This window comes from Balaenoptera ricei, chromosome 2 (assembly GCF_028023285.1).
Source record: "Balaenoptera ricei isolate mBalRic1 chromosome 2, mBalRic1.hap2, whole genome shotgun sequence".
NCBI lineage: Eukaryota > Metazoa > Chordata > Mammalia > Artiodactyla > Balaenopteridae > Balaenoptera > Balaenoptera ricei.
This window is the reverse complement of record NC_082640.1, coordinates 65,768,773-65,840,861: the sequence shown is the minus strand read 5'-3', so window position 1 is coordinate 65,840,861 and position 72,089 is coordinate 65,768,773. Positions and strand designations below refer to the sequence as shown.

Genomic DNA, 72,089 nt, shown 5'->3' with positions numbered 1-72,089 from the left:
CACACGCAGTGGTGGAAGCCATAGGTGTGGTGTGGAATGTCAAGGACAGGGCTGAGGTCAGGACCTGGCAGAGGCCCCAAGAGTGAGCGGGCATTTGGAGAGAGAGGAGCCTGGTGGGGAGTACAGGAAAGAATGATTAAAGAGTTAGGATATGAACCAGGAACAGGGGGCGTCATAGAGCGTGAGGGAGTGAAGAGTTTCAGAAAAGAAGCAATGCTTCCCTGAGTCCCAAGCCAGCAGGGAGCATATGAAGAGGCCTGAGAGCAGCCAGTAGATTGGACATTCAGGAGGCGTGACAACCAGCAACCTTGACAAGCACAGTTTCAGTGGCATGAACTCCAGCTCCCAAAGCACCCGGGTCAGTGGTTCTCAAACGCTGGTGCAAAAAAACCTCCCGGTAGTTTATTAAAATGCAGATTCCTGGGAACTACCCCCAGAGAGTTGGATTCAAAAAGCTTGAATTTGGGCCCCAGAGTCCGAATATTTAACAAGTCCCATCTCCCGACCTCTATTCCCAGGTGATTCTGATATGGTTGATTCACAAGCTCTATGTTGATAAGCACTGCCCTGAAGACACAAGCATTTCCTTTCCCACCTGCCCCAGGTTCTGGCTTCCCGTTAAATGGGCCACAACCTCCTGTGAGAGATCAACGTTGTGAGTGACCAACCTTTTCAGTTCACACCTTCCCACAGGGGCCTTGCCCCACAGGCCCTTTGGCATAAATCATATTTCAACGCTATAATTAGCAAAACGTTCGTACATACTACAGACACACACACCTTCATGTGCACACACAGAATAGGAGAAAGAGAAACGTTTATCTCAGAGACTTATAAGCAAATAAATACACAGGACTAATTCAATGAAGGAGAGGAGGAAACTAGAACAATAAAAAAAGGCAATGCTCAAATGAATCAAATACCACCAAAGACAGCATATAAATGAGGTTATGGAAATTTATATTTACTCTTATAATACATTTATATTTACTCTTAGGAAAAAAGAGCCAAAGGAACACAGAGGAAGGGGTAACAAATTCAGCTTGGAGGACGTGGTTAGGCAGCCTTGAGAATGTGACATTTGAGTTAGGCTTTGAAGGGTGAATAAGAGTTCCCAAGGAAGAAAGGGAACAGAATTCCAGGCAGAGGAACAGCAAGTGCGAAAGTAGGGAGGTAGGAAGGCGCACTGTGTTTCCAGGAAAGATAAGAAGATTAGCGTGGCTGGAAGAGAGGAAATAGGGTGGAGGGAGGGAGAAGCAGATGGAGTAACAGTGAACTAGGGTGGAAAGCTACGCTGGGCCACCCACCCTTTGGAGGCTCTCTGATGCATGCTAAGGAATTTGTACTTGATCTTGGAAGAAATGGAGAGTCTGTGTGGTTTTGTCTCTTTTGTTTCCTGGAGCTGCGAATATCACAGTGGGGAAGCTGGCAGATCTCATCCCTTCTGCCTACTACAGCGTCCAATAGAGGGGAGATCTCTGGTAGAGACAGAATCCTGAATTCACATGGTACTTGCAGACACAGCTTTTGAATTTGCTTCTCCTGAGCTGTGGAACCTGAAGACTATCATTTGGGAAATAAACCATGGGGAATGAGGAGGGAGAAACAGAGTGGGGAGAAAGTACCCTCGACTCCAATTCCCCAAATGCAAAAAAAAGAGAAGTATAACATCTCCTTGGCTAAACATGGATTTAAAATAATCACAGAAAATAAAGTTTCATTCTTGCAGGATGGGCTAGGGGAGGAGAACTAAAAATGATCAAAGAACAACAAAGTAGAAAAAACAAACAGAGGAGGAAAGAATATAAAAACAGGAAGTCAGCAGGCAGTAGTTCTCCATGAGGTCATTAGCACAGGCCCCAGGGGCTGATTCTCTGGAGGTCATGGGGTGGGGTGGGGGGAGAGAAAGCTGGGGTACAACCCTTTTCTCATAGCTGTGGGCACTAGAACAGGCCAGACATGGGATCAATGCCAGACACACCGGGGAAATTCCACAAAAGAATTATTTCTAAGTGGGCTGGGGGAGGAGTAATCTCAAAGCTGCCCACTGGGCCTTGGGGTGAAGTAGGAGGCAGCAGCTGAATTCAGGTCGGAAACTGAGTCCTGTGTCTGGATCTCTATGACTCTGGGCAAGGGCCTCTGCCTCGGCAGGCCTGTTTCCTCATCTGGGATTTAATGTGATTGGCCAAGCCTCCATGCACGGTGGCCAAAGGGCACATTAAAATCCAGCTGTACACTTTGGCGTGAGCTGTGACCAGGAAAAGAGTGTTTTACTTTTCTAATTTACACTCAAACGTCGTTCTGCCAGCCAAAGCCAGAGCCATAGGGCTGTGACCACCCAGAGAGGTACCTTTTTCTCATTCATATGTAGGTGCTTCATGGGCTGATGGTGGCCCTGAATGGGGGTGTGAATGGAGGTGCAGTGGACTAGCTTGGAAAAATCGGCTAAGGCCTCCCCGTGGAGGGTCTTGGATGCCATGCTAAGGAACCTGGACTTAGTATTAAAGGAAATGGAAAGCAAATGTGCTCGAGCCCACTGGCCTCCCACCAAGCTCTTTTCCTGGCCCTGCTCAATGCAGAGGCTCTACTGAGGCTGTCACCCACCTCCTAACACAGCAGGCTGCCTCAGCCGCCGCGGAGTGAGCCCTGGGTTTGGGCATGACCTTTATTATGTCCCCTGTGATGGGAGGAGCTGAAACAGCCCCCAGACCCATGTCCACCCTGACCTGGACCCACTGAATTTGGCCCCATAGCTGCCCAGAGGGCCCAGCTACACAACCCGTAAGTACAAGAGAGTTAATGCCCCACAGGTTGAATTTTGACCAGAGAGAGACCCACAACAGGGAGGAAGCAACCGAGAGATTCCTAACTCTTCTCCCCAGCAGACCGTTCCACAGTGCCGTGGTTTCATGTGGTCTCCTGGAAACATCCAGCATGGCTGAACCATCCTTTTAATTCCTGTGGTGCCACGGCCAGCTCAGTAATGGACCACTTTGCATTTATTCCGCTCTTTGTCTGCCCCACTTCCTCTTTCTCTCAGTCTCAGCCATGGGATTAACTCCCCTCCCCATAAAGCTTTACAATATAAGCTTTGCCTCTTGTTTTTTAGAGAAAATGGGCTAAGACCAGGGCTGGTATCCGCCCTCTTGCTGACCCTGGCCAATGAGAGCTTGCCAATTAGCATACGACTCTTCTTGCCCCTGAGTTGTTGGAACAAACTCATACTTGCTACAGCCATTTGGGCCGTAGAATCAAGAGGGCGTGGAGTCAAACAGACTGGGGCTCAAATTCTGGCTTCATCGCTCACTAGTTCTGTACATAAACTTGGGTGATGACCTCTTTAAGTCTTAGTTTCCTCTTGTGTGAGATGGAGATAATAAAACTTCATGGAGTTGGGGATGATTACATGAACTGAGATAAGGTACGCAGAATATTCAGCATATTGCTGGGCACATAGGATGAGCTCAGACAGTGCTGTTTTTGTTGTAATGATTAGGACGGTTGAGGAGTCGGCATCCAGGAGGCCTTTGAGTCAGCGCTCAGCAACAGCGTCTGCGAGAGCGACATACTCAGCCCGAGGGAGGGGCGTGACTGTGACACCGAGGCCCGTCTGGAAGACTTCCCAGACTGGATTCTGAGCATGGGGGTTCTCTGCTCTTTGAACATGGAGGGTGACATGAACATTAGTCCAAGCCCCCCCCTCGCAACGTTTCCTCCACGGGCTGCACGCACCCATTGGCTGCCCACTCTGACCTCGGCCCGGAGCATGTCCACCCCTCAGTGCTATTTCTGCTGCAGCTCCTGCCCCTATTTGATCCTCAGACAGGACAGGCTTCTTGCCTGGCTTGTGTCCACTCTGGCCTTGGTCTTGGAGACAGAGGGCACGATTTGGCGGGAGGTGAGGCCCAGGGCAACCTAGGACAGGGGCTCACTGCGCACAGTCTCGGCGGCCTACAGAAGCCTCGCATGTCAGCAGCTCAACCTCAAGGTCACTGTCACTTTTGCACAGCAGTGCTGCTGCTGGGGTCCTGCATCTACTTTCACTGCTCCACTGCTGAGTGGTAACAGACCACTGGTGGGGTGGGGAGAAGAGGGGAAGGGGCTTCCCCTCCTCCCTCACCCCGCTGTGTCTCTACACCTGCCCCACGTCTGAAGCTGAGCACTTAGGTGTGAGGGAACGGAGACAGGCTGGAGGATGGGCTACTACAGGTTTTGTTTTGTTCTGTTTCATTTTTTGATGATGGGGGAGCTTGCACATGGAAAGAGCCAGAAAGACAGAGAGACATGAAAGTTGGTGGAGCAAAGACCCAGAGAACCCTGGGAGGGGTCGAAGGTTCTGGAATCAGGACACAGGTGAAGAGATTCTGGTCTCCATACGAGCAGGACACCTCTGCTCTCCGACGGCGGTGGGGGGATGTAGGGGTGCGGACATAGACACATCTGTAGGAGGGAAGCTGGAAGTTGAGGAATTTCATGCTGCACGATCTCAATTTTCTCTGGGAACCAGGAGGCAAAGCCATCTACTGACAGGGGAGTTGAAGGAAGGGTGGAATTAGAGAGTAGTGGTGAAGATCTGGAATAGCCATCGCAGGGAAGGGACAGGATACTTTCTAGAGACATGTCAAAGGGTGGCCCCGATGCCCTGAAGACTGTGAATTTACGATTTCCTCTTGAGCAGTATCCAGCAGTAGAGGCCATCCAGCAGTACAAAGATTTTAGTCTCCAGCAGGCCATCCCCGTGTGCTGTCTGCCTCCTCTCCCCTCCAGGGTCAAGTGACTGGCTTTATGGACAGCGTGGGTACGGCAGGAGTAGATGGCCAGGTAGGGAAACCTGCCTCTCTGGCAGTGATTGATCGCCTGGAGCCCAGTGTCCCAGGAGGCAGCACACAGCCAAGGCCGGGTGGAGCCGCCCATCCCCTGGAGTATACATGCTCTTTAAACACTAGGACCTAGATCTCAGCCTGTCAATCAAACACTGCTCACAAGATGCCACTCCACTGCCTCTCCGAGGACCAGCATGTAGACAAGACGTCCCACCACCCTTCCCTGGTGCCAAGGCCAGCTTGATTAAAAGGCGCTTGTCCAGAGGTTGTATTAATTGATGTATAACTGATTGTATCTGTTTCCGCAGATTAGTTGTTTCCCTGAAACTCCCCAGGTGGTTGGGTGAGGAGAGCTAGGGACCAGGGTGACTTGGAAACATGTTTCCTGGAAGAGGATTTATTGGCAGAGCAACCGAACTGGGGCCACTTACTGACCTTATACGTAAAGTAGCTTAGTGCTCAGCCCTGGCCTACCTTCCCGAGATGCCACGAGCACACAGCTGTCAACCAAGGAGCTCAGCCTCTTAGGAGAGAGATGAGTCCTGTGAATGCATTGCGTTCTCACTTTTTTTAAACCACCTTGAATTTTGTTGATCCGCTTATCTAAAAGGATAAAGAACCAAAAACAAAAGCCACGGCCCGCCTCCCTCCCACACACCCATATGCCCACACCTATGCTCCGTTTTTTATCTCCAGGTTCCGCTATTCATCTCTTTCTGTTTTGGCAGAGTTGAAACATTGTTCTACAGTGACCTTTCATAGGTCGCCATCTCGTGGTAGAAGAGGGTAACTGCCCATTTACGCTCTGTTGAAATAACGAGTCATTTCAGCAAGTACTGTATTTGTTGAGAGTCCACTCTCTATGAGGCGCTGTATGGTAACTGCAGTCAGCTCTTTACATTAAAAATAAGAGTCTGCATATGTGGTGGGAAACTTCCACTGGAGTGGACGATAACAGTCATCCCAGACCCTCCATAACAGCTGCGTCGTAGGAACCCCATATCTCACTCTCCAATCTATTTGAAATTTCACTGAGAATCTTGGATGCCGAAAGGAGCCTGATGGAACAAGGCTGCTGCCTGGGGCTACAGAATTCATTTCAGGCACGACAAAACGTGACCTTTTCCAGCTGTGAGAATTTCCCATCCCTACACATCAGTGGTTCTCAGCCCTGCTGCACATCAGAATCACCTACAGGCTTTGACAAACAGCGATGTCCAGATCTCATTCCCAGAGATTCTGATTTAATAGTTCAGGGGTGAGGCATTGGTATTTTTAAAGCTCTCCAGGTGATTCTAATGTGCAGTCAGGATTGAGAGATGCTATAAAAATTGGTAAGCACGGGTCAGGCATCACCCTTTTTATTGCTATTATAACTGGGAGAATTTCTCCCTTACATACACATGCCTTCCTCACTCGCCCCCAACTCAGAGAGGAATTGGGAGCATCAGGGCTCCATCATCTAAGGGTTTCATCTGTCTCTCATATTACAAGGAATATTTCCCAAGTTTCTAGGGGGGATCTTTGAGAAGCTCCACAAGCTACTATTAAAAGGTATATGACCGATAGGCCCCTTTTCTTATTCTTGGCCAGACTAAGAGAGTACAGTTTGAAAGAAGAATGGGTGGGGGAAGAGTTGAGCATAGAAGCATATTCTGGTCCCCAAAAGAATGTAAAGTAAAATTTCAAGGGGGCAGCCTTGCAAAGTACAGGAAGTTAGGGGAAAACAAGTTTTTCTTTTCTCCTTATGGGTCTAAAGGTACTCTATGCTATCCTGTGAATTAATGTTTGTCATTGGGAGGGGTGTGTGTGTGCACCAACTCTTAGTCCACGGGTATTTGAAAAATAAAGAGGTCCATTTTCTTTTTTTTTTTTCTTTTAAATTTTAAAAAATTTATTAAAAAAAAAAACATAATGGTACAAAAAGGTTGAAAGTAAAAGAATTTGGAAAGATATACTGTGCAAATATAAACCCAAAGGAAATTATATAATAACGGATACAGTAGACTTGAAAGCAAAAGCGTTACTAGAAATAAACAAGGGCACTTCATATCAACAAGTCCAATTTACCAGGAAGTTTTAAATTTGTATGCACTTAACTTCAACTTACGTACAGCAACGGAGCTACAAGGAAAAAAATAGACAAATTCACTCTCATAATAGGAGATTTAACATACTGCCGTCGTTCACTGATGGAGGGTAAGGAGGTCCATTTTCAGGCCACGATTTGGTGGAAGACCTTAAATAGGACCAGGTATGGGGTTCCCACATACCCCACAGCTTACCTGGCTCTGGAGGACTTGCAGAGCCCACATACAGCTTGGACGATTTGGCTGAGCCACTCTGGATGGAATAACTAAGCCTTGGCTTAAATGAACTCCTGGGGAGTTGGGTTGGGGTGGAGATCCTTGTGTGACAGACCAGTCCCTATAGGTGGGAGGTGGTATTTATTAAACATGGGAAGGGATGCACACCCCAGCATGGGGAGGTTTGCAGAAGGAGGCTGTCTCTTCGAAAGGAAGGCAGATGTAAGATCAAGGGAGCAAACTTGGGTTCTGGAGAGCCCGCCCGGAAAGAGTTTCCTCCTATGAGACATTTAATTTCTTGGATTCTTTTCCAAGAAAAGTGGTATTGATGGCTGCTTAAAATTCTCTCTCTTATTTGTTGTAACTTTAATATTTCCAACCTTTAGGAAAGCCTGAAACATTTATTTATTCCTCCTTGTGTGCTAACATTGTGAAGAGAAAAGAGACACATTCGTCTGCCTTCCCCTGCACGTAGGCCGTTATTCAGGAAGCAGCAGGATGCTGGGGGTGCCTGCCCAGTGTTGACCTGAGTTGTGACCCACACAGAGCTCAGAGTCACCAGGAAGAGAGCCGGACTCAGAGGGACAGAGGCCAGGGAAACTCAGACATGGGAGAAGGGAGACAATCCTTACTTCTCTCCCAAATATAGAAGGAGGAAGGGAACGCTTAAGAAGGAAAACTATCATTTAGGTTGTACCATAAATTCCTTCATCACTGAGATAAAGGGGGAGAGAAGGATGGTTGACTGAGAGGGCTGATCCAGAGATGTGATTTTAACTTAATTGGTTTGGGGTAATAGCAGGACATTCAAGTAGAGACTTCCCACAGACATGAGGACATATATGGTAAATAGAAGTTGAAAAATTTAAGACCAAAAATAAAAATTGGACAGTTTAAGCAGTATGGAAATGTTCCAGATATAAGAGGTTTTGGAGATATAGACCAAGTCGTAGCCCTTTATTTTCCACCTGAGGAAACTGAGACCCCAGGAGGGGCAAGGCTCACTGACATCTCCAAAGCTACAGTTATTTGACCTGAGATCCATGGCATGGACCCACCTCTCCTGACTCCCAGTTCACATCTTGTTTTTGTTTGTTATTTTCCCAGGTGTCATCTTGGTCCTGGTCATTTTAACATCGACGCTGATGAACACATGAAAGGCAATGCGTTGGATGTTCTGGGGAACTCACTGACCAATTCTCCTTTATTGGGTTTTCTGGTGTTAATTAAACGAAATTTTTATTTTCAGTTTTTTTTAAGTCTATTTTTGCCTTGTTTTGTTTTTAGTAATTACCAATGTTTGTGTAGGCAGAGAATTAAATCCCTTAGTCAGAGTCTCCTCTTTGTTTTCAGTATACACAAAGACTAGGATTGCGTGCGCAAAGTGTATCCAATGGTCCCATTTAAAAGGGAATTTGAAATTGAGCCACAGAGCTTGGCTGCGGTCCTCATGCTAAGTGATTCCAAGTGGAGACATTCGCCCATGACCAGGGTGACCAGGGCTTTGAAGAGGAGAATGAAGGCAGGAAAGAGGTGCAGAAACCACCCAGGAACCAGATGAAATGCTTCCTTTGAATGGGAATTGGCTACCTTGGGGTGGCAGAAAGGGAGTCAGTGATTCTCAGAGCTCAGGCTTAAACCTCTCTCTCTCTCTCACACACAGGATTAATGTCTGTAGAGCCGTTTTGTTGGCATTTGGGTTGGCATTTCTGCTGCCAGCCAGAGGCCAGCAAATAGACACCTCTGTTGGTGCTCAAGTATCATCTCTTTTCTGCATTAAAAGAGAAGGCATTTCAAGTAGTGACTCATGGGCCTCTCAGTAGCCTCATTTTCCAGTGTTTTCTGAGGCCAGAGGTGCTAGCCCTTCCCATGATGCACTGTGCTCCATGGTTGAGCCTCACTTGCCCATGAAGAGTTAGTCGGGATGGCATAAAAAAGAGTTCCAGGAGGTGTTCAAACTTGCCCCAAGTGGTGTGTTTATAGCAACAGGACCCAAGCGGTAAGCTGGCCATAAAGCTTCTGTGGTCTGGATCGGGTCACCCTGTACCTGGGACCCTCAAGAAAGCTTGGAGACACCACGTTTGTTTATTCTGAGGCAGGAAGCCAAGAAAACACATTGGAAGGAGCCCTGACCCTTCATCATCCGAGTTAGCCAGACACGGAAATTCTCTCTAACCACAAGAAAAAAAACACATTTTTAAATGCAAACTGTTTCCTTGTCCCACCCAGTCCTCTCAGTCTCAGTTCAATGTTCCAATTATTTGGAACTCTCTTCTCAAAGAATGATTACTTTCCTCTTTAATTAATCTTCTTTTTTTTTAAATGAAAAATCGTTTTTTCCATTATTCACTGTTACAGATCCTTTTTCCACCTAGCAGCCAGAACAGATTCCTTTCCAACTTTTTCTATGGCTCTACATGGGCTGGCCCTGCCCTTCTCTCTGACTTCACTGTATCTCCTCCCAGCCCTTAGCTCCAGCCACACTGGCCTTTGTTTATTTACTAAGCACTTCAGGTTTGGGGGACTGATAAGGATGGATTAGTTGGCATATACACTTGAAACGATGCATCAATCATTTTCATTACTTTTTAAAAATTTACATACAGTAAACTCCATTTTTGCTGTTGTTCAGTCCTATGAGGTTTTACACATACATCGATTTTTGTAATCACCACCACAAACAGGATACCAAACAATGCCTACACCCAAAAGAATTCCCTCATGCTGCCCCCTTGTAGTCAGTTTCTGTCCCCACCCCATGGCAACCACTCATCTGTTCTTATACTTTTGCCTTTTCCAGACTGTGATGTGAAGCGCATCATGCAGTATATTATCTTTTGAGGCTGGCCCCTTTCACCTAGCATGATGCATTTGAGAGTCATGCACGTTGTTGTGTTGTAGCAATAGCCCATTCCTTTTTTTTTTTTTTGTGAGTAGCATTCCATTCATGGATGTATCACAGTTTTTTTTTAAATCCATTTACTCATTGGAGAATATCTGAGTAGTTTCCAGTTTGGGGCAATTATGAATAATGTTGCTGTTAATGCTGTTATTAAAAATTAATGTACAGGTTTTTGTGTGCATATAAGTTTTCACTTCTCTATAATAAATAAATACCTACAGAGGAGATTGCTCAATCAAAAGGTAAATATATGTTTAATTTTTTAAGTATATTTTTAACTTTTTAAGAACATATCAAACTGTTATCTAGAGTGTCTGTCCTGTATCATATAGAATTCCCATCAGCCATGTATGAGAGTTCCATTTGCTCCATATCCTTGTCAGCATTTTGTATTATCAGAATTTTTATATTAGCCATTCTAATAGGTATGTAATGGTATTTCACTGTGGTTTTTAATTTACATTTCCCTGATGACTACTGATGTGAATAGTTGTTCATATATTTATTTGCCATCTGTATATCTTCTCTGGTGAGGTACATGTTCATTCTTTTGTCTGTTTTAAAAACTTGGGTTGTTTGCTTTCTTACTGTTGAGTTTTGAGAGTTCTTTGTATACTCTGGATACCAGTTCCTCTTAATGTGATGCATAACGGATGAACAATCAGCTATGAAGTATTCTTGACAAAAAATTGAACCTGAGACTGACCAAGCCTCTAGCCAGAGCTGATACTAGGGGATGCCAAAAAAGTCAATGATCAAGATAAACAACATTTTAATGCAATGTTTTTAAAAATAGAAATTAATGCAAAACATTTATGAACAAAATATCAAAAATTTAAAAAAGACAGAATCAGAATTACTGGTTTTTCCTTTGCCCCAGGTTCCATTACGGCTCAGCTGTATTACTGATCTTGACCCTGGTCTAGAGTCTGGATCTAATGACTGTCTTACAGAAAACACAGGAATAGAAGAAAGGTTGAATGAATCTGGTATGTGGGAAACAATAGGATGATGATAAGTTTATTCAATAAATAAACTGCAAAACAAACAAACAAAAAAAACCCCCTGGAGTGCCAGAGTGGTAGTTACACAGATGTGTTCACTTGAGGACACTTTAGCAAACTATAACCTTATGATATGTGTACTTTTCAACAGTCTGCTATATTGCAATAAAAATCTTTTTTAAAAGATGGAAGAAAAAGCACCTAAATTCAAACAGTTACTAAGTTTGGGTGATTAGATTATGGCCATATACATATTTTTTTTTTTTAATTTTTATTCAAGTATAGTTAATTTACAATGTTGTGTTAGTTTCAGGTGTACAGCAAAGTGAATCAGTTATACATATACATATATCCACTCTTTTTTAGATTCTTTTCCCATATAGATTATTACAGAGTATTGAGTAGAGTTCCCTGTGCTATACAGTAGGTCCTTATTAGTTATCTATATAATTTTATTTTTAATGTTGTTTTATAATGTTTAGTAATTGTTTTATAATAGTATGTTATATAATTTATATAACTATAATTACTATTAAAATGTCAGGTTATGTTGTAGTCTCATATATTTATAATTTTATAATTTACACAATTTTTATGAATTATAACTTTATTTCAACAAAAGTTTAATAAAAACCTTACCTAGCTCTTAATTACTAGAGATGCATACTGAAGTATGTAGGGGTGAAGTGAATGAAATCTGGAATTTGTTTTAAAATATTTCAGAAAAAAAAGAGAAGGAAAAGGGCCAAATGAAATAAATGTGGGAAAATTGATAATTGTTGAATCTGGGGAATGTATTAGAATCATTATACTCTACTTTTGTATTTGCTTGAAATGTTTTCATTACAAAAAAAAAAAAAAAAACAAACCTTGCCTTTCACCCTTACCTGTTGTCATTTTCTACTCCATTACATTGTTTTATTTTTTCTAAACTATTATCTGAAGTATCTTGTTTATTGGTGTATTGTCTCCCTCTTCCGAGAAGAATACAAGCGCCATGAAAACAGGATGTACCTGAGCCACGTTCACTCCTTTACTCCCAGCAACTAAAACAGTTAAAAACAATGAACTTTACCAGCACATTACTTCTAATATCATTTCTCAAATAGGTGATGTGTTGTAGTTGACGGGTATTTTATTTTTGATATTATTTAAAGAATAAGATCTCAGGTTAGCCTCACTCTTTGTCTCAAAGGGATCCCAGCTCTTCACATACATGTCCTAGCTCTTTTCTCCTTGGATGGAGGGCAAGATTTTGATGATGCAGAGACTACATCCCCTCCAGGAGTTCTTCACCATCATTTCATGGCCCCCAAATCTGGTTATTTGCCAATATGTAAAGGCTACAAACCCCAGCACTTTAATTTCACCTACTGTTACATTCCCTTGTGAAGTTGTTAATATAAAAAATGTTGGGGTTTTATAGGCTCCATCTTCCTTACATTATTTTAAGGCTATAAACGAAGAACAGATGGTACACTCTATGAATCTTGCAATTACCAGCTTCTAATCAGTTCTCAAGGTCAAAGTCAGCTTCCTCATCTTGTGAAGGGGCTATGCAACTCAGAAAAAGTATGTTTCTCTTCCAAAATTTAGGTCCTTAAAAGTGAAAACACGGTTGACATTTCTCGCATACTTTTTGTGCTTAAAACTAATCTATTGTTGGTCTCATTTGTTCTCTCTTCTGGGTCGTGTGTTTGTGGACTTGTGGTATTAGAAGAATCGCTTTTGGATAAAGAAAATATTCGTGTTCTTAACAGTTACTGTCCTCTCTGAAGTCTGCCCAAGATGACATTTAAAGACGCAAGTACATTTGTATAATTGAATTCATCTAGGTGCTTGTTAATTGGGTTGGCCCTTCAGAGTGTGCTTCAGGGTAGGACCATCACTCTCATTTTATGTTCAAGAGAGGCAGCTTGGGTAGTCTTTTGGTCCTGACTTCCAAAAAATCTCTACTCCATCATTCCTAAATTCTTCCGCATTCGTCCTACGTACTCATGCTGCTTTTCAGATTCCTCGGCGGTTCAGAGCTCAGCAGTCCCCATTCTAGACTTAATCTTGCAAAATATGCTTTTCCATACTTTACGATGGGACGTACGGACACTCCAAGGTGGATTCCAGGGCCAGAGAATTTCAGGACAAGGTGAAGTTGTCAAACAGTGCTGAATTATAGAGCTCTTAGAATCTATATGGCCTACTTGGATGTTTGGAAACACTAAATTTATATTACAATCTACAATATTTTTAAGACTGAAAATAAGTTTTTATTCAGTATCCATTCAACAATTATTTCCTGAGTTCCAGCCATGGGCCAGATGCTATAAGAAGTGTTGAGATAGTGGTTCTTACCTCCTGGTTCATAATCCAGCAAAGAAATGGTGCATAAACAATCACTATAATGCAAACTGATTAGTACTATAAATAAGCCTTTCCCGTCCTTCTTTGAATGAGTTTATGGCCGAGAGTTATAATGACGATGTATTTTGGGGAGCTATTTCCTTATGCTGGAGTACATTCCACGTATTACAGTATCCCCTTTAATCCTCACAATAACACTGATGTTGTAGGTATTATCATTCTCATTTTACAGGTGAGGAAACTGAAGCTTAGAGAGATGAGACAGGCCTCACAGTCTGACAAGTGGCAAGTCTGGTATTTAGGGTCGTTCTTATTTCCCAACCATGGGAACGTAAGCTGGACTCTGCAGGTACCAGGTTATGTTCCCTTTAGACAGGGCTGTGTCCCAATGTGGACACTAGAGGGCACTAAGAGAGTAAAGTAATGAGAAGAATTTGCCTCTGGCCGACCTCTCTGAACAGCCACAACAAATTGACCTCCCCAAATTCATCTTTGAAGGTGGATTAACTATAATTGCAATGGTGAGAAGGCAGATCTGAACCTACTGCACATTCCAGTTACAGAAAAGGGCAAAGATCACTTAGGAGTCATCTTTCATCCAAAGCCCTTCAGCCCGCTGCTTCTTTTACCCATATTAGGGAATGTTTGTGGAATTTATTGATGTCTGTGTACAGTCACAACACATAACTCACTTGCTTCTGCTTATCCTATAGCTGATTCCAAACCAGGGCTGCTGTGCAAACAGCTGCTCAACTAGAAACTGGTCCAAGTGAAAGTAGCGCAGTTTACCGGTGGGCTGCATACACACTCCTGACATGCCCCCCACGACCCCGTTCATTCCAACTCCCAGAGCAATGAGTGGCTCTTATGGCCCCTGCTCCATTGGCTCCATTGGCAGCATCGCAAAGGACTGATCCATCCGCATGACTATCATCCTGAAAGATGCTTCATGAGGAGGAAGTTCTCAGGCTGTCACTTACAGGATTACCTCTTCACTAAGGGAAGGAGCACTCAGCAGCGCCAGATGGCTTTGGAAACAAGAAGTCAACACTCCCTGCTGTTTCAATCCTTTCCTCCTTAGAGTTTTGCCATTAGTTTCTAGGTAGCTTTTCCAGCATGTTTTACAACTCATAGGGAATAGAATATGTAGCTGAAAACTACTGGAAAAAACTAATTCACATTTTAGGGGAAGTATTTAAAAATAATCACTGACCAGTGTGTCTTCAAAAAGTACTTTCTCATGTGGTTCAGTCCCACATGAGACCAACCATGTTTGGTTAAAACCAAACAGAGCCTTTTCAACCCGGCCACACCCTGGGGTGATGCAATAGTAAACAAGATACAGGCACAGACATGCTTCTGGACATGAATCTGGCCTGCAGCTCAGGTCACCCTACGGTCCAACAGACTGTGGATCAACTGAGCTAATGTTCAGAGAGACTTCCCTCCAAGATGCACTGCACGGCAGGAATTTGAGGCAGCTTGGCTCTTATTCTGTGTTTAGGAAAGGGGCAGCCAGCAATTTTTTTTTAAAGTTAGGGAAGTTGTGCAAACAGAACTCTGATTTAGTAAGATGGGTTTGGTGGCATGATGGGGGATAGATTAAAGACGAGGATTGAAGACAGGGAGGAGGGTGTATGGACGTTAAGTAAGCACGTGGTGAGGAAAAGAACATGTAAGGAACATTTCAGGGCTGGAACTAACAGCTCTGAGTTGTTGACTGAATGTGGGAAAAAAGGAAGAAGGTATAAATATGACAGCCTCACATTCTTTGAGCCTTTACTATGGGCAGGTTAGCAAGCAGTTTACAAAAATTAACTCATTTAATTCTGACAAACTGAGGGTAGGAATTATCATCATCCACCTTTCCTGGGACAGGAAACTGACGCACAGAGAGGCTAAGTCACTTGTCAGAGGTCACTAGGATTTGAACCCAGGGAGTCAAAGTCCAGAACCTCCATTCGTCACATATGCTACAAGGTCTCTTCTCCAGTCCGGGGAATGCGGAGGACGGTGATGTCACTGGCTGAGATGGGAAGTCAGGAGCAGCAGGTGTGTGTTTGGGGGGGTCAGTGGGGGTGGGGGAGGGCAGACAAGGTGGCGTTTTGGATGCGTGTGGAATGTGGATGTTCTACCAGCACCACAAGTGGAGATGTACAGCAGGCTTCGGGTCCCCACATGGAGAGGGAGCTGGTTTTCATTAAAAATAATGAAACATCTGTAAAAAGGCTGTTGGCTAACTTTCCCAGTCAAACTATTCCAGAAAGTCCTGCTATGCTCACAAACAGGAATCCCATGCCCCAGCTAAAGGTTTGGCCAGAGATTTAGGAAGATCAGGTTCATCAGCAAGGTGCTCAGGGTCTCCGGGCCGCACCGAGGTCTACAAAGGAGACCACACCCCAGCCTTGAATAAGGAGGAGGGATCGGTGTCTCTGAGACTCCCTCAATTTATCCCAAGTCCCCTCCTCATTCCAAGGAATCAGTGCTTCTCAACACTGCCCGATCATCAGAATCACCCAAGGAGCTTTAAAAACCGCCAATGCCCAGGCCGCACCCCAGAACCAATTAAATCAGACTATGTCAGGGTGAGCACAGGCAGTTTTGAAATGCTCTCTAGGTGACTCCCACGTGAGGCTAAGCACCAGAGCACGGAAGGAGGATTTGTCTCTGGAGATGATCAGAGAGCAGGGTAATGACTAACATCTATAAAGTACTTTTCACTTCATAAGGCACTTTCACATACATGGCCTTATGGCCTTATTTAAGGAGCATCTTACCATTATTCACTGGTTGAAAGGGGAAACCATGACTCACAAAGAGAAATGACATCTATAAAGTACTTTTCATTTCATAAGGCACTTTCACATACATGGCCTTATGGCCTTATTTAAGGAGCATCTTACCATTATTCACTGGTTGGAAGGGGAAACCATGACTCACAAAGAGAAATGACTTGCTCAAGGCCAAACAGTTACTTACCGGAAAAGCCACGACTAGAATCCAGATCTGCTGACCTCAAGTTCAGGGTTCTTTCATAAGGTCACGTGGGGCAGTGCCACGGACGGAAGGCCAAGCTCATCTGTATTCACATAGAAAGGTGAGAGTGTAGGTACTTTTTAAAGTAATTATGATCCACAGGAGAGGATCTTAAAATAGAGCTGCAGCTGTGTGTCAGGGTGTAAAGGGGTGGAACACCTGGAACGTAGCCAGGCCAGTAAGAGCTGGTGAAGCCCAGGTGTCCCACTGGCAGGTGGCTGTGGGAGGGACCAGGCAGGGGGTGAGTGGGACTAAGGGTAAGAGAGGGAGGCCCAGGGCAGGACCTGGAGTGGCACTGCCCAGGGTCAGAAGGCCTGGGCTCCAGATATAAGCCTTCGGGCCACCTACAGTTGTAGTGGTGGAAATAGCAAATCTGAGTAATTCCTGGAGGCTTTTACCAGTTAATAGGAATTCTTCTGGGACTTTAGGGACACACTATCTTACTAACCAGATAACAATCACCTGCTAATTTGTACAGAGCTGTATAATTAAAAATACACTCTCGGGCTTCCCTGGTGGCGCAGTGGTTGAGAATCTGCCTGCTAATGCAGGGGACACGGGTTCGAGGCCTGGTCTGGGAAGATCCCACATGCCACGGAGCAACTGGGCCCGTGAGCCACAACTACTGAGCCTGCGCGTCTGGAGTCTGTGCTCCGCAACAAGAGAGGCCGCGATAATGAGAGGCCCACGCACCGCGATGAAGAGTGGCCCCCGCTCGCCGCAACTAGAGAAAGCCCTCGCACAGAAACGAAGACCCAACACAGCCAAAAATAAATAAATTAATTAATTAATTAAAACAAAACAAAACAAAACTCTCTTTTCCCGTTTTCTCAACGGCCTGAGGTATTATCCTACCTCAGCAGCTTCATGAGTAAAACTGGTACAATAATACCTCACAGGGACACTAAGAGGATAAATGAGAGGATGTGTCTAGCCAAATGCCTAGCACATAGAAGGTGCTGAATAAATAGTAGCGCCATTTGGGGTTTCTTCTTTTTGGAACGTGGATGGTGAGGTTCCACATTCTGAGACCCATCTGGTGTTCAGAGTGTGGGATCCAGAGCCAGACTGCTAGGTTCAAGCTCCACCAGTCATCTAGCTCGTAAACCTTGGACAACTTAGTTACCCACACAAAGCTTCTGTTTCTTCCAGTGTGAAACAGAAATAACGTGGGAACCTTTCTTGTGTGGTGGTTGGGAGGACTAAACGAGATAATGCATGGAAAACTCTTAGCTTAGTCCCTGGCAGCCAATCACTGTTCAATAGTTATTAACGAATCCCATTAAACGTGACTTGCCTAAAATCCCCCAAGGTTCAAGTGGATAAGCCAACCCTGGAATCTAGGCCAGTACCCCTTCTGCTCCACCCAGGCAGCTTCCACTGAAAAGGAGCTAACACTGATGCAGGGCCAGCTGCATCTCAGACACTGACATCAAGGCAAAGCACTTCACAGGGATACGACGAGGCCGAGGGGGGCGGGTAACTCTCTTAAGGTCACAGAACTAGTAAGCTGGGGATATGGGAGTCAAACTGTCTGACCTCAAGTCCCACAACCATTGTCCATACCAGTGGCTCTCAGATTCTAGAGTGCATCAGAATCACCTGGAGGGCCTGCTTAAAATCCAGATTCCAGGCCCTTCTCCCAGAGTTTTTGACTCAGTCAGCTGATGTAGGGCCTGAGAATTTGCATTCCTAACAAGTTTCCAGATGGTGTCAATGCTGCTGGCCCGGGGACCACGTCTACAGAACTTGGTCTATACTAAGCTGCCTTTGTTTGGTACGATTCATTGTGATGAAAGACTGTGGTGCTCTAACATCTGCACAAACTCTGCTGACCTCTCAGGCTGCCGGGAGCCCCAAGGAGAGCCCTGGGGCACACTCAAGAAATGTGTCCCTGTTAAGCTCCTCAGTGCCTCATGACACCACCCACAGCCTTGTCAGATGCACACAGATTTTGTCAGGCACAGTCTATGGGTTCAGAGCCAGCACTCCCAGTTAGGTGTTTTATTATTTATTCACTTGACAGGAAACATACATTTGGTCGTATAAAAGACCATGCTACTGGCTTAACTAGTTGCTGTTGTAGAACAGAACTCCTCTGGGCTTTCAAGAAGCCCTTGCATGGCCAACTGAGGATGGCTCAGTCACTGGAGAGAAGAACCCTGCCACGAAGAAGAGACCCACTGCCAGGCCCTCTCTGGGCAGCCTCTGTCCCACAGCCCTGCAGAGCCATTCACACACGTTGGGCATCATCAAAATAATGGTCATGCTGGGAGGAATGGGTCCTCTGAACTAGAAGAGGGTCTTAAAACCAGAGCATACCAGGCAATTCATATATATTACAAACATATAAATTAAGAGGTCTACACGTATACAAAATCTTTCAAAGGGACTTAATTTCACTCTATGTCATGCCAGGTTATTTGTCAGAACCTTGAAAACACAGGAGGTTTTCAATGGAGCTGGTATTAAAAATAGAAGGTATTTATACACAGGCCCTGCTCCTCTCGTGTCCACTGTGGAATCCTCTGGTGTTGTCAGGGCCTCTGGGCAACCTCAGCACCCCCACAGGCAGCCCATCTGCAGTCTGCATCTTCCGAGAGAGCAGGGGACTCGCTCTGGGGCTCTTCTCCTGCGTCCCCATCTCAGCCTGGCGGCGCCTCCGAACCCAGGGGCTGCCAGAGGGAGTGACGCTGCTGTCCGAGGAATAATCCGTGCACTTGCGAAAGCTCTCAGGACTGGCGCTGGAGTTCGGCCTACCTTCTTCGGCCAGTGGGGATTTTCTGGAAACGCCTTTTCGTTGAGCCAAGGGGCTGCTCCAAGGACTTGAGCACGGGGAGGCATTCGGGCTCAGAAAGAGATTCTGGTGGCCAGAAGGGCTGAGCTTGTTGGTGACTGCAGGTCGCCGGCCAGCCATAGGGGACGTGGGATTGCTCTCGGGGTCGGAGGAGCTGTTGGTGGAAGACTCATCCCCCACGTACTGAAGCTCCTCAACTCTCCTGTTTAGGGACTTGTTCAGGTGGATGCTCGAAGTGGGTTCTTCGTCCTGGTTCTTCTCTTTGGATGGTTTCTTTTTGGGTGGCTTCATACCAATCAGGACAGCTTTCATGCTCTCCCGGCCCTGAGATTCTGTGATCATGAACTCATGGGCTTTGATGGCCGCTTCCACCTCCTCGAACTCCACAATGGCGCACTCTTGGGTCCCCACCTGGCTGTACCGGCTGCTGATCCTCCGGATATCGGGGGGCAGCTCTCTCCCGGGTTTGAGGATTCGCACTGACGAGATGACTCCAAAGGTCCCGAAGAGCTTGAGCAGGTGTTCCATCACCTTCTCCTGCACCCTTCCATTCTTCTGGGGGGTGGCCAGGGCCCACAGCTTGGGGGACAGGTAGAGGTCATAGACCAGGAGCATCTTGCTGGGGAGGTTCTCGTTGGGGAAGAGTGGGACAGGGGTGGTCCTCCTCACCTTCCGGTGGTCCTCATTCAACTCGAGGGTCACTGAGTACTTCAAGGCATGTGCTGTGGTTCTCCAGTCCCGTGTAAGGTGTTTCACCTGAAGAACACAGAGCAAATCAGAAACAGTACCTACTGTCCGTGTCCTCCTGGTGTCCTCTATAATCTCCCTCCCTCCTTTCCTTACCCCTGGAACATCAGTATCTAGAATTATACCTGGTGTGTGCAGGCACTCAAAAACCTAGTGAGTGAACGAATACACTTTCTACAGTTACAAACAAGGCAGCACGGTTTAGAACAGGGCTGTCCAACAGATCTTTCCGAGGTATGGAAATATTCTATTCTGTGCAGGTTTAAAGGTTAAACCCGCAGGTTCTGGAACAAGGCTGTTGGAAACACAAATCCAGGGGCCACCTCTAACTGACATTAAGACCTGAAGAGTTATTCAGTCCCTCAGTACCTCAACTTCCTCATCTGTATAATGAAGACATTAATAGTGTCTACCTCATAGAACTATCATGAGGATTAAATGAATAAAGAAATATATACATATCTACCCCCAGACACACATTTTACATATATAAAACTTAGGACAGTGTCCAGCTCACAGTGAGTACTCAACAAATATTATGTGCTATCATTATTTCACATATGACATGCTACCATTTTGACAGGATCTGGAGATTTTAACATTCAAATCCTTCTCTGAAGTGGTGCTTCCACATTTCTGCATTCACGACACAGAAGGTGCCAAAAGATCTTTCAAGATCTCCTGAAGATGATGTGGGCTGTTTCAACTTGGAATTAAATGCAACTTGGGTGTCAAGGAGAATAAGGAAACGGTCCCTCACTCCTCCTCCTTTGGTGGAAATTGTGCGTATCAATGTTGCAGCGCATGGAAGCTATATTTATACTGTAAAACAGTAATTTTCGAGAGGCCCACTTCTGGTGAAGGGAATGCCATGGAGAATGAGTCATCCCGAAGAAATGGTGCAGGTGGGTGGGTAACCTGAGCCAGGAATGGCAAGATCACCCGGAGCGGAGCCAGCGCAGCTGCTCTGCAGACACACCCTGACACAAACAGGAACTTCCCGGAACTCAGAAGGGAGGGCTCCCAAACAGGGCCGGGTGGGGGGAGCCCTGGCAGAGCTCTGAGTAGTACCAGCAGGCTCCTGGAGAGAGGGCACTCTCCACTCTAGCCTGTGGCCTCTGGGTGAAACAGCCCAGACCGGGGCTTAGGGTATGGGAATCACAAGTCACCTACACACAGAATCAATGGGCTGATTACCGTGGCATGAGCCAAGGGCAGAGAGAAGCAGGTCCAGGCAAAGAGTTGGACTGCAGGTGGACAGGGTTAATGAGGGATCCAGAAAGGGTGAAGAAGATGACCACAGGACAATGGCTCTGTGGGGGTGAAACATGGGGGGAGAGGGTCTTCTCCATTGCCAGTCAGGGAGGGAGCACTCAGGAGAGGAGGGGAAGACTGGGCAAGGAGTGCCGGGGGAAGGCCAGGGTGGCCTTGCTCAGAGGGCCGGAGAAGCTGCTGGAAGGCCATGGTCAATCCAGAGAGAAGCGGGACCCAGTACCCCCTGCCCAGAGCCAGGAGTCAGGGCCACTGGGAATCTCCATTAGGTCTGAGCATCCCAGGCCTGGGTCTGTGAGCCTGGGGAAGGAGTGTCCAGGCACCCCCCTAGGAAGAGGAACCAGAGAGCTGCCATCTTTGTGCAATTACTAGAACTTGGTAAGATTTTCCAAAACTTTGTGGTGGCCCTGGTCATATGTGTTTCCTATTATGATTAGCAGGAAACGCTTTAGAATGAAAAGGGTCTTTGCTGTCATTTTGGAGGTGTTGGGGAGTCTGTGTCTACTCTGCAGCCAGTTTTCAACAGAGAACTCTCCTAAATAGATCCAGTAAGTGGCAACTTAAAAAGGAAAGAAAATTAGGCTCACTCTTAGGGTCCCTGGGGAGGAATAAAGGAATGTACAGGATGATTCCACTGGCTGCTCCATTTTGGGTTCCCCACCAGCACTTTCATGTGAGGGCTTGCTCACTGTTCTCTGGACATGTGTGATACTGTGATTGATACGAAGAAATATATATATTTGGGCTTCATCCCTGTTACTGGCACTGAGTTCCTGAAACCTCGGTAAGTTCCTGAGCAATAAGAGCACAAGGAGCATCTTTTGCTCTAATGAGGCGACTCTGGCTGGGCTCCTGGATGGGACCAGCCATGATCTGAAGCTTGGAACCTTTAGCCCTGACATTCTCCAGAAAGGGGAGAGGGGCAGGAAATGGATATAATAATATCCATATTATTATTATAATATAATAATTATTATTATAATAATTGATCATTCTATATGACAAAGACACCATAAAAATCCCTAAAGTACAGGGTTCGAAGAGCTTCTAGGTTGGTGAACACATCCTAAGGAAGGTGTCACACCCCAACCTCATGGGGACAGAAGCTCCCGCACTTGGGACCCTCCCAGACCTTGCCCTATGCATCTCTGCATCGGGTGGTTCCTCTGTATCCTTTATCATATCCTTTAATCAACTGGTAAATCTAATTAAGTCTTTTCCTGAGTTCTGTGAACAGCTGTAGCAAATAATCGAATCCAAGGGGGCGGAGGTCATGGGAACCTCTGATTTGTAGCCAAGTCAGACAGAAGTTGTGGATCCCTGGGGACATACTACTTGTGATTGGCATCTGAAGTGTGGTGCAGAACCCTTAACCTGTAGGGACCTGATGCTATCCCCACGTAGACTGTGTCAGAATTGGTTTAAACTGTAGGACACCCAGCTGGGTGTCGCAGAATTGCTTGGTATGGGCAAAAACCTCCCCCACATCTGGTGGCAGAAGTATTGTGAGGAAGAAGAGTAGGTTTTTCCTCTACAACACGAAATGCCCTTTCCCTTCTCCTGTACCTTGAAAACTCCTACTCATCCTTCAAGATCCTATTTCAATGTCACTGCTTCTGGGAAGACTTCTCAATTCTCCAGGCAGGGTTAGTTGTTCTGATCAATTAGCTCCAAGCAGTACTTTGTTCTTTCTGTTGCAGTACTTTTGATGGTCATATTGTGATCCTTCACTGCTCTGTGTCCCTTATTGGACTGTGCCAGGGCAGGGGGGAATGCCATGTTCATTTTGTATATCCTGTGCCTAACACAGCACTCAGCATACAGAGCATATATGTTTGATGAACGAATAAAGGAAAGAAATCAAGAGAAGAGGGCAGAGTATTCCAGCGGGCGAGGCAGAGAAGAGCTCCGGGAGGAAAGCTCTCCTCCAGCGCTCTCTGACAAAGCACACAGGCAACTTGGCTGGGACCCACTCGTTACACATCCCGTTATGCAACAGGCCACGTGGGCTTTTCCATTCTAGTAAATACACTTTCCCCAAGGGAGATACAGAGTTCTTACTCCAACCGGCCTGTTAACTCTTCAAGAAGCAGGGAATTCACAACCCAGTTGCTGGATCTATACAGCAGAGACATGCAGTAGATATCCTACATCTCCATCCCATAGATGAGGATGTTGGCATTACACAGCAAAGGCGGCTGGTGTCTTGGAGGAGGCTCATCTCCCAGAGCTCCTTCCTCCTCTTATTCAACTCAGCAAATGAAAAGCTTAGATTTCAGATAATTCTAGGCCTGGTCAGTGTCTCTCCAGGTCACTGAGCCCCCTGTCCCGGCACAGCATCCTCCTGGCCACCCACTTGCCCGGCAAGAGTGCCTGAACTTTGCTAAGAACAAGTAATGTCATTTCATAACTGCCACCAGCTGAGACTTGTCCCAACACCCAGGACCCTTTTAATAGAGTGGGAGGATATTCTTAAAAATGATCCTAAATCCCTTCTCTTGATCATTTCCCCCTTTTTCAGGGCTTGGAGGAAATAAAAAGTTGTTAGTCATCAGCTTTCAAGGGGGTAAAAAATATTGAGAACCACAACCCAAAGCGCCTCTGAAATCCTCAAAGCGGCTTCTGAGAACGAAGTCTCACCTTTTTGAAGGATGTGAGTAGCTTGACACTCACATACCCCAGCTTGTTCCTCCTCACGTGCTTCAGCAGGAAGGCGTCCTTCTCCAGGTTTTCATCAGAAAAGTAGAATTCGATCTGATCCACCAGTTTCTTGATTAACTCCTCGTCCGGGGGCTGCCACTCCTGCTCCAAGTCCTCATGCTCATTCTCGCCCCCACTTGTCGTGGTGCCACTGAGACCAGAAGGGGACACGAGGTGTTAGGGGTTGAACCGTAGCCCCCAAGTTTCGTATTTTTAAGTCCCGCCCCCCCATATGTCAGAGTGTGATGGTATTTGGAAAAAAGGTCTTGCAAATGTCATTAGTTAAAGATGAAGTCACCCCAGAGTAGGGTGGGCCCTAATCCACGCGCACACAGGGAGAACACCACGTGAAGATGAAGGCAGAGGTCAGGGTGATGCGGCAGAGGTCAAGGAATGTCTAAGATTGCCAGCCTGCAAACCATCAGAAGTTAGGGGACAGGCCTGGAACAGACCCTTCCCTAGCACCTCAAGAGGGAGCAAGCCCCTGCTGACATCCTGATCTTGGACTTCCAGCCTCCAGGACTGTGAAGCAATAAATTTCTGTTGTTCTAAGCCGCCCAGTTTATGGCACTTTGTTACAGCAGCCCTAGGAAACTGTAATGGGTCACGTCTGAACTGGGCTCCTCAGAAGTGAGAATCACATGGCCACAAGGGGAGAGATTTTTGCCCCCAACTAGCTAAGAAATCAAGCTTTCATTTTTTTAAAATTTAATTTAATTTATTTTTTTATACAGCAGGTTCTTATTAGTCATCCATTTTATACACATCAGTGTATACATGTCAATCCCAATCTCCCAATTCATCACACCACCACCGCCCCCACTGCCACTTTCCCCCCTTGGTGTCCATACGTTTGTTCTCTTCATCTGTGTCTCTATTTCTGCCCTGCAAACTGGTTCATCTGTACCATTTTTCTAGGCTCCACATATATGCATTAATATACGATATTTGTTTTTCTCTTTCTGACTTACTTCACTCTGTATGGCAGTCTCTAGATCTATCCGCGTCTCTACAAATGACCCAATTTCGTTCCTTTTTATGGCTGAGTAATATTCCATTGTATATATGTATCACTTCTTCTTTATCCATTCATCTGTCAATGGGTCAAGCTTTCATTTTCAACAAGAACAGAAGATCATTAAAAAAGAAAAACAACACCCTCTATTAACATTTATGTTGCTCTGCCATTGACAAGATGCTTTTCACACATACTCCTATTCTCCCCTCCCCACAAATCCCGATTTGTAGAAGATAGTTTAGCAGAGTAACTAAGAGTCCTGGTTCTAGAGTTAGGCTGCCTGGGTTTGAATCCTGACACCACCATTTATTAGCTGAGTCACCTTAGGCAAGGAAGTTCACTGCCATACTTCAGTTCCATTAGCTATCAATTGGGACTCATGATAGTCACTTTCTTGATAGACTTGTGTGAAGATTAATTAATTCATGGAAATATCTAGAAGAGTACCTGACATACCCTCAGGGCTCAGTAAGTGATAGACACACTCATTTGTTCAGTCATAAGGGGCAGATATAGGTTTCAAACTCAAGTTTTCTGTCTCCAAAGTCAGCACACATGACACCTTCCACATTTTGTTGGGACACTGCCGGAAATCTGGAAACAATCTCATTCACTGGGGCCCTTCTAAATGAACCCCCCTGCCCCCCAGCAGCTCCACCTGGACATACTTCCTCTCCCTCTCTCCGAGAATACTAGGACATGAGAACAAGGCAAAGAAATCCTGGGCAAAGCTTCTTTAGGAAGGCCAATCTTTCATGAAGATATTATAAATATCTTCAAAACCATAAATATTTAAGGAATTTGTGATTATCCACATCATAGTTGACACCATTATTAGAAGTTATCACAGGTGAGTTCCCTTTTGTATATTTAATTACCAAATTATGTATTATATAAATACTATATTTATTATTCTATAAAAAGTATTGGTTAAAAATTACTTCCAGAGAAAAGAAAAAGAACTACTTTCCTTTGTGGCAGTTTGATGTCTAATAACATTGACTATCAGACCCAGAGCCTCCATCAACATGTTCCAAGCAGAAAGAGCATCTCTTGGGACAGACGCACAAACCTAATCCCCCTAAAGCATCCTAGTCTTCCTAAAGCATCCAAGGTACCTCCACTCTGTTGGGAGAACTTGCCAGGCTCCCAAAAGGGCTCAGAGAGTTCATATAAATAACCAATTTTAAAAAAAGGGCTCATAAAGTAAAAGAACCTATGAATGTGACAGTTTAAAGCCGGAAAAGGCACATACATTTACATTCTTCAACTCCAGCAAAATGTTCACTGGCTCACAACCTTAAAAAAAAAGCAATTGTATAAGAGTTAAAATGAGAAAAAAAATCGAATATTCTGGCAGGAGAAAAAAAAACTAAATCTATCTCACAATTTTTCAAATTCAGAAATTATATTTAGCATAAAATACAGGCACTTGTAGATTTTAAAAATGAACAGTTTTAGTTATTTGCCTGTAGAGAGTCTGGAAATGGTTTTTAAAATACCTTACTGATGTCACAAGACAAATGTGTATGTACTAAAGGAAAAAAACAGTCTAAGAGACTAACTTTAAAAGTATGTTTCTTAAAAAGGCTTTTTAAAAATGGGATGATAAACTAAGGGAATATGTTAAGGCAGCCCACTAGATATAACAGGTCAAGTGCAACTTAAACAGTAGATAAGCTGAATATTTTAGAAGTCCCTAAAAGATAGCTGTGGCAGACACCAGTCTGACTCACCCAGCATCTAATAGCAAACTCTTTCTCACTTGCCCTCCTTTACTATGGAGGCTATAAAAACTAAATGCTCACTTTCCCAGTCTCTCTTACAGGTGGTAGCCATTTGTCATGTTATGGCCAATAACATACAAGTGAAAATCTCTTGGCCTTGGCCTTGCCCCTTCCCCTTTTATCTGTTTTGAGTGTGGATGTAATGGTTGGAGCTGTAGCAGCTATTTTACTACCATAAGGAAAAGGTCAGGAGAATCAGCTTGGCCTAATTTATTGACATTATTGGTTCTGATATTACTGAGTTGCTGAACCAACTACTATAACTACATACTTGCAGAATTATGATTATTACATGAGAAAGATAAAATCCTATTTGTTTAATTCACTGTTAGTTGGGTTTTCTACTACTTACAGCCAAATACTAGGACAGTAACACTACACTGAGAAAAGAGGTGCTCAAAACACGCCAAAGGAAAAGTGTCAGTGGGAAAATCAATGAAATGAAAAAGAAAATGCCAGATGGAAAGCACACATTTTCACTTTATTACAGAAAGTGTATACCCTAGATAGTAGTTAAAACGGATAGGTTGAATATACCAGATAAAATAACTAAGAATGCATAGGAAATTCTGGGCCCAGCTGACAAGTATGACAATAAATAGCAGGGGATGGGGTGAGGTGTGTGATAACGACCAGTGAAGAGTTTTGGGTGGACTCAGAGGTATAAGCAAAATGGCCCAACTTACTACAAATGGCTAGTATATCACAGGTGACCAGACCATTAAAGGGACCCACAGACCAGTAAGTCCTACTTCCAAACCAGAGCAGTTGCTGCCATCACTAAAAGTAAACTTACACACAAATAAAACATAATGGAAGGAAGATGATGCAACTTCTCACTTTCTCTAGTGCCTATTCTAGATCCTCCCATTCTTCCCAAGGTCAGCCACAGGAAGACTTTACTCCCTGCAGATGATTCTACCTCAGACTTAAGAAAATCAAGTTCATCCAATCAGACTTGCCCAGACCTTCCTCAGACTTGTTCTTGTGTCTGGATATCCACCAAAGAATTCGTTTGCTATATCTGGGCGCCTTTTCTCCATCTTGCTTTCTTGCCCCCGGCTGCAGGATGGGACACAGTTGATTACCTTCTTCTTGATATTCTCCCCCTGGGCTTATATGAGTTGTTCTTTTCTGGGTTTTCTTCCCATCTGACTGCCCTTTCAGGATCTTCTTCCTCCTCCCACTTTGAAATGTAGGTATTTGCCAAGGATCTTTCCTTGGTTCTTTATCCCCTGGCAACCTCTACACTTCAGCCACTGGTTGGCTCATCTGATTCAAGTCTGCCTCTCCTCCTACCCCTCCATCCTGCTCTCACTCCTGAGTCCAGTCCTCAGTTCCTAACTGCCTGCTGGACGTTTCCACGTGGATAGCCTGATACTGCTTCAATATCAATATGTCCAGAATCAAGCTGTCACCTTCTGCAGAACTCAGCCCTCAGGTAGGACCAAAGCCTAGGCCTGTTTACCAAGAGACATTCTACCTAGAAAGCTCATCTTCTTTTCACACAATCGCTCAGTAAATAATCCATAATGTGTTGGGAGGTGACTCTGTGTCAGTATTTGCACCTGGTGAGCAAATAACCAGAAATTCCAGAACAGGTGGGCAGTACTGGGAGGTAATAGAAAACCTCTGTGTGAGTGCAGAGGTGAGCTTCTTGCACCCAGAGGATCCCTGCCTCTGCATGGGTGCTGCCAGCAGCAACTGTGCATCTCCCAAGGGGAATCTTGGAAGATCAGGAAAGCCTGTTTTATATATGGGAGCCTGCTGCACTGTTTCCTGGTTCTTGTAACAGCCTTTGAACACAAAAGACCATGTAACCTTCACAAACATTAAAGAAGTTTATATTCTTTATATATGAACATTGACAACTTTTTGTCAATTACAACTATCCTATAATAACCACATTATCTTCCCTCCCATAATGTCCCACAAATGACTTTCCCTATACTCTCTTCTATGTGCTTAGACTCAAAGCCTAAGATGCATTTTTCAGCCTTCTCTTTGCCCCCACATTGAGTCAGTTATCAAGTGCTGATTTTATTCTGCAGTGTCTCCCATCTGTTCTCTCTCTTCCATTCCAACTGTTCTCGTTACTTCTCCCTCGGACCCTATTAATAGCTCATCAAAAAATAATTCTTAAAAATTAAAGTAATACATATACATAGAACCAACTGAAATAAAATAGTAGAAAACTTATAAAGAGAGCAACAATCCCCCTCTCCACTCCTCCTTCCTAGATGCAACCTCTATTCAACCATTTAATTCCTATGAGAGTTGCCTTATAGGTCTATAAAATAAGTTCATAGCTCTATGCATCACTTGCCAATTTCTGAAATTCTTTGTTGATGTCCTATTATACAAAAGAAGGATTTGGGGTCACTGAAAAGCCTCTTCTTTCAACTTTTATATTTTTATATTATTTTTGTTTTTTCTATTAGCCTTCTCTATGTGTTTTTAAATAATATACTTAAAATTCTGTTTCTTATTCCACCAACATTAAAAAATATTTCCCAATTCCTCACAACATATGATGTGCATATTATTACCCCTCCTTTTCCTTCATCTCTCCTTACATTTCCAACTTCCCAAATTTTATCAGATGTGCCTTTATTTCATTTTGTCATGGTTCATAATATTTACAGTCTATTCTGGAACTACTATTTCATGCTTTGTCTACAGATAGATACTAAACTCTGAAAGTCAATCAGTTGTAGGTCATTATTATTACTATATAAACATTGGTCACTGCAGGGAGAAGGCATCTGCTAAGATTACAGTTCTTTTCTTAAAATACTGTCAGCTGACTGACCACTTGGACTGATCCGCTGTGCCTATTATTTTCTATCACATTGTCTGTCTGTGCCTTTGTCTTTGATTTATATGCTAAGAGATTTCCTTGACATTATCTTCCAACCTTTTCCAGTGAATTTTTAAAATTTCAGTAATTATTTACTCTTTAAAAATTCTTTTATGTCTTCAGATTGTTCCTTTTTAAGAGCATCCTGTTCTTATTTTGTGGATACACTATCTTAAATTCTCTCAGGGTACTAACTGGAGTATGTGTAATTTTTAACAGTCTCTTCTGTTTCCAACAGTGTTGCCTCTGTATCCTCTGGGGTCAGTTTTTCCATTTAATTTTCATGTCACTGATTTTCTTCACGTGGCTGGTAAACAAGTCATCTTTTTCTTTTTAAAAATATTTTTAAAATAAACTTATTTTATAATAGTTTTAGATTGACAGAAAAATTGTGAAAATAGCATAGAGTTCCCATATATCCCACACCAGAATTCTTCTATTATTAATAGCTTGCATTAGTATGGGACACTTAATGAACTAGTATTAATACAGTATTATTAGCTAAAGTCCATATTTTATTCAAATTTCCTTAGTTTTTACCTGATAGCCTTTTTATGTTTCAGGATCCCATCCCACGTTACATTTATTCATTGTGTCTCTTTAGGCTCCTCTTTTCTCTTGGCTATGACACTTTCTCAGACTTTCCTTGTTTTTGATGACCTTGACAATGTTGAGGAGTACTGGTCAGGTATATTGTAGAATGTCCTTCAGTTGGGATTTGTCTGATATTTTTTTCATGATTAGACCGGGGATATGAGTTTTTGGGAAGAGGACCACTGATGTAAATTTCCATTCTCATCACATCATATAAAGAGCACATACTATCCAATGACTGATAATTGTGGATGTTGACCCTGATCATCTGACTGAGGTAGTGTTTGTCACACGACTCCACTGTAAAGTGACTCCTTTTCCCCCCTTTCCATATGGTACACCTTGGAAGGAAGCCCACACATAAGGAGTAGGGAACTACGGCTCCATAGTTATTCATTCTGAAGAATGAAGTCTGGGTTGCTTTTTCTTGGTGGTTTGTGAGGGCTCCCTAGGAATATGTACACTCCTATTGTTTTTCTTCCTTAGGTGGCGCTATATACATGGGTGGGGCATGCCAATTGGCATGAGTGAACTGGAAGGGAACCATTAAGTAGGAGCCCTATATCAGGTACCAGCTCTACCTTAGCAGCCCTAGATCACCACTTGGTTCACTCAATTCCTTTAGGAAATAATCTTGTTTCTTTTTTCCCCTGGGAAGTAAAGGGTATATTTAGAAGTAAAGGTCTACTACCTTTCATTGGCAGGTAGAGAGGCTGGGCAATTGTTCTAAAGGAAGAATTTAAATTACCTCTCAGATATTAGCATCCCTTTTCACTCTTGCCTCCTTTGCATATTTCCCAACCACAGCCTTTCTAGGGTTCTTTCTTCCCACCTCCTGTCACTTCCTGCTGTATTTTGGGCTACAGTCTCTTCCGTTCTGTGCCTTATTACACGTTTTCAAGAACAGCTATAAAATGCCACTGCTCTGCTTTGATACTAATAATGTTTTCTATTTCCTATTAAATAAAATCCAAAATCCTTAGCTCTTTATTCAGATTCACTTAGAATCTGGCTGTAACCAGCTTCCAAATGCATTTCTATTTCCTTGCAGATCCTTTGCTCCAAGCAAATAAAAGACTTATAGTTCCCCGTATCACAAGGTTTCTGGACTCTATGCCTTTGTGCATGCTGTTCCCATCTCCTTGAATGCCTTGCCCCTCTCTCTCAGGTCCGAATCCTAGTCACACATCAAGGCCCATCTCAAATGTAACTCTCCCAGGAAGGAAATCATTTCAACTTCTCCTAATACTTGCCTCTATTTGTATCAGAGCTAATTGTGTGCATATCTTATTAGTGCCCTGAACTCTAAGTTCTGGAAGGGTAGGATTCATATTGGTTTCTTTCATTCTACCCAGAGCCTCGCACATAGTAGGAATTTAAAAAGCATCACCAAGGTAAAGTAAATTGTTTCTGTATGGGCAAATCACACCTATCAGAATTCTTTTAGAGAGAAAGTGTGGTTCCTAGTGAATATGTTGCTAGTGGCCTTTCAAGAGGACTGTGAAAAAGTTTTACGTTTGCGTTACTGTTTTGCTTTAAATAAAGCATTATAAATTGGGAGTGATGATGAGTTCTTTTGTTATGACTGTAAACTTGCTAGAAATGGAAACAAAGCATAGAAATAAGGGGTACATTTCGAAACAGCTAATTGGGCTCCACAGACCAGGGTTGAAATATCTATTATATTTGTAAATGATTTGGAGAAATAAGGGCAGGATAAGATCTCCAAGGCTGCTTTTCTCATAAAATTTCAAGCTACTTTGGCTGTTAATTGAATGGTTAATCAGATGATACCTTACGAAGGAAAATACCCAAACTAAAATGGTGGAGTACTGAGCTCCTCACTAAGACTTTCAGTACAGAAAAATTTTGGGACTCATCATCTATCCTTGCCGATGGTCTAATGTATGTTGGTTGGGTCACCAAGGCCAGGAAAATGATGGACAGCAACATGGAGGATAGTGGACACAAAGGAGAAAATAACATTTATGAAAAACACTAGGGTCCAGTACCATTGTGTGAAGTTCCTTTTGACTCGTCTCTAGAAAAAGATAATGAATCTGAAAAGGTTCAAAAAGGCAACCAAATTGATAATGCAATATAAAAACATGAGGGAAGATTCAAAAAATAGAGGTTCAGGAGGACAGGTTGAAAACATATATAGGTATGTACCGACTCTGCAAAAGGTATCACGGGAACAACTACATTTTGGATGCTACTAGCAGAGGCCATATGCTATGTTTGGTTGGTCCATGGCTTCCTACATATTTATTACAGAGATCATGACCTTCCTCTCTAATCCTGTCTTCTGCCATGCTGTTCTGGCATATTTCCTAGGGCCTAGGAAAAGTACAACTAGTGGATGTCTCTCCAGGTCTACATAATGGTTTGTGGTGTGGAGCAGAGATAATATACACAAGGTACTTAGTTCCACATACGGCACATAAATGGCATTAATAAATGAAAGCTTTCATTATTATCATCCAGAACAGGGAAAAGATAGCCTTGTGCTATGGCCCTGTAAAATCACCAAGAGAAAGAAACCTAGATGTTTTTGTTTGTTAAATGAAGAGCAGATGTGCTCAGTGGTTTTATCATTCATACTAATATTTAGTATTATAGTTTTAAATCATTTTTACACACTGTAAGACAAAGCAAATAAGTAAATGTGTTAATGTTATTAGTAATCAAGATTTTCAGTATAAAAATAAAAGAAATAAGGCAAAACCCCTGAAATGTTAAATTTGAATTGGAATTATCAACATAAACTTATTTTTTTTAAATATATTTCTTAGCTCTGTCTATTGAAAGGGCCTGAAAGAAATGATGCTCCAGCAGAAATTAGCACTTTTAATTCCAGGTCTTGGTTTCTAAATACCTTCCACCTAGCATTTGAAAAACCAGGGATTCCTGTGGGAATGGAGGGATTCCATGACAAAAGTACAAATTAAGCCTAGAATATCTAGTATCAGAAAGCAAAGAAGACATCCAGATGGCCAACAGGCACATGAAAAGAGGCTCAACATCACTAATCATCAGGGAAATGCAAATCAAAACCACAGTAAGATATTACCTAACAGCTGTCATTAGGGCTATTGTCAAAAACACAACACATAACAAGTGTTGGCAAAGATGTGGAGTAAAGGGAACCCTCATGCACCACTGATGGGAATGTAAGTTGGTGCAGCCACTATGGAAAACTGTATGGAGATTCCTTAAAAATTAAAAATAGAACTACCATATGATCTAGCAATTCTCTCCTGGGTATTTATTTGAAGAAAATGAAAATATTAATTAGAAAAGATATATCCACCTCTATGTTCACCACAGCATAATTTACAACAGCCAAGATATGGAAGCAACCTAAGTATCCATAAACAGATGGATTAATGGATAAAGGAGCTGTGGTGTTGTGTGTTTGTGTATGTATATATATATATATATATATATGTATATATATGTGTATATATATATATACATACACACACACACACACACATATATACACAATGGAATATTACTCAGCCATAAAAAAGAATGAAATCTTCTCATTTGCGACAACATGAATGGACCTAGAAGGTATTATGCTAAATGAAATAAGTCAGACAGAGAATGACATATACTGTATGATTTTACTTATATGTGGGATCTAAAAAACAAATGAACAAACATAATAAAACAGAAACAGAGAACAAACTGGTGGTTGCAGGGAAGTAGAGGGAGGAGACAAATGGGTGAGGGAGATTAAGAGGCACAAACTCCCAGCTGCAAAATAAATGAGTCACGGGTATGAAATGTCCAGTGTGGGGAATAGAGTCAATAATTATGTAATATCTTTGTATGGTGAGAGATGGTAACTGGACTTATCGTGGTGATCACTTTGAAGTGTATAGAAGTATCGAATCACTATGTTGTGTAACAGGAACTAACATAGTGTTGGAGGTTAATTATACTTCAAAAACAAAGTCAGAAAAAGAAATCAGATTTGTGGTTACCAGAGGTGGAGGATGGGGGAGAGGAGGAGGAATTGGATGAAGGTGGTCAAAAGGTACAAACTTCCAGTTATAAGATAAATAAGTACTAGGGAAATAATGTGCAACATGATACATATAATTAATACTGCTGTATGTTATATGAAAGGTGTTAAGAGAGTAAAGTCTTAGAGTTCTCATCACAAGGAAAAAAATTTGTTTTCTATTTCTTTAATTTTGTGTCTATATGAGATGATGGATGGTCACTAAACTTACTGCAATAATCGTTTCACGATTATCATTATCTTGTACAACTTACACTTACATAGTGCTGTAGTCAATTATATCTCAATAAAACTGGAAGAAAATAAAAATAAAAATAAACTGAGGGGGAAAAGGCAAGGAAGTGCTCATTTCTGTTTGCCTTTTTACGAGGGACTCTTGTTCAATCCCAGATGATCAGGGAAAGCTCTATTTTACATACGAATGTCAGCTAATAAATGTACAAAGAAGGATAAAATGAGAAAATAACCAATATGTAATCCCCGATGAACTGACTCAAGCAAAGATCATCAGTGGATGCTAACACCATTAGGTGAAAGGTCGTTGGTGAAAGAATATTCACAAGAAGACCAGATGTTACTTGTTAATCACAACGGAGGGATCACCTAAACCAAGAAGTCAAATTTAGCGTCACTAATGGTGGATGCTGCCTGAGGTGATGCAATAAGTTTATGGCAGTGCCCAAAGAGTGTTCTTGCCAAAATGTTTAACTGAATCTAATCAAGCCTTCTGCACTAACTTGAGTTTATGGGAAACACATGGTACAAAGGAGCAAGTTACGCTAGACGATGAGAACATAACCAGACCAGTTCAAACTGTGAAACATTCAACAAGACATCTGGGCTCTTATCTAAAATAGGAAAGCATTAAAAAAAAAAGTGGGGATGCTCTAGATTAAAAGATTCTAAAGAGATATAATAGACAACTGTCTCCATCTGGGGTTCTGGTTTGAGGTGAAAAAGAAACAGCTGTAAAATACAATGTGGGACAATTGGGGGAAACATGAATGTGGAACTTGACTATTAGATTATTTTAGGGATTATATTAGGGAATTATTGTTAATTTTCTTAGCTGCAGTAGTAGTATTATGATTTTATAGGAGAATGTCATTATTAAGAGCTACAAAATGAAGTACTTAGGGTATAAGTCTTGCGTACAACATACAAATAGTTCAGGGGAAACCACACACATTATATATCCATCAAACAAATATGGCAAAATACTAACAACTGTTTAGTCTAGATGGCAGGTATACAAATGCTCAGGTTACTACTCTTTCACATTTTATGTCTGGAATTTTTTATGTTAAAAAGGTGAGAATAAAAGAAAAGACATCTTTTTAGTGAGCAAGATGGGGGTAAGACTAGAGAGATTGGGCTAGGTATTGGAGATATGGAGAAGATTAAGACAAGGTCTCTGCCTTCAAAGATCTCACTGTCTAGAAGAGGAGAAACACACAAATATTTCAACTTGATGGAGTGAGTGCACATTCATTCAACAATTATTTATAGAACACCCACTACGTGGCAGGTGCTGTGCTGGGCACTGAGGATGCAATGAAAACAAGGTAAGCGCGGTCCCTGAAGTCATGGAGCTCATATTCTTATGAGGGAGACAAAACTATAGAATTACAATTATGGTGTGTACAGAGTACTACAGCAACATGAAGAAGAGAAAACAAACTTGGCTTTGGGGTAGGGACTGAGGATGGTGGGGAAGACGCAGCGAAGTTTTAAGGCGACTAGAAATTAATCAGAGGGATCTGAGGTGGGAGCACAAAGACATGTGGACGCAAAACAGCACCCTGTGTTCAGGGACCTAGTGGGGGTCAGCACTGGGGGAGCACGAACTGTTAAAACAGGCAGGGAAGGAAGCAATGGGCTGAGGGACGATGTGGGTGGATACCCATCTCAACCAGCGGGTTTAGGAACCTGGGCTTCCTCCTGTAGGCTCTGGGAGCCCAAAAGTGTCCCACACAGGGTGGTGGCCGCTGCTGTGCCAGGCTGGCTCAAGCAGGGGACGGCGTGATTCTTGTTCTTGGCTGCACTCTCCTTGTGCTCTGGATGTTTGCCCGCTGGGCTCTGTCAGCTCCACCACCCTGAAGAACCCCAGGGATTCTTCTGGGGTCAACTCTATGCCAGTGGGCAGCAGGAAAGGCTTCAGACTGAATGCTCCATGAGACTCCAGCCCCTGGAGCTGGGAGAGAAGGGTGGCTCTGGGGTAAGAACCACCCCACCCCTGAAGAAAGGATCGTGTTCTTCTAGATCTCCATAGGGGTTCCCAAGAAATAAGTAGGGCTTTAATCCCTGCTAACTAATGGTACAATCTCAAAATGTAGTCCCCGGGATAGGGGACAGCTCTTTGCCACAGTTACAGGCAAATAAATTCAGCAGAATAAGCCACTCTGGACTATTTTACATGACCTCTGAAATGATTTGATTAAGCAGCTGCCTTCTCAAGATTGTGAGATGTCAGTGACTCAATATTTTTATACTTTCAATACTCAGCACACAGCTGAGTGAATGAATGAATCAGACTTTACAGTAAAGTGCTGATATTATGTACTAATCTCTCATGTCATCTGCTGTGGCCCAGCTTTCCTGCACTAAACCACTGGGCTGGACTTTCCTGCTCGAATACCTCTAGCTGAATGCCCTGAAACTCTGGGTCCTTAAATCTAGACCTCTTCCATTAGGGAAGGGTCAGGCAGTGAAGGGGAATGGCTCTGGCCCCAGGATCGTCATGCCCTTGAGTTGAGTGTTCGACCAATGAAGTAAATATATGCCTGCCAGGGAATAATCCTGCAGAGCTCTGACAGCTCAAAGCATGTGCAAAGAGGACTCTTAATAGGTGCCTCTTGGGATTTCCTATTATTTGCAAGTTCTGTCACTGCCCTACTCTTATTTCTATGGGTGCGCCATACTGCATCTCCTTTCAACAGCAGGAACAAAATCACAGTCCTGAAAGGCCTGGGTGTTAGTGGACACAAGAGTAAGGTGTCTTTCTGGCTGATAATAAAGCTCAGGGCCCAGAGGCGAGGTTAGACAGGGGGTTTCTTGTGCTAGACTACCCATTACCCAGGAACCCAACGCCAAGGCAGCAAGATGATGATGCAAGCTTAGAAGTCAGATGGGGAAGGGGCATGAAAATGGGAATCCCCCAGCAGGGGCGGATGAAGCAGCAAGCCCTGAACTGATCCCAAATGGGGCAGATGAGCTCTCTACACGGTGAAATCACTCCTGCTCGGATCCCCCAGCAGCAAGTGTCAGCTGTGCCTGGCCGGCCCCCCAACCCCATTTGGACTGATAAGCAGACAGGGAAATGACGGCAGTGAAGGCTAGGTGGGACCACCCTCATGGGGAGGTGGGCCGGCTTCGGAAGTGAAGGCTGGGCTGGGCTAGGCTTTTTGGAGGGTCCTTGGGTGAGCTCAGGGAAGGAGAGTCTCCCTCTGGGGAGGAGATGGCGAGGATGGTCCAGGAAGGACTTCCCCCTGGGTCCCAGAGCATGCCCACGTCCAGGCCTCTCAGATCCCCGCCGCCAGTTCCGAGAGCCTTGGTGGGGTTAAAGGCTGCGGACCCGGGCACCAACAACCGCCAAAAGCCAGTTCTGACTCCGTGGGACGGCCCAGAGCAGCGTCCCGGGCCGGGGGTGGGGGGTGACGACCCGCTGTGCCCGCGGAGTTGTGCTCCCCCAACTCGGGTTCGGCCGGGACTCGGGGTCGGAGGCTCCCACCCGGGCCAGGGCCCTGCCGCCGCGCTTACCTGTGCCCGCGGCTCGGCTCCTCCTCGCTGGCGCTGCCCCAGCCTGGGCTGAGGTACCGAGAGGGGTCCCCCGAGCGCCGCGCCTCCGCCCCCTCCTCCTCCTCGTCCTCCAGCTCCTCTACGTCCTCGGCCTCCTGGATGGCGACGCGGATCTGCACCGCGGTCTCGGGCCCGGACAGCGCCTCCTCGCCGGGCTGGGCCATGGCTCGCGGGCCGGCCGGGTCTGCGGCGCCGCCGGGTCCCCACGCCGCGAGGCCGAGCCAGCCGGGCGGGGACTACGGCGACGAGGGGCGGAGGCGACGCGAGCGGCTCTGCCCCGGGAAGGACGGGGGTCGCGGCGCCCCGCCCCGCGCCGCCGTCGCCACCACCCCGACCGCCTACCGAGCGCCAGCGCAGACGGGGTCGCGTAGCGGGAAGGTGCCTTCCTCTGCTCTCCTCCCGCAGAGGCCTGTCCGGGACTGATTCCCCGACCCCCCGGTCCTAACAGTGCGCGCCCGCGGCTCACACGGCCCAAGCCCGAGTGATGTGCCAGGGCTCCCTCCTCCCGCCCGCTCCTTTCCAGGCGGCCCCGAGGAGGGAAGGGGCGCGGCACATCTGACTTCACAGTTTGTGGATGACTCTGGGGGTGGCAGGCACAGACAGCAGCTTAAGGGGCTTCTGTGCCCCTTGCGCGTCTCCCCTTCTGACTTGCACAGACGACCGAAATCTCCACCGTAGGTCTCCATGGCATAAGCACCCTACACTGTGCGTCTTGTGACGTCAGGGACTTGGCTTTTGCCGTGCCTCATTCTAGTGGTTCCCAGAGTGTGGTCCCCAGACCAACAGCACCAGCTTTACCTGCGAACCTGTTAGAATTGCACATTCTTAGGGCCCACCCAGACCTCCTGATTAAGAAGCTATGATTCAGAACTTTGTGCTTTATCAAGCCCTCCAAGCGATGCTGAAGTTCACTAAAGTTTGAAATCCACTGCCCTCTATGCCTCTTAGAATATGCCCTGCGCATAGTAAGCATCCAAATATTTGTTGAATGAATAAAGGGAGCTATTGAAATGCCAGTATGCTTGAAACCCTGCCACCTTTTCACATTTAGCTTTATACTGAGTTCCATCTCAACCCTTCAAATGTGACCCAGAAACTAGGGACAGGGGCATAGAAATGAATAAAACTTCCATCTGCTTTCATGACGCTCTTGATTTAGCGCCTTATGCGTAATCTGTTGTGTTAATTTGCCACAGTAGGGCTTCAAAAGGATGGAACCCTGGACCAACACCTTTTGGCTCAAGAAATGGGGTCTTGGAAATCAGCATCCTTGTAAAAGAACACCATGCACGGGGCTCTGGGCACCTGAGCTGGGCCAGGAGAGACCCAAGGGGGCAGTAAGGACAGCCCCTCTTTTTAAGGTTTGACTGGAATCTGCATCCCTTTCTTTTTCAGATCTCTCTTTTGAAAGAAGAGGTCCTAGAATGAGTAAGTAAAGGAAGAGGTAGACCCTTGGTGTTCTGCCCTAGAACAGCTCACAGCCTGGAGTCTGAGCTACTAGGAGGAAGAGGCAAGAAGTCAAGAGGATCTGTGCCTCCCTCCAGGGCTACAGTGGTTATAGGACCTCTACACACCTGGCCCACCACTGCAATGAAGAGCAAGAGGAGAGAGATTTGCAAGCCCCTCCACGCCTCCTGATCTGATAATTTTAGTCCCTAAATTCACAAAACAATATGCGTCATCTCATTTAAACTGTTCTGTGTGGCAAAAACTACAGGGATTATTATCCCTACCCAGGATAATGGCTCCATTGGTACCAGGTTTTAATTTACGTAGAATTCATGCATACCTTATATCAGGGTTTCCAATTGCCTGACCATAAGAGTCCCCTGGGGACTGTTCTGAAAATATAGATTCCTAGTCCCCTATAGTTTGAAAACTGGAAGTTGGTGGGAGAATCTGATCTGCGGAGGTGTTTTATTTGGTTGGAGTTTTGAAAAAATAAATTGAATTTATATGCCCTTAGATCCAAATATTTCTACCTATGCTGATTCTGGTATTATTTATTTCTGACTCTGTATAAAGGAATTTTGGATCTAGGAAGGATGTTATACACCATCCAGCCCTGAGCTCCTCCTGTTCTGGATTGGGTACCCTCAAGAGTACAAACCTTTCTGCCAGGGCCCCACTGAGAGAATCAAATGCAAAATTTGCATGAAAATTTTAAGGCAACTTCACATTTGATTTGATTAGTTCTACCCACACACCTCATCATTTGTGTCACTGATGAAGGAACCAGGCCTTTTAAAGGGCCCCTTCTGGTTTCCAGCTCCTTCCTACACTGTGCTGTGGCCAGGGAATGAGGCCGCTTCCACCCAGGCCTGTGTTTAGCATCATTGCAGGGAGTTTGCATCAGTATGGAGATGATTAGCAAAGCCTCCTTCAACAAAATCATGACCTCAGCCCACAGTTAGCCTTGTTCGCTTTCCCTGGAATCTTGAGAGCTCATTTTTGTAGTAAACTCAAACTGGGACATGGCTTTCTTCCATAGTTTCTGAGTATAAAACAAAAGGAAAAACATTGACAAGGCATCAGGATGGCCTATGGTTAAGTTAAAGCAAAAACTCAACCCTGGAGACCACTCCAATAACTGTAGGTGAAGGAGGCATTTTATTTACTCATTTAATCATTTGTTTAAGTACGTAACAAATACCAGGCCCTGTGCTGGCCTCAATTTTGTAAAGTGACTAAGACATGATCCATGAATATCAGGAGATGGAGGGAGCCTGGAAAAGAGAGGCTTCAATAATAAGAATGTGTCCACTGCAATAAATGTTGTAGCAGAAATCTGAACAAAGAGGCACAGCCTGTAAAAACGTCACCAAGGATGTCTTGACACTTATTAGAATAGCTTCCACCTAAGTAGCAGAGTATAGTAGAAAAAGCACCTGCTCTGGCATCAAATAGACCTGGAGTCAGACACCAGCCTTGCCACATCTTAGCTCCATAATCTCCTGCTGTTGTTTTCTTACCTGTAAAATGGTCTGAATGATCCTTAGCTCATCAAGCTGGAGACGTGGATCAAATTAGTTTGTGGAAAATGTCTAGTACAGCACTTGGCCTAGATTAGATACTTGGTGTATGCTGGTATACACTGTGATGTTGACTTCTAAGTACTTTCATACCAGGAAAGGCTTAGCCTGTGTGGGGAACACAAACACTCTAGCTGCTGCATATGTATCTTCCTCCATTGTAAATCAGGAAATTGGTATTTTTTTGTCTAAATGCAAAAAACTTTATAAATTGAGGTAGCCTTTCACAGCCAACTTAATTCTGCATACACTGACAAAACAGAACCTCTCTGGGCAGGAAATCAGCATCTTTCTAGAGTTCATTTTTAGCTTCAATAAGAATCAAGATATCCATCCACAGATATGAGGTGTTTTATGAGACTTGTCCATTAATATACATTCTCCCTTGTTGAATAATATCAATCCCCAATAGCCACTTAACCAGAAACTACATTTCCCAGAATGCTTTGCATATTGTTCTAATCATGTGACTACATTCTGGCCAATAAGATGGGAGCAAAATGTTTTCTCCCACTTCTGGGTTGTGCTTCTAGAAATGCAGATGTGCTTCCTTGGACTTTTTCCTTTGCCCATTGGCAGGAGCAACCATGTTTGCCCCAAGGATGGAAGCCACATGTTAAAGATGGCAGAGAGAAACCCTGGACTTATTTAGTGAACCATAATCTGGATCATCATTTGAGAAAAAAAGAAACTCACACCTTGCTTAACCCTCTATTTTGAGATATCTTTGTTACAGCAGCTTAGCCTGTATCCTAACCAATACGTGAGGATTTACTAATATATTGGATGAAATAATGTATGGAAGCAACTAGCTCAGGGATCAGGACATAGTAGCCACTCAATAAATCGGTGCTAAGTTTTAATTTAAAAAATTTGATAGTATATATAAGTCCATGCCACTCTCTCACTTCGTCCTAGCTTATCCCAAATGTAAAATAGATAGCTAGTGGGAAGCAGCCGCACAGCACAGGGAGATCAGCTCGGTGCTTTGTGACCACCTAGAGGGGTGGGATAGGGAGGGTGGGAGGGAGACGCAAGAGGGAGGAGATATGGGGATAAATGTATATGTGTAGCTGATTCACTTTGTTATAAAGCAGAAACAAACACACCATTGTAAAGCAATTATACTCCAATAAAGATGTTAAAAAGAAATCTGGCAACTCAATAACAATTATTGAATAACAAAAGTATACAAATTATGTGGTAAGAATGAAGCAGAATTCAAAAAGGGATAGAATATGGTCTCTCTTTCTAGGAGCTCACCTTCTAATGGGGGACTTGAATCCTTTATTCCTTCTTCTAAGCCCTTTGCAAGAATAGCATCACCAGCATTACTAGTGGAAGTCCAGCCATTTTTGCAAGTGGCAAAAACAGTGGGGGCTTCCAGAAGGCTCTCAGCTACTGTCTCCTACTCCCTTAAGTATGAGGTTCCCTCTCTCCAAAAAAGCAACATCCCAAGTTTGGGTCCCACCATTTAAAAATAACACCTTCCTGTTCTAACATTAATTTCTTTGTGGCATATTAGCAAATTGTTTTGGCACATATTTCAGAGAGACAGTGTTTAAGCTTTGCCTGCCATTTATGCCTTGTAGAAGACTAGTTTATCAAACTGATGGGGAGTGTAACACATTAAAAATAGATGGATTTTGCTTGGGGGGAAGGAAGTGAGAGGAGGGCTAGTTCTAGGAGAGTGTTCAGAAATTTCAGGGGTAAAGGTGATTGGCAGAAGTGCCAAGAAGCATAAGCAGAGGCACTCATTGAGGGAAAGCCTGAAGAACTTGCACAAAGCTGGATCACACAGAGCAAGAGAGCCAGTTGCATTCTCTGGTCAGAGAGGTGAGAGCACCCCTGGTCCTCCAATTCTTAGGAAGACACACAGCAGCCAAAGCTTCAACCTGGTCGGGGTGGGAGTTCTATTAGGTCTGAGATTCTGTACACTAGTCTCACCTGGGGAGCTCTTAAAAAGTCTGATGTCCAGGCTGCACCCCCCTCAATTAAGTTCTGCGGGTGAGACCCAGGCATCAAAGTCTTCCAAAGCTCCCAGTGATTCTGATATGTGGCAAAGGGTAAGAACCTCTGTGTTAGATCTTTCAAGTTCATGTTCCCCAGACCCCTCTTAAAAGGTCTGGAGACTGGCTACTGGCTCGCCTGATCTCCAGGTGCGAGTAAAGAGCCCAATTCAATCCTAGCAGTTTCCTAGAGTTTACTGAAAGACTAGGCGACACGAAGGTGAATTTCTCAAGTGATTTCTCAGCAAAAGCAGACTTCTGACTAGGCTGCTGCAAACAGTTGTGCAGGTTGTACATAGTACAAGGATGCTTGGTAAAGGGGAGGAAGGGACTGAAACAACAGCCTAAACTCTGCTCACCAAGCTGTCACCCTGGCCTTGAACTTGATGCAACCTGAAGGAGAAGAGGTGCCTATTTCTAATTCTCACGAAGGAGCTAAAGGGCTAATAGTGTCTCTGTTTCAGGCCTGCTTGAGGTAGAGACAAAGGGAGATTTAAGAACCATCTGCATTGGAATTACCTGGGATCTTACTAAAACACAGGTTCCTGGACCCTCATTCCAGATCTAATGAATTAGATCTCTGGGAAGGGGCTTAGAAATCTGTGTTTTAACAATATTCCAAGTGGCTTCCATCAAGCTGAAGTTGGTGACCACTGGCCTAGTGTATGGGATGGTCCTTCAATAAAAATAAATTGAGCACCTCCTACATGCCAAGGATACAAATGCAAATAAGATCCTGTCCCCTCCTCAAGCATCCTGATCCAGTGGGAGACACAAAGTGTGGGTCCCAGGAGGAGCCCAAGCTATGAGCTCTGCTGGGGTTCAGATAGGTCTGGCACATTCAGAGAACCAGCGAGCAGACCCAGAAATCTCTATGAGAGGAAGCTCCTCCCAGGAGAATAGTCATCCCAGGGACATAGGAGCCAGGCACCACAAGGCTGACCCACTAACAAAGCCTCCACTGTCCAAAAGGAGGAGTGATTTGGAGGACCGCTTAGTGTCTGATGTATGTTTGCTCATGGCCCAAGGCCCTGTTACCCAACCCCTGTTTCCGCCCTGTGGTTATATATCTGAGTTCCATGGAAAGCTGGGAACCTGTGCATTAAAACTGAAAGAGCTGTTTTTCTATAACCAATATAAACCATTTGGGCAGAAGGAAAATGACTTTGGGACCCTACTGATTGAGCATACACATAAAGGGGGGGGCGTTCTTTGCCACTGCACAGAACAACATCTCACAGCTTTGGCACCGCCTGTGCCCATCCTCAGCTGCAGGACGGAGACTGTGGTGCCTGGTGTACACAGCTGGGCCCAGGCGAGAGGGCACTGCTGAGAGGTGCTGGGGCAGTACAGAAGGGATGACCTACAGACACCAGGCGATGACTAGCTAGACTTGTCTGTGAACACATGTGAGACCTCTCCCCCTAGAGAGTCCCTACAGATACCTGGGGAGTCTTTGGGGGGGGTGGGCGTGAGGATCATGTATTATTGGCATTAGTGGGCAAGAAGGGACAGGTGGCAGGAGATTCAGAAGACTGGCCTTTCCTTCATTATCGTCCCCTTTGCAGAAGGAACTTAGTGCCCAGTCAGAGTGACTTCTAATCTGTAGCTCAAACCAAGCACTCCAAGGAGCCCTGAGGCATGGCCACTGGCGTGCAGCAGGGGTGTCGAGAGAGAAGGACGGACCCTGGGGTTCTGGAGGTGGGGAGGAAGGTGTGCGTCATTTCCTTTGCCCAGTTTGGAAGGTCTAGCACATCCTGGCCCCTGCCCACTTTCCCACCCTTATCTCATGTCACCCTGGCCCTAGGTCTCTGCTCCAACCATGTGGAACTTCTCTCAGTTGATTCCAAGGCACCAACACACTCTTTAGCTTCTGGTGCTTGAAGTACTAATTCTGCCCCCTTTCACAGGCCAACTCCTACTAATCTGTCAGCCAAAATGTCACTCACTCAGGTGGACCTTTCTGGAGTCACCAGTTTAGTGTCTAGGGCATTCAATGCAGCCCATAGACTCAGATGTGGAGAAAATGTAGCTCTTTGGGGTGATGGAAATTGAATCTCAGTTTTAGTTTGCACTCTTCCCATAGAAGACTTTTTGATCAAAATTCCACACTGTCATCTGGTCACCAGTCATCTGTTTTCCCAGGAATCTATCTACCAAAATGCCTATATCATCAGTCAGGGGCTCTCTTGGCTGCCTCAATGCCAAGCTTGCTGCTTCAAGGCCAAGAGTGGAGCATGGGGAACTTTGCTGGGTTTGCCATGATACTGTGGGCCTAGAATCAACACCACTGACACACAACCATTTTCCTCCTTTTTCCTCTTCCTTCCATTCTAGAGGAATCATTTTCTGGTTCCCGGAGTAGTTACTCCCATCTCAAACCTTATTTTGCTCAATGGTTGCTAACTTCTTTCCCAAAACTTTTTATTATTTTCAGATACAGAAAGGTTGAAAGAATAATAAAATGATCATCCTTATAAATTCTACTGGACTAAAAGATTGTTAATATTTTGCCATCATTGCTTCCTCACCTCCAAGTACTCCAGACTGTGTCTTCTAAAAATAAAGGCATACGCCTATATAACCACAACACCATGGTCACACCTAACAAAATTATCAGTATTTCCACAAAACCATCTAAAATCTAGTTCATATTCGATTCCCCTCAAATGTTCCATTCCAATAATTTTTTTATGCTTAAAAACAAACACCAGCATCCAATTGAGTCACACATTGCATTTTCTCTTTATACCCTTCTAGAATATAGTTTTAATCTAGAATACTTTCTCTGCCTTTCTATGTTGTTGCTTCATGAAATTGACTTTTTTGAAGGATTCACCTCAGTTAACTTGAAAGACTAAGGCTTTTGTAAACAAAAGTCAAAGAACTCCGCTCCAAACTTTCCCTAAGGCAAGAAGTGAAACCAACCATCCTGGTTTGCTCAGGATTGAGGGTTTTCTCTGACCATGGAATTTTGTGCCAAACCAAGAAAGTCCTGGACAAACCAGGATGAGCTGATCACCCTAGAGGCAAGGAGGCACAGAGCTGGATATATGTTTTAATGGTTGCAAGGTGCAGGATAAAACCCTAAAAATAATAATAACCCAATGTTATGCAGCCACACTTGATTGATAAAGGGTTTCATAAGCATCCTATGGTTATACTTTTGCAACACTCATCATATTTTTGACTCTGTTTCATGTCTAATTTTTCAGTAGATAGTAAACTCCATGAAGGCAGGGACATGTATGTCTTTCTCATTACTCTAATCTCGTTGTATCCCCACAGTCCTGATACATAACAAGTGTTTATTAACTATTTGTTGAATGAAGAAATAATTTAATGATGTCAAGGTACTTCGCAATTGAATATATAAAGTTGAATTTAGCATATATTTTATGAATGCCCAGCGAAGACAACTTTGAACAGTAAGATTGCAGCCCCGGTTGGTAATCTCCATACCCCTAATCACCTAATAGTGTCAGGTTATGTTGCCTGGTGGAGATCTTAACAAGCATCCTGTGCAATTCCGGGTAAGACTCTGGAAGTTTAAATAATCTTCAACATCAGACTCAGACCTTAGCTTCTAAGTCCTCAGAGGCTTCATGCAGTGAGGGTACAGATAAAAGTAGGGGGTATCTGGGAATCTGGAGATACTTAACCCAATAATAAGCAGCACTGGCCCAAGTACTAGGGTCCTAAGGAAATCAATTACACTGCAAGAAAATTAAGTTAAATCAAGTAGAAATTAAAATAATAATTCTACTCAGTCTTTGTCCCTTTCTCCAGAGTTGAACCCCTCAGGACCATTAAATGATTGGTCTCTGAGAGACCAAGAAGGAGGAGTTAGGGTTGGGAGGGCAGTTGAAATACGGTATAATTCTGGACCTGGCCTGAACTTCTGGTGGACTCAAGGTCACGTCTGGCCTTTGGGAAGTCTTCTGGCCTGGAGATTTGGTGACAGACTGGAAGTAGCACTGGATCAGTTGGAGGCTGATCTGAAGCAGAATCTTGAAGGCCCAGCGCCCTTGGACTGGCAAGTCCAATTGGAAGACACCACAGCTCAATGCATGCTCTCTCACTCCTTTCTCCCTCTCCAGAGGAAGGTCTGGTTGGGACCCAGGCTAACTCATAAAGGGATGACTTAGTGGCAAGAATCCTTAGTTTAGATGCTCACCAGACAAAGAGGTGTGAGGCATGCTATGAAGTATCAACTAAAGACTGATAGACAAGAGTACTTAGAAAAGAACTTCCTAACTGTGAAGGAATTTTGAAATGCATGATGAGATTTGTTTTTTTAAGCATCAGCAGAGTACTTTTCATGTGTCCCTCACACTAAAGTGGGGGACAGAAGTACGGAGAAGACACCAAAGTACAGTAAAGGAGATAAAGGGAATGACCTTTTAAGGAGCAAATACTGTGTACTGTGCACATGACCTCGCTTACTCCTGGTAGCAATCCCAATGAGGTGTTTTTCAGGGAAACTGAGGTTTAGCAAAATTAAGTGACTTCCTAAAGGTTACATGGCTGCGATGTGGCAGACGTAAAGAGTTATACCTGTACTGTCTGACTTCAAATCTACACCTTCCCCACTGTACTACCCTGCATTCTTCTGGAGACGCAATGGGACTAAGGCCTAAACAGTCTTAGAAATGGGGGAACTATTAAATCTGGGTGAAGAACACTCCCTACTGGGTATGCATCCAAACACGTGTAATAATGAGTTATTACACTGTTATAGCTTACATTTCAAGGTGAACATTTTTCTGTATCGTTTAGCCCAAATGTGACACTGGAGGGAAGTTTTAAGCTAAGTTACCCCAGATGCCATATTCTATTTGAAGGGCACTGGAAAGACTTTTTTCTCCCCAACTTTCTCTACCACTCTTACCACACTGCCTGAAATCCTGGCATGCATTGTCTTGAGACGAATACTGGAGTCATGGTGCTCAAAGACATTCTAAATGAACTAGTCTGATCCACAGGTCATAGCGCAAGGTGCTCTGTATTCCTCCTCTCTGTCACCTCTATTCTGATACGTTTCAGATGCTCCAGCAGCTCCATTTCTCAATATTAGCTGTGAACTTGAGAGCACTGTGTTTTCCCTTCTCTTTGGTGTGACTGTCCTTCGCCCTTGGGGGAGGGGGAGGGGTGCTAATAGCCTGGAGGGTGGCCAGATTATTCCATTTTGCAATCTCCAGCCACAGCTGCTAGAGAAAACTTATATTGTGTTTTCATTCAGTGGGGAAAACATGTTTTGCACTCTTGCGTAACCATGAAACATCTGGGGTAACTTAGCTAAAAACTTCCCTCCAGTGTCATGTTTGGGCTAAATGCTATGGAAAAATGTTCACCTTGAAATGTAAGCTATAACAGTGTAATAAGGTGACTGGACCTGAATAGACACTTGACCCAAGGTGAACCTATCAGAGGCTCCAACACAAAACTGGACTACCAAACCCAGAAACTGTGGTTAGGTAGCTGAGGGATATATACATGTTAACTTAGGACTGGTGACCATCTTGGGTTGTGTGCAGGTAGAAGAGGCTGGTGCAGATCTGTAGCTCTATTGGTTATTACCATCTACAAGTTCAGTAGCTAAGCAGCACATGCACACACACACAAATCCTCTTTAAAAAGCATGGGTGGGGAAAAGTTGTAAACATTAAACTGTAACGCTTTTGTCCTTGTTACATTTCCAACAATCTCCCTTTTTTGCCTTGAGCTAATCAGACAGGGTCTTAAATTAACAGGTGACTTTTGTTTATTCATGCGTATTTGTTTTTCTTCATCTCCTACACTCAATGTATTGTTGCTTTTATTAACAGGAAACTATTATGAAAATTAAAACACTGAGCTGCAGCTGGAAAAAAATTATTTACTGGAATGTTTCCTAGTTGAGTACTCGCCCTCACCCCCAAACCTTCCTATTTTTGACATGCTGAGCTTCAGAAACTGAGAGGTTTTCTTTGGTTTCTTTCACTTTGGTTCAAAATCCAGGGGACAGTTTAAGTTTGGAATGTGTCCATGCAAAATCTTTGTCCTGTGCAGAGCGAAGCCCCGTCATTTCCCCCAGCAACTCTCTGAGGATTCCAACAGCAAAGAGTGATGCCGAATCAAAGATGCAGAGCCTGGTTTTCCCCATTGATTTATAGACTCAAAGAATGGAAGGCGTGAGTCATCGGCAAATTGAATTGGGAAGCATTGTTACAGAGCAGCCCACACTTTGTCATAAAAAAATCCTGCTTCAGTATCACCCTAGCTCCACTGTGGTTTTTCATTTTTAGAAATATGAGTGAATGCCATATAGTTAGTTACCGCTTTTTCATGACACGTCAGATTCATGTGAAGTTGCATCAACCCCAAAGGGTAAAACAGTTCAGGACAGAATTACTTGGAATAAGCCTATTAGGTAATTCTTATCCCTCTCAAGGTCATCATCTCATCCTCTTCCCCACTGGGAATCAAATTCTAACTAAAACATGATTGGAATTGGTTTTAAGAATTTTTAGATATGCCATAAGGTCTTTAAGGGGAGGACTACTTCTGTCATGTTTGATTTTATCCTCAGTTTGTTGTAATGAGTGAAAAAACATTCATATAGTGCTAGGAGATGAACCTAGGGGATGAGTACCCAGAAGTAACTCCCTGAGTGGTCCGGTTTGGGGATCTAGAATTGTGGTTTAGAAGCCTGGGAAGATGCTGGGGGTCAAGTTGTGATACAATTTAGGGTTTCCAAAAGTGTGTGTATTCTACAAGGATGAGAAAATTTTCAAGAAGAAGAAAATTACTGCCACTTTAATAAAAGAGGAAATTTAGACCAGAGAAGTTCCATAAGCAGAATCCAAGAAAGATGTTGTGTCAATGAGGAGAGTAATTCTGATCTGAATCCATGGAGTGGATCTATGCCTAGAGAGAAAGGGGACCTTATTTCCCAAGAGATTCCAAGGCCTGAGAGAGAAACAACTCTTAACGATGGATTGTCAGGCAGAGGTAACCTAAGTCTAAACCTGCAGTTGACCCAGTTTTAATACCAATTGTACTCCGCTATTCCCTCACTGAGGTTAAACATCACGTACAGTCAAAATAGCTAACTAAACCTATGATGATAGAAGAATAGGAGGATGAGGGTTAAGATGAGGAGGAAGAAGAAAATACTGATTGCCTTTTCCTTAGGGAACCTTTACCAGGATATATACATCAGGTGGTGTTTGTTGTATAACATGCTACCCCACAATGTAATGACTTAACACAACCAATAATTTAGCTCACAATTCCATGGGTTGGCTGGGAAGTTCTTCTGTTTGGACAGTCTTGACTGATTCTACTGGACTTACTCAAGCTTCTCCAGTCAGCTGGCATGTTGGCAGTGGCTGGATGATCTAGGATGGCCTCACTCAGATGTTTGGCATTTACAAGGCTCTTGGTAAGGGTCTGGTTTCTTCTGCACATGGCCTCTCATCGTTTAGCAGGCTAGCCTGGGCTCATTCACACCGTAATGTTAAGGTTCCAAGCACAGCAAGAGGACACGCCCAGTACTCAGGTGCTTTCAAAGCCTCAGCTTGCAACACTTTTGCTAATGTCCCATTGGTGAAAGTGAGTCATACGGCCAAGCCAGATTCAAGGAGTGGACAAATACATTTTACCTCTTGATGAGAGTAGAAGAATTTATGGTCACGTAAAAAATCTACCACAACTAGATAGTAGGGTTGGTAAAGAAATAAACCAACCAGCCCTTAGAACTTATACAGAGTGTTGGGATATCAAGGAAACAGTTACTGGATATAGAAAATTTTCCATTTCCTGGGTGGTGTTAGCAAAACAGTACCTGAATGTCATTTAGTCCAGTTAGGGAACACTCTGTTTAGGGATTGCCCTGGGTTATGTCATCACAGAGCCCAACATTACTTTTGCGGCTCTGAATAGAACTACAAAACACCATCTTAGAACAGTCCTGGAGGTGTCCTAGATGTCTGCGATCTGTCTGTTCTGAAACTAACGAGGCAGGGACAACCTCCTTGGAATATCTGAAGACCCATCCCTACTCATTCAGGTGCGAAAGAGGACCTACTGTTTCTTTTCAAGGGCAGGGATTAAGATCTAGGAGGTGCAAAGGGTAGATGGGTGAGTAGCAATGATAGGGTAGGTTAGTCGTTTGAATGCAATCAGGAAAAGAAAGGATATGAATGGCAAGCCTGCTCCCAGAGGGAAGCAATCAAAAAAATTTTTTTTCAAAATTAATAATAAGCTGGAGTCTATGACCTGGAGGAAAGGTGAGGGAACATTTAAAGGACAGGTACAAGAAATCTGATAGTCTCTTGAAGCAGCTGAATTTTTTTTAAGACGATGAGTTAGGTAAGATTCTAATCTCGGCTCTGCCACTAACCAGTTAGTTATATGACCGTGGACAAATCACCTTATTTGGTTTTCTCATTGACAAAATGAGGGATTTTGGCTGGATAATTTTTCCAAAGTTCTTTCCAGCTCTAACATCTTCATGGAAGCTAGACAAAGAAGGATTGGGCTTCCCTGGTGGCGCAGTGGTTGAGAGTCTGCCTGCCAATGCGGGGGACGCGGGTTCGGGTCCTGGTCTGGGAGGATCCCGCATGTCGCGGAGCGGCTGGGCCCGTGAGCCACAATTGCTGAGCCTGCGCGTCTGGAGCCTGTGCTCCGCAACAAGAGAGGCCGCGATGGTGAGAGGCCCGCGCACCGCGATGAAGAGTGGCCCCCACTTGCCACAACTAGAGAAAGCCCTCGCACGGAAACGAAGACCCAACACAGCCATAAATAAAATAAATAAATAAAATTTGAAAAAAAGAAAATGCTCCCTATTAAAAAAAAAAAAAAGAGGGAAAGCAATATTAAAAAAAAAAAAAAAGGAAGGATTGACATATATGTCAAGGGAATGAGGCTGTGTCGGGGGAATCTGCTTCAGAGAACATTGGAACAGGTATTGAGGAAGATCTGAGATCTAGAGCTTTAAAAACAGGATAGATCCCTATCATTCATTCAACAAGTATTAACTGAGGATCTACTATATGCCAGACAGAGCTGTCAGTGAATGACAGCAGCTTGGTCCTACTCCTGTGGAGCTTACAGAATCACGAGGGCTTGATCAAATTATCTTAGAGAAAAAGTAGGATTTGTAAACACATCCAGCTTCATTATTCAATCATTTCCGATGAAGAATGGGATGGGGTTTGCCAGAAATGGGGAGACTGGATTTCTGAGACAATTGCAGGCAGGGATTACATCAGATAACTACTCTGATCTTTAATTTCTTCATCTGCAAAATAGAAAGGGCAGACTGGATCATCCCTAAGGTCTCATTCAGCTCCAAAATTCTGATTTGGCTGCCCAGCCATTCTTAGGTGCTTTAGCTCAGCAACCCCACCTAGTGTCACTGTGTGGAGTTAGTAGAAAACCTCCAATAGTCCTATTGACTGATGAGAGGCCACTAAAGAGACTGGATATAACTGAAGACGGGCTTGAGAATCAAGATGTAAGAGTAAAGGGTTGATGGTGATTACAAGTCGTTGCCTATGACTGGGGCAGGGAGGACACTACCCGCAAAGGGGCAGAAGGAAGTGTTTGGGGGCTATGCAAGCGTTATATATCCTGATGTGATGAAAGTTACATTGGTGCACACAGCTGTAGTTGTGTAAATCATACCTTTGTAAAGTTGACGAAAGAAAAAGGCAACACGGCTAATTACCAAATGACTAACACAAGCAATAAATTCTGTAGTTTTTTAAGGTAGGCTTCCCAGAATAGGCACAATAGGAACAGCCCTTGAGGAGAAATAGGATATAGATATGCTATATTTTTTGCATCCAGGCTGCTGCCATCTCCCTAGAATTTTTTCTCCTACTTTCTCAATGTCACTGCTTCATTATTCTTGGCATAGAAAGGGAAGAGGCAAGCGTCAAACACCAGACAGACTTGGGTTTTTTGTTTGTTTTTGTTTTGCCAACTATCTGAAGAGCCAATTCCTGAATACTCAGAAGTTGTTAATTCGATTAATAGATAATGCAGGCTTGTAAAATTTTCTTGGTCTCTCCTGCTTCTTATTTTGGAGCAATACTGCCAGGTAAGTAATGAAGACACTAAGTGCCACAAGAGGGTTACAAGTTCTCCTTGAGGGATTCTACATCATGGCTTCAACTATCACTTTTATGTAAATGCCTCCCCAGGCTACATCTCCCTGCCTGACCACTCTAATTGCCTAAGAAACGCATCTGCTTTCCCGTTCCATTATCCTCTCAAACTCAACATTCAGTATTCATTTAGCAAATAATTACAAGCATGCCAAGCACCTATGCAAACCCCTTAGACCTTTAGAACAGTGCTTGGCACATGGGAATACTAACAAAAGACAATCCTCACTTTCAAGTTTTATAGAGTCTAGTGGAGGGGGGAGAGTGGTAAACAGGGAGCAACGACTGATTTTCTTTCTGTTACTACAGATTAGTTTTTTATCTTTTCCAGAATTTCACACAAATGGAAATACTGAGTAGGTACTCTTTTTTTGAGTCTGGGTTTTTTCCTCTCAGAATGTTTTCAAAATTCATCCATGGTGTTACATATATGTTTGTTCTCTTTTATTGCTGAGAGAATTTCATTGTTTGGATATACCACAATTTGTTTATCCATTTACTTGTTGATGAACACTTGGGTTGTTTTCAGGTTTTGACTCTTAAGAACATTTGTGTAAAAGTCTTTGGGTAGACATATATTTTAATTTCTCTTGGATATATATACCTAGGAATGGAATTGCATGGTTGAATGATTTGGGTATGTTACCTTTACGAAAGTTGGCCCAACTGTTTTCCAAGGTGGTTGTGACATTTTATGTTCCCATCAGCCATGCATGAGAGTTCCAGTTGCTCCTCTCTCCAACACTTGGTTATTATTCTAAATCCTTTGCACTTCCATATCGCAAGTGGTATGGATTTTTTTTTTTGGCTGTACCGCATGGCTTGAAGGATCTTAGTTCCTGACCAGGAACTGAACCTGGGCCCCCTGCAGTGGAAGCATAGAGTCCTAACCACTGGACCGCCAGGGAAGTCCCATGTAAGTAAGTAGTATGGATTTTTAAAACTTCACTTTCCAATTATTTATGACCAGTATATAGAAATACGTTGATTTTTGTACTCTGACTTTATTAACTCAGTTATTGGTTCTAGTAGCTTTCCTGTAGATCCCACAGGCATTTCTATGTATATGATCATGTTATCTATAGAAAAAAAAAGAGATTTGTATCTTCCTTTTAAACTGTGCATTTTCTTTCTTTTTTCTTTTTGCCTTTATTGCACTAATTAGGATCTTTAGCACAATGTTGAATAAGAATATTGAAGAACGGATACCCTTGCCTTTTTCCTGATTTTAGGGATAAAGCTTTCAGCCCTTGAACATTACCTATGATGTTACTGGTATATACTTCACGGCTGCCATTCATCAGATTGAGAAAATAAGTTCCCTCCTATTTCTAGTTTACTAAGAGTTTTTTTTAATCATGAATGGATATTGATTTTTCTCAAATGTCCTTTCTAAATCTAATGAGATGATCATATGATTTGTACCCTTTATTCTCTCTTAATGTGGTGAATTACACTGATTGATTTTTTAAGGTAAAGCTAACCTTGCATTGTTGAGCTAAACTATACTTGGACGTGATGTATTATTCTTGTAATATATTGCAGAATAGGTTTGCTAAAAGTTTGTTAAAGATATTTGCATCTATGTTCAACAAGGGATGTTGGTTTGTAATTTCATTTCTTATAATGTTTTTGGCCAGTTTTGGTAATAGAGTGATCCTGAATTCATAACGTGAAATGAAAAGTGTTCCCTAGTCCATTTATCTTGAGAGAGCTGTGTAACATTGGCATTTTTTCTTATGTGTTTGATAGAATTTCGAAGTGAAGTCATCTGGGCCTATAATTTTCTTTGTGAAAGGATTATAATTACAAATTCAATTTCTTTAATAGCTATAGAGCTATTCAGATTTTCTGTTTCTTCTTGCGTCCGTTTTGATAGCTTGTCTTTTCAGTTCTAGAACTTCCATCGGGTTCTTTTTTTATAGCTTCTTTTTCTCTGCTGAGATTCCCCAACTCTTCATTCAGTACTGCTATATTTTCCTCCTTGAACATATTTATAATAGCTCCTTTAAAGTTTTTGCCTGGTAATCACAACTTCTGGTTATCGTGGGGTTGGTTTCTTTTGATTCCTTTTTGTCTTTATTATGAGTCACACTTTCCAATTTCTCCACATGACTACTAATTTTTAATTTTGCACTGGATATTTTGGATGATAAATTGTTATCTTCTTCTAAAGCATGATGGATTTTGTTCTAATGGCCAGTTAACTTGGCTGGACCCAAACTCCTGTTTCCACTATGATGGATAGCAGCTAAGCTAAGGCTTCCAACTTCTGCTTTCTGCTGGGCCCCTTGAGGTCTCTCCACAACACATATGTGTGTTTCAGTGATTAGTCAAGAATTTGGGTGGAGTTTGTAAGCAGATTTTGGTCCCCCTCCCCGGTGGTTTCTCCTTTTCCATGACTTGCCCCATCACTTTTCATTCTGATAGCCCTTAATTTTCACCTTTGACTCCTGAAGCCAGTAAGACTGCAGCTTTCTGCTTGAATTCTACTGCCCGTCACAGCATGGAATGGGGAGTGTACTCAGGTGGAAAGGCGCATAGAGGACATCTCACCTACTGCAGTTCAACTCTTTCAAGGTTGACTTCATGGTCCTACCTGCTTTTGATGCTCCCCAGTCTCTCCAAAGTTGTCTGGTATATTTTTCCCCAGAATGTATACGTGTTATCCATGGGAGGATTAATCTGATACAAGCTTCTTTGCTACTAACAGAGTAGGAACTGCTCTATTTGTTTTCATGAAGAAATTTGGGGAGATTAAAAATAAATGACACCATTCACCACTATCATCTTTCCAGAATTCCCATAGAGGAATATTTTTGACTGACCAAACTTTATATTCACACGCTCTTGACATATCTCTCTTCTCTCATGTAAGTCTAATGGTTTTACGTGTGTATCCAATTAAGCTTTTTAAGAATAAGAAAGAAATACTGGCAGATTAGCCAGCCAAGTAATACATTTAAAAAAGAATTTAAGACCAGAATAAGATAAAAAAATGTTTGACTGTGACCTCAAATGTCTTACATGGTACGGTCCTATACATCACTCCAATCTCATCTCTTATCATTCTCTGCCTAGTTCACTATCTCCAGCTACACGTAGCCTTCTTGCTGTTCCTCAAATACCAGAGCACATGCCGTTCCTATCATCTGGAATGCTCTTCCCTGTGATCATTACATGGTTGCTCCTTCTGATCATTCAGGTCTCTGATCATATGTCAAATCTTCAGAGAGGCCTTTTCTGATTACCCTCCCTAAAAGAGCACACGCTCTCCCCCGACCCCAATTATGCTCTAACATCTTACTCTGCTTATTTTGTTCAAAGGACTAATCACTATCTGAGATTATTCATTCATTTCCTTATTTTTTGTCTGGCTCCCCACTAAAAGGCAAGCACCAAGAGGGCAGAATCTTTGTCTGTCTTGTTCACCAATGTATCCTTAGTGTCTAGGACAGCTGTCTGGCACAGAGTATGTTTAATAAGTATCTATTAAATAAATAAATGAAGAATAACATGAGAGACCCCCCCCCCACTAAACTCATCTGGTAACAAAAGAAATTCAGATAAACAAAATATATATATGCAAAAAGTAAACAGTAATGTATAAACTATAAGTTCCCTATATTCAACTTAAAATAAAGCCACAGCTTTGGCACAGCAAAGGAAACTATCAACAAAACTAAAAGGCTGCCTACTTAATGAGAGAAGAGATTGGCAAATGATATATCTGATATGGGGTTAATATCCAAAATATAAAAAGAACTCATATAACTCAGCAACATCAAAAAACAAACAACCTGATTGAAAAATGGGCCAAGGATCTGAACAGACATTTTTCCAAAGACATACAGATGGCCAATAGACACATGAAAAGATGTTCACCATCACTAATCAACAGGAAAATGCAAATCAAAACTACAATGAGATATCACCTCACACCTGTCATAATGGCTATTACCAAAAAGACAACAAATAACAAATATTGATGAGGATGTGGAGAAAAGGAAACCTTCATGCACTGTTGATGGGAATGTAAATTGGTGCAGCCACTATGGAAAACAATATGGAGATTCCTCAAAAAATTAAAAATAGAACTACCATATGATCCAGCAATTCTACTCCTGGTTATTTATATGAAGAAAACAAAAACACTAATTACAAAAGATATATGCACACCTATATTCATTGCAGCATTATCCATTAATAGACGAATGGATGAAGAAAATGTGGTATACACACACACACACACACACACACACACACAATGGATATGCTCGGCCATAAAAAAGAATGAAATCTTGCCATTTTCAGCAACATGGATAGACCTAGAGGGTATTATGCTAAGTGCAAGAAATTAAACAGAGAAAGACAAATACTGTATGATTTCACTTATATGTGGAATCTAAAAATAAAACAAATGAACAAACATAACAAAACAGAAACAGAATTATAGATACAGAGAACAAACAGGTGGTTGCCAGAGGGGAGAATGTGGTGGGGGAAGGAGAGAATTGGGTGGGGGAGATTAAGAGGAACAAACTCCCAGTTGCAAAATAAGTCAAGGGTATGAAATGTATGGTGTGGGGAATATAGTCAATAATTATATAATATCTTTGTTTGGTGAGAGATGGTAACTAGACTTATCCTGGTGATCATTTTGAAATATAGCGAAGTATGGAATCACTATGCTGTGTAACAGGAACTAACATAGTGTTGGAGGTCAATTATACTTCAAAAACAAACAAAAAACACAGAAAAAGAGACCAGATTTGTGGTTATTGGAGGAGCCGGGTCAGGGGAGGGGGAATTGGATGCAGGTGGTCAAAAGGTACAAACTTTCACTTAGCAGATAAATAAGTACTAGGGATACAATGTACAACATGATAAATATAATCAGCACTGCTGTATGTTACATATGAAAGTTGTTAAGAGAGTAAATCCTAAGGGTTCTCACACAAGGAAAAAATTTTTTTCTATTTCTTTAATTTTACACCTATATGAGCTGATGGATAGTCACTAAACTTACTGTGGTAAACATTTCATGATACATATGTCAAACATTATGCTTTACACCTTAAACTTATACAGTGCTATATGCCAATTATATCTCAATAAAACTGGGAAAAAAGCATTGACATGTTAAAAAAAATAGATAAAATAAAATAAAATAAAGCCAGTATTTCATTTTACTTTAGGGCAGTGAAATATTACACAATTCATTATAAAATCATCTGAATCAACCAACCAAATCTAAATTTTCAATTGATAGGAAAAATAAAATTAACTTATTAGTAAAAAAAGAACACAAAGTGCTGTTATGGCTGTCAAAGTTGTTTAACATATAGAAATGAAGTAAACCCATGGCAGTGAAATTTGGGGATGAATGGGCATATAACATTCATTATGATTTGAATTAAGGAGATACACTGTTTCAAAGCTCAAGGGAAAACAGGCACCCCCCCCACCCCGATAATATTTAGTTCCAAAAGATTTATATGCTTAATTTTAAAACATAACGTTCTCTTAAAACATTAAATAGTTATCTTAAATTCAAGCCAAACCAGCAATCATAATAATAATAATAATGCTATGTGTTTACGTAATCATTGTTCAGGCTTACACCTTCTATTAATACTTTATTTTATTGTATTTTTAATTAAAATTATACTGTTCAAATTAAGTCAGACATGAAATTAGCTTTGGAAGAAAATCACTTTGGTGTATTATTTAAACCTTTGAGGATAAAATGCATGCAAGTTCTTCCAATCATGCAGAACTAACAGGACATTTGAGATGTAAAATGGACATATATTTTTATTATTTTCAATACAAGATCAGAGTTATAATAAGTTTCTCAGAAACTACTGTAATAAATTACTTCATGGTACAAAACTGCCATAGAAATTTTCCTGGTGAATGGCAGATGGGGCAGCTAAGTTTCACATGCTTATTTCCCAAAGTGGTATTGGTAGAGGTAAACCTAATTTCTAAAATGGGGATATGTTAGAAATGTAATACTTCTTTTTGCATGATGTTAATAATTTCTATCTAAATTAATCAAACTAATTAATCTAAGTATATGAAATTCTATCTCTATTTGTCTCTATTTAAATTGATTCCCTTTGAAATTTTTCTGTAAATGACATAGCTTCACCAGAAATGCTCACGGGGACTGATTCATAGATGTAATAGTATTACAACTGGACAGACTAAAAAATAAATAACATAGAAAATAATAATCAAGGGTAAATGTCCTGGTTCTACCCTCAAATCATTTAGTAGTATCAGACCTAGCTGTGCTCACTGGTATGCTCTTCATCTTCAAATTATTTACAACAGTGACATTCTAACTCGTGAATGTTAAGTAAGTCCCATATGAGCGTTGCTTCTGAACTAAGTTTAAATAGTCAATGTTTAATCTTGATCTGGCAATGCTGCTATTGTGGTTTTGTTTTATGACTTGATTTGCACCAAAAGTATAAAAAGAAAAAAGAAAAAAGAAAAAAAGGTGGAAGGGGGGGGTGGGGAGGTGTGGGCGGGACTACCTTTATTATCTTGGCAGACAGGCAAATTTTTCCCTTAGAGCTAAACAAATTCTGCATACTCAACTGTCAAGTCATCTTGAGGTGAAAGATTTACAAGAGCAAAGAGATAATTATCTGAGCAAAGATTTGAAAACCTAGAGCACATCAAATCATTTGATGTTGCGTTAACAGGTCTCTTCTTTTACCTGTACAGCTATGTAAGACAAATCACTCTGTTCACTCTTGATATCCCAGTCCTCATCTGTTTCTGAGTCACTGGAGTAAGTGTCAAAGAGAGAGGACGTTCTAGACCACATTTCATCAGTCTGAGTAGTTGCATTACATAGTCGTGTTCCAAACGCTTTCACTTTGGCCTGAATACCTGAAGGAGAATAAACACAATTACCTATGAGTTAGAATTTGCTTTTCATATACAAAAGACCAATTCAATTGATCAATCAACTGAAAAGTCAAAACTTACCCACACGTAGTGAGGGGGTCTCTTCAGAGATATTTGTGTACTTTTGTGCACTGGGCCTTCCTCACAGTGAGTAGGTACTGAAGTGACATCATTAGATAGATTATCAGCATGGACTTGTGTTTGTGTAACTTGATTTTCATGTGCAATCTAAAAATACAAATCAGAGGAGAATTATACTGAAGGTAAGGCCTTCTTTATATGGTTTTATCTCCTAAAAGTTACAAACAGTGAAAGAGTATAGATAATACTTTTCCAGGTCACATATTAGGAAGGCTGGAATTTGAACCCAGGCAAGCTGGCTCCACAGTCCAAGTTCTTAAGAAGTCTGCCATACTGTCCTTTACTATTTCTAAATCTATTTCTAAGCATTGTGGTCAAGCAGAAATCTATATGCTATTAAGCTATTTGCTGACAACCCATTAAATTTTCCCTAAATCAACAGCTGGAAGAGATAATACTATTGGTACTAAATTATTATAATAGTATTAAATATATCATAGCAAAGCAGTAGCATCGTTCTAGAAAACCTAATCATCAGTCCTTTATACATGACAGAGAAATAATTTAAGATAATATGCTTGAGTGTTTTTATGCTTTCCTGAGAAAAGTTACAACGTGAAATGGAAATTTTGATTTATGGGAGAAGTAAGAGGTAGAAAGGAGGAGAATTTGGATATTCAGAAGGTAATGTAAGACTGAGTACCTGGAAATTATGTGGAAGAGGCTAAGAAAAGATATCTGGAAAATGTAAGAGGGCCTGTGGGAAGAAAAAATAAGTGATAGAGAAATGAAAAAAAGTACTTTGTAATTTTACCTAGGCCACTGAAAAAAATTTTAGCAAGCATCCTTGATTGCTGTAACACAGGCTATGAATGCCCAAGTTAAAGAAACTTTATGAAGAAACTTTTGTGAAAAATCCCTTTGTAACATGAAGAATTACACCTAATATTTTTGAGGATTTAAATAAAAATTGAAGTCTTTATCTTTGTGTTTATAGTTATGACTAATTTTGACAGCTAATCTACTTCTACTTTTAAGCCAAGCATTATAAAGGTCTAGAATAAGTATATATTTCTTTACAAAACAGATGTACTCCTGATAAAATGGAGTTTTAGGAATTTATTCAGGCTTTAAAAAATAACTTTTGTTCCCTTTATAACAGTAATACATTGTATCACTGAGGAAAATTTGCACCATACAGAGAAGCAAAAAGAAAAAAAATTAGCCGTAATCCCATCATTCATAGCTAACAACTTCATATTTTGGTATCATTTTTGTCTTTTTCTATGTATTTTTTAAAATTGGGAACATATGTTTTATAATCCTGTTTTCTTCTTTAATGCATCATGTTTCTATGTTATTAAATATTCTACGTATAATTTTTATGGCTGCATAAAATCTATTGTACAGATATACTGTATTAAAACAATCCATAATATTAGAAATCTTTGAACAAAAATTTTTGTGTACATACACGATTACTTCTTTATATTAAAAATTTAAGAAACAGAATTTCCAGATATGTATTAATCAACTGGAACATGAATCAAAAGAAAATTTTTAGAATGAGGCAGAGAAAGACAAAAGGATGAAGGCTATAGAAAAGGTCATAAGAGATATAGCAGAAAAGATGAAAAAGCATAATATATAATAACAGATGTAGTCCCAAAGGAAAAGAAAGAAAATGGGACAGAAACAATATTTGATCAAATAACATCTGAGAATTTACCAAAATGAATACAAGGCATTAAGACATGGTTTTACAAAAGTACTAAATGTATTCACTAAAATAAAAACAAAGGAAACCATATCTATGCATATTACAGTAAAACTGGAAAACAAAGAGAAAAAGTTAGGAGGAGCCAGAGGAAAAAAGATACATCGTCTTCAAAGGGGCAATCATAAGACACAGTAAGGCCTAAACTCCTAAGGATACACAAAGATTGAAATAAAAGGGTGTAAAAAAGATGTAATATGCTAACACTAACCTACAGAAAGCTGGTGCTGCTATATTGGTGCTACATAATAACACAGCTTCAAAATATATAACACAAAAATTGTTAGAAGACTAAATATGTAAATTAAAAACCGAGGTGGAAGATTTTTAACACACCTCTCTCAGTAACTAATAGGCAGGCAAAGATTCCATAGGGATATAAGAAATTTAAACAACATGATTAATAGACATATATGGAGAATTGTACCCAACTGCAGTACGTTCACCTCAAGTGCATATGGAACATTTATAAAAACTGACCTATGTTAGGCCTAATACAGTTTCAATAAATTTCAAAAGATTAAATCCATATGCTGTATATTCTCTGGCCACAGTGTAATTGATCTAGAGGTCTATAACAAAAATATAACTACAAAATACCTGCATTTTTGGAAATTTTTAAATATACTTCTAAGTAACCCATGATAAAATTACAGTGGAAATTAGAAGATATTTTACAGTAAATAATAATAAAAATATTCAAAATCTAAAACTTGTGGGATTCAGTTAATGTCATGCATAGAAGGGCATATATAGTCTTAAATGTACATAATAGTATAGAAAAAATTAGTCTTAATTTAGATTGCAATTTTAACACCATTCAAAAAATTACTTCACAAAATATTTCTAATGTATCTTCATTTCAGGAGTTTTCCCTCAAACAATAAACTCTACTGAATTCTACATTTGGGAAATAAGCATGTCAAACTTGGCTGTCCCATCTGCCATTCACTATGACAATTCTGGAAATCAATGATCCAATTTAATGCTCAAGAAGTTAAAGAAAGAATGGTAAATAAAAATTGAAAAAGTAGAGACATGAGAGAGTGAACTGTAATGTAAACGATGGACTTCGAGTTATAACGATGTGTCAGTGTAGGCTCATCACTTGTAACAAATGTACCACTCTGGTGGGGGATGTTGATAATGGAGAAGGCTATGCATGTGTGGGGGCAGGGGGTAATTGGGAAATCCATCTTCCCCTCAATTTTGCTGTGAACCTAAAACTTTTCTAAAAAAATAAAGCCTTAAAAAATTAAAGAAAAATACTGGAAATCTTTTAATATGCAGCTCAATGTTCATAGCAGCATTATTTAAAATAGCTAAGACATGGAAGCAACCTAAGGGTCCATCAACAGACGAACGGATAAGGAAGATGTGGCATATAAATATATAACATTACTCAGCCATAAAAAAAAATGAAATCTTGCCATTTGCAACAACATGGATGACCCTGAGGGTATTATTCTTAGGGAAATAAGTCAGACAGAGAAAGACAAATACTGTATATTTTCATTTATATGTGGAACCTAAAAAATAAAACAAATGAAGGAATATAGCAAAACTGAAACAGACTCGCAGATACAGAGAGCAGACTAGCGGTTACCAGTGGGGAGAGAGGTGGAGGGAGGGGCAAAACAGGGAAAGGGGATTAAGAGGTACAAACTATTGGGAATAAAATAAATAAGATACAGAGGGCAGACAGCAGAAGCAAGAAGAACTACAATCCTGCAGTCTGTGGAACAAAAACAACATTCACAGAAAGATAGACAAGGCAGATGAAAAGGCAGAGGGCTATGTACCAGACGAAGGAACAAGCTAAAACCCCAGAAAAACAACTAAATGAAGTGGAGATAGGCAACCTTCCAGAAAAAGAAATCAGAATAATGATAGTAAAGATGATCCAGGACCTTGGAAAAAGAATGGAGGCAAAGATCGAGAAGGTGCAAGAAATGTTTAACAAAGATCTAGAAGAATTAAAGAACAAACAAACAGAGATGAACAACACAATAATTGAAATGAAAAATACACTAGAAGGAATCAATAGCAGAAGAACTGAGGCAGAAGAACGGATAAGTGACCTGGAAGACAGAATGGTGGAATTCACTGCTGTGAAACAGAATAAAGAAAAAAGAATGAAAAGAAATGAAGACAGCCTAAGAGACCTCTGGGACAATATTAAACGCAACAACATTTGCATTATAGGGGTCCCAGAAGGAGAAGAGAGAGAGAATGGACCAGAGAAAATATTTGAAGAGATTATAGTCAAAAACTTCCCTAACATGGGAAAGGAAATAGCCACCCAAGTCCAGGAAGCGCAGAGAGTCCATACAGGATAAACCCAAGGAGAAAAACGCCGAGACACATAGTAATCAAACTGACAAAAATTAAAGACAAAGAAAAATTATTGAAAGCAGCAAGGGAAAAACGACAAATAATATACAAGGGAACTCCCATAAGGTTAACAGCTGATTTCTCAGCAGAAACTCTACAAGCCAGAAGGGAGTGGCATGATATACTTAAAGTGATGAAAGGGAAGAACCTACAACCAAGATTACTCTACCCAGCAAGGATCTCATTCAGATTTGATGGAGAAATCAAAAGCTTTACACACAAGCAAAAGCTAAGAGAATTCAGCACCACCAAACCAGCTCTACAACAAATGCTAAAGGAACATCTCTAGGCAAGAAACACAAGAGAAGGAAAACACCTACAATAAAAAACCCAAAATATTTAAGAAAATGGGAATAGGAACATACATATCGATAATTACCTTAAATGTAAATGGATTAAATGCTCCCACCAAAAGACACAGACTGGCTGAATGGATACAAAAAGAAGACCCATATATATGCTGTCTAAAAGAGACCCACTTCAGACCTAGAAACACATACAGACTGAAAGTGAGGGGATGGAAAAAGATATTTCATGCAAATGGAAATCAAAAGAAAGCTGGAGTAGCAATACTCATATCAGATAAAATAGACTTAAAGAAGAATGTCACAAGAGACAAGGAAGGACACTACATAATGATCAAGGGATCAATCCAAGAAAAGATATAACAATTATAAATATATATGCACCCAACATAGGAGCACCTCAATACAAAAGGCAACTGTTAACAGCTATAAAAGAGGAAATCAACAGTAACACAATAATAGTGGGGGACTTTAACACCTCACTTACACCAATGGACAGATCATCCAAACAGAAAATTAATAAGGAAACACAAGGGTTAAATGACACAATAAACCAGATAGATTTAATTGATATTTATAGGACATTCCATCCAAAAATAGCAGATTACACTTTCGTCTCAAGTGCACACGGAACATTCTCCAGGATAGATCACAACTTGGGTCACAAATCAAGCCTCAGTAAATTTAAGAAAATTGAAGTCATATAATGCATCTTTTCTGACCGCAACGCTATGAGATTAGAAATCAATTACAGCGGAAAAAACGTAAAAAACACAAACACATGGAGGCTAAACAATACGTTACTAAATAAACAAGAGATCACTGAAGAAATCAAAGAGGAAATCAAAAAATACCTAGAGACAAATGACAATGAAAACACGATGTTCCAAAACCTATGGGATGCGGCAAAAGCAGTTCGAAGAGGCAAGTTTATGGCTATACAAGCCTACCTCAAGAAACAAGAAAAACCTCAAATAAACAACCTAACCTTACACCTGAAGGAACTAGAGAAAGAAGAACAAACAAAACCCAAAGTTAGCAGAAGGAAAGAAATGATAAAGATCAGAGCAGGAATAAATGAAATAGAAACAGAGAAAACAATGCAAACATCAATAAAACTTAAAGCTGGTTCTTTGAGAAGATAAACAAAATTGATAAACCCATAGCCAAATTCATCAAGAAAAAGAGGGAGAGGACTCCAATCAATAAAATTTGAAATGAAAAAGGAGAAGTTACGACAGACACTGCAGAAATACAAAGCATCCTAAGAGACTACTACAAGTAACTCTATGCCAATAAAACGGACAACCTGGAAGAAATGGACAAATTCTTAGAAAGGTATAAGCTTCCAAGACTGAACCAGGAAGAAATAGAAAATATGAACAGACCAATCACAAGTAGTGAAATTGAAACTGTGATTAAAAATCTTCCAACAAACAAAAGTCAAGGACCAGATGGCTTCACAGGTGAATTCTATCAAAATTTAGAGAAGAGCTAACACCCATCCTTCTCAAACTCTTCCAAAGAATTGCAGACGGAGGAACACTCCCAAACTCATTCTATGAGGCCACCATCACCCTGATACCAAAACCAGACAAAGATACTACAAAAAAAGAAAATTACAGACCAATATCACTGATGAATATAGATGCAAAAATCCTCAACAAAATACTAGCAAACAGAATCCAACAACACATTAAAAGGATCATACACCATGATCAAGTGGGATTTATCCCAGGGATGCAAGGATTCTTCAATATATGCAAATCAATCAATGTGATACACCATATTAACAAGCTGAGGAATAAAAACCATATGATCATCTCAATAGATGCAGAAAAAGCTTTTGACAAAATTCAACACCCATTTATGATAAAAACTCTCCAGAAAGTGGGCATAGAGGGAACCTACCTCAACATAATAAAGGCCATATATGACAAACCCACAGCAAACATCATTCTCAATGGTGAAAAACTGAAAGCATTTCCTCTAAAATCAGGAACAAGACAAGGATGTCCACTTTCACCACTATTATTCAACACAGTTTTGGAAGTCCTAGCCATGGCAATCAGAGAAGAAAAAGAAATACAAATTGGAAAAGAAGAAGTAAAACTGTCACTGTTTGCAGATGACATGACACTATACATAGAGAATCCTAAAGATGCTACCGGAAAACTACTAGAGCTAATCAGTGAATCTGGTAAAGTTGCAGGATACAAAATTAATGCACAGAAATCTCTTGCATTCCTATACACTAATGAAGAAAAATCTGAAAGAGAAATTAAGGAAACACTCCCATTTACCATTGCAACAGAAAGAATAAAATACCTAGAAATAAACCTACCTAGGGAGACAAAAGTCCTGTATGCAGAAAACTATAAGACACTGATGAAAGAAATTAAAGATGATACCAACAGAGGGAGAGATGTACCATGTTCTTGGATTGGAAGAATCAATATTGTGAAAATGACTATACTACCCAAAGCAATCTACAGATTCAATGCAATCCCTATCAAATTACCAATGGCATTTTTTATGGAACTAGAACAAAGAATCTTAAAATTTGTATGGAGACACAAAAGACCCCAAATAGCCAAAGCAGTCTTGAGGGAAAGAAATTGAGCTGGAGGAATCAGACTCCCTGACTTCAGACTATATGACAAAGCTACAGTAATCAAGACAATATGGTACTGGCACAAAAACAGAAATATAGATGAGTGGAACAGGATAGAAAGCCCAGAGATAAATCCACGCATCTATGGTCAACTAATCTATGACAGAGGAAGCAAGGATATACAATGGAGAAAAGACATTCTCTTCAGTAAGTGGTGCTGGGAAAACTGGACAGCTACATGTAAAAGAATGAAATTAGAACACTTCCTAACACCGTACACAAAAATAAACTCCAAATGGATTAAAGACCTATATGTAAGACTGGACACTATAAAACTCTTAGAGGAAAACATGGGCCGAACACTCTTTGACATAAATCACAGCAAGATCTTTTTTGATCCACCTCCTAGAGTAATGGAAATAAAAAGAAAAATAAACAAATGGGACCTAATAAAACTTTTGCTTTTGCACAGCAAAGGAAACTATAAACAAGACGAGAAGACAACCCTCAGAATGGCAGAAAATATTTGCAAACGAATCAAGGATAAAGGATTAATCTCAAAAATATATAAACAGCTCATGCAGCTCAATATTAAAAAAACAAACAATCCAATCAAAAAATGGGCAGAAGACCTAAATACACATTTCTCCAAAGAAGACCTACAGATGGCCAAGAGGCACATGAAAAGCTGCTCAACGTCACTAATTATTAGAGCAATGCAAATCAAAACTGCAATGAGGTATCACCTCACACCAGTTAGAATGGGCATCATCAGAAAATCTACAAAGAATAAATGCCGGAGAGGGTGTGGGGAAAAGGGAACCCTCGTGTACTGTTGGTGGGAATGTAAATTGATACAACCACTATGGAGAACAGTATGGAGGTTCCCTAGAAAACTAAAAATAGAATTAACATATGACCCAGCAATCCCACTACTGGGTATAAACCCAGAGAATACTATAATTCAAAAAGACATATGCATGCCAATGTTCACTGCAGCACTATTTACAACAGCCAGGTCATGGAAACAACCTAAATGCCCATCAAATGGATAAAGAAGTTGTGGTACATATAGACAACGGAATATTACTCAGCCATAAAAAGGAACGAAATTGGGTCATTTGTAGAGACGTGGATGGATCTAGAGACTGTCATACAGAGTGAAGTAAGTCAGAAAGAGAAAAATAAATATATGTGAATATATGTGCATATATGTGGAACAGATAAACCGGTTTGAAGGGCAGAAATAGAGACACAGATGTAGAGAACAAACGTATGCACACCAAGGGGGGAAAGCCGTGGCGGGGTGGGGGGGGGTGGTGTGATGAATTGGGAGATTGGGATTGACATGTATACACTGATGTGTATAAAATGGACGACTAATAAGAACCTGCTGTAAAAAAAACCAAATAAAATAAAATTCAAAAATTCAAAAATAAATAAATAACTAAGATACAAGGATGTAATGTACAGCACAGGCAATACAGCCAATACTTCATAATAACTTTGTATGGAGTCTAACCTATAAAAATATCGACTATGCTGTACACCTAAAACTAATGTAAGTGTAAGTCAACTATACTTCAATTAAAAAGAATACTAGAAGTCTGTTAAAAAATGTAAGCAGTTGGGCAAAATTTGAAATATTTGGTAATTCAATGTTTTGTCTTTACATAAGCAAGTTAGTTATCCTTAAGGTCTCCTTTGTTTGAAATACTACATCTGAATATGTAAAGATATCCTAGTGTTTAAGTGAAGTTTTCACATTTTAACAAGTTTGTTTAATGTGAAAACATATAGGAAAAGGTCTATGTTAATCATTTTAGCTCAGTAATGTATAAATCTAGTGTATCAATTAAAAATCAAAGCTGAACAAAATAATATGAGGGGAAGAAATAATAAATAATATAAATAAAAAGAAAATAATATCAGAGAGAAGATCAAAAGGCAGAGTTCACTCTTTGAAAAGACTAATAAAAATCGATAAAAAGAATGAAAGAGCAAAAATTACTAACAGATCATAAAGAATTTTAGAAGACAGAGTATCATGAACACTTTTGTGTCAATATGTTTAAAAATCTAGATTAAACTGACAAATTTTTAGAAAAATACAACTTATCAAAATGGATATAGAAACAGAAAAACTCTGAATAACCCCATAACTATTAAAGATATTGAATCCATCATTAAAAAATCTTCTCATAAGGAAAACTTCAGGACTAGGTGTCTTTTTCAGTGAATTCCACAAAATATTAATATCAAATTTATTAGTGGACATATAATGCCAATTTATATAAACTTTTCCAGAGAATGATGAAAGAGGGGACAACTCCAAACTGGTCAGCATAATCTTGAAACCAAAACCTGAAAAAGGCATTTCAAGAAAGAACAGCTATAGACCAATTTTGCCTATGAACACATATGCAAAAATCTAAATAGAATGTTAAGAAATCAAATTAAACAATACCTAAAAGAATAATACACCTTGGCCAAATTGGGTTTGCTTCAGCCATGCAAGTTTGACTCTATATTTCAAAACCAGGCAATAAAGTTCACCACATTAACAGAATAATAAGCAAAATACGTGATCATTAATAGGTTCAGAAAAAGCATTTGAAAAAATTCAACATCATTTATGATTTAAATCTGTAGCCAAAACTTGGAATAGAGGGGAACATTTCTTTTTATGGTAAGAGCAGCTACCAAAAGAACTATAGCAAAAATCATATCAAATGGTGAAATATTAATGACTTTTCCTTTGAAAATAGGAATGAGAAAAGGATTCCCCATCACTTCTTCTGTTTCCCACGCTGTAATGGAGGTGCTAGCTAGTGCAATAGGAAGAATAAGAAACAAAAGCATAAACATCAAAAATTATATGCATATATTTTTTATACATGTAGAAAATCCAAAAGTATCTGCAAATTATCAGAATTAATAAATGAGTTTAACAAGGTTTCTGGTTACAAGGTCAACAAAAATCAATTTATCCACATACATTTATAGAAAATAAAATTTTAAATAATACTATTTATAATAGCAAAATCAAATAGGAATAAATCTAATGAAATATGTAGAAGACCTCTATATAGAATGCAATAATGTTTTTAAGAGAAATGTAAAAACCCAAATAAATGGAGGGATACATTATGTTCATGGATTGGAAGAATCAGTATTGTCAATATGCTCTTTCTCCCTACATTCATTTAAAAATTCAATGCACTCTCAGTCAAAATCCCAACAGATAATCTGTGAAAATTGATGAACCAATCCTAAAATATATATGGAAATTTAAAGAGCCCAAAATAGCCAAGACATCCATGAAGATGAACAAGGTAAGAGGAATTAATCAACTGGATATTAATTTTTTGGGGGGGAGGCTGTACAATGACCATGTGCTTTATTTTATTTCTTCTGCTCTGCGATTTTTAATTTCAATAGTAACCTCCATATAAAGTAAAACTACTTGATTACCTCAACTTTGGTTTAGATTAAGGTCTCATAAAGAACTTTAGCAAGTACATTTAAACTAATACCATCAAACACAATCATTATTGAAAATAAGCATTTGTCAGAAAAATATGCCAACTGGATATTAATTCTTAACATAAGCTATAGTAAAGTATTGTGATAATGGTGTAAAGATAGGCAAACATAAATGGCACAGAATTTTAAAATGTTGAAACAGACTAATGTGTATATGAAAACTTGATTTATGACAAAGCTGACACTGCAGGACAATGAGGAAATGCTAGCCTTTTCAATAAAAGATGCTGAGTCAATCGGGTATCTATATGAGGAAAAAATGAAACAAACTCCACTTCATACACAAAAATCAATTCTGAATGGGTTGTAGATATGAATGTAAAGACTAAAAACAGTAAGTTTATGGAAAACAGCAAAGTAGCATGCTTTAAGCATTAAGTATACAGAAAAAGATGGTTAGGTTGGCCTACATTAAAATTAAGAACTAAGTACACAGAAAAAAAAAAAAGAAAAGCTCAGTACATCAAAAGACACTATTAAGAGTGAAGAGGAGAAGGTAGTTAAAGCATATTCAACTGACAAAGGACTTGAAGACAGAATTTATTAAGAACTCTATATATCAACAAGAAAAAGACAATCCAACAGAAAAATCAGCATATCGCCAAAGAGGCTATCCAAATGTTCAATTAACATTTGAAAAGTTGTTCCCTTACTAATGTCATTTATGAAATGAGAAAGCAAAGTAAACCACCATTACACACCCTTCAAAAAGACTCAATGTGAAAGACCAACAATCCAAGTGTAGGCAAGAATGTGAAAGAACGTAAACTCTAATTATGCTTCTAGTAGTGTAAGTTAGTACAACTATTTTAGAAAATTATCTGGTATTATTTACTTAAGTTTAATATAATATTATGTCTCAGAAATTCTAGGTATATATCATCAGAAACGTGTGCACATATGAAAAAGACATGTAGAAGGATGTTTACAGCAGGATTACTTCTAATAGCCCCCAAATGATAAGAACCCAAATGTCCAACAACAAAAGAGCTAAAAAATTTTTTTGGTATATTTGTACAATAAACTGCTATATAGTAATGCAAACATATTACTGCTATATGCAACAATATGGATGAATCTTACAAATATAATGTTGAACAAAAAAGCCAGATGCGGGCTTCCCTGGTGGCACAGTGGTTGAGAATCTGCCTGCCGATGCAGAGGATACAGGTTCGAGCCCTGGTCTGGGAAGATCCCACTGCCGCGGAG

General features: G+C 41.4%; 2 protein-coding genes across 2 annotated transcripts in view; both read right to left on the bottom strand.

Moving 5' to 3' along the window:
- Positions 1-18,424: 18,424 nt before the first annotated feature.
- On the bottom strand, positions 18,425-38,671 carry LARP6 (La ribonucleoprotein 6, translational regulator). Its single transcript, XM_059912864.1, has 3 exons — positions 38,000-38,671; positions 23,886-24,096; positions 18,425-19,982 (listed from the first exon to the last, which is right to left on the bottom strand). The coding sequence occupies exons 1-3, from the start codon at positions 38,200-38,202 to the stop codon at positions 18,915-18,917; spliced, it is 1,482 nt and encodes a 493-aa protein (XP_059768847.1). The 5' UTR covers positions 38,203-38,671; the 3' UTR covers positions 18,425-18,914.
- A 19,883-nt stretch (positions 38,672-58,554) lies between these two features.
- Positions 58,555-72,089, bottom strand: part of THAP10 (THAP domain containing 10) — a 17,204-nt gene continuing 3,669 nt past the window's right edge. Inside the window, 2 exon segments of the mRNA XM_059912865.1 lie at positions 58,555-60,145; positions 60,241-60,391. Of these exon segments, the coding sequence (XP_059768848.1) occupies positions 59,949-60,145; positions 60,241-60,391 (348 nt within the window). The 3' untranslated portion in view covers positions 58,555-59,948.

Excerpts from the sequence above, each read along its gene's own strand:
- LARP6 (XM_059912864.1), bottom strand. The coding sequence starts at position 38,202 with ATGGCCCAGCCCGGCGAGGAGGCGCTGTCCGGGCCCGAGACCGCGGTG. Across the intron at positions 24,097-37,999 it reads GAGCCGAGCCGCGGGCACAG|TGGCACCACGACAAGTGGGG; the intron begins GTAAGCGCGGCG and ends TTCTGGTCTCAG. Across the intron at positions 19,983-23,885 it reads TACTCACATCCTTCAAAAAG|GTGAAACACCTTACACGGGA; the intron begins GTGAGACTTCGT and ends TGTGTTCTTCAG.